Below are 70,545 nucleotides of genomic sequence, written 5' to 3'. Positions count from 1 at the left end.
CCTGGCATGGAAAACCCTGAACCACCGCAGGAAGAGTCATCCTACACTGAACTTGAGGACAGGCAAAAGCTTTCACACGGGTTCCCCTGTGATTCCCAACCCGGGTTTGTCCACACAAGTGGTTTAACTCATCCAAGCTCTTGGTTGAACTGGACTTAATCTCCCACCCTCTTGAGCTCAGCTCCTCTCTGTTTACTGCTCCGGAGTTTGAGTTTTATTGTTACATGAGGGTAATGCTGCTTTTCACATTCATCTGCTCCTAATGGGGCTTAAGTGCTACAAATTCTCCTATGGAAAACATGCAATTAGATGTGAAGTGCTTCAGCTGCTCGTCCGAGCGCTGCAGGATTCCAACCTCTCAGCAGAGAGATGCTCTGAGGTCCCCTCATAAAGATGTCCAGGCTTGTTTTTAGGCTGTTGTGGTGGATTAAATGCAGGTCTTGGCTTAGTCCATCTGCTTCATCTGATGGGGATGGAGGGACTGTTTCATTGTGTGCAATGGTCTGGATGAGCCCAAAGGCAGCCCATGGAAATCCAGGAAGGCTGAGGATGCTGGTGTCAGGGCAGGCATGTTATATCTGAATGTGTGAGCACTTCACCAGAGGATGGAGGACATGGGGAAAGGCTGCTCTGGGATAGCTGATGGCAAAGGATGGAAGAAAGCTAACACTGCTTGTTACTCAGTGCACAGCTTGGGTTGGTACAGTCCCCAGATGATCCAGAACTGGAATGAATGGGAAAGAGGTGTTTGTACAGGGAGAGTAGTGGAGTCAGAAAGTCATCATTACATGAGTATAGGGGAAAGTTACTCACATCAGCTGTGTGGTGGGAGAGCAGCCATGGTGTGTGAATAGGAGGTTGTGTGTGAGCTTTGGATAAGGAGAGCTCAGTTTCCATGGCTCTAAGTCCTGGAAAACTTCACCCCAAGGCAAAACAAAAGTGCCTGTTTGTGTTTGGGATGGATTACGCACACCCAGAGGGAGAAGGGTGTTGGGGCTTTGTAGGCTCGGGCTTTCTCATTGTGTGTTTTGGGGCTCCCAATGGGGCTCCATCATCAATGAGAGAGAAAGGGGGGAAGGCTCTTCCAGAGCCAGCAGCCTCCAGGGTATCTCTTGCTCCCCATGCAGTAGGAAGCCTTGCACACAAACTCATCCTTGGAGCGGAGGTCGGAGCCCTTCCTGCTGCTCCTTAAGGACCTCTGTGCTCCAGGAAAGCCCATCTCATCCGATCCAGCTCCATTGGGAGCAGAACACCAAAACCATTCCTGGAAGCAGCCGGTTCTCCCGCACGGCTCCATCAGCATCCGTACGGCTCCTCCTTCACTGTCCCAGCGCCAGCTCCGGTGTTATTGCCAAGGCAGGAAAGTCTGACAATGAAAGGAGTCCATCATCACCCGCACACACAGTTCCTAATGCTTGTTTTAATGCCTGAACATCTGGGAGAGATGCATGTTATGCTCCCAGAGCCATTTGCTTTGGCTGCACGGAGGCATTTGGAGCGGCGGGGGGAGGCAGAGCCTGTGTGGGCCAGGGCTGTGCGGAGGCTGGAAGGGGGGAGGATGATTTGAGAAGTGCATGACAAGTCATTAACAGCTTCCTGAGAGCCAGAGCCGGTTGAAAGTGTTACTGGAGGGGGTTTTCCCAAAGAAAAATGGCTTTGTGAGGAATGGATTTGTTCTCCTATGAGGTTATCCTAAAACACTCGTTTTGGTGGATGGGAAAACCTCTTCCTCAGCCTGAGGTTTTCTGCTTTGGGAGGTGATGGACAAGCCCAAGGGGGTGGGAAGGAAATGGAAGGTTGATGCTGATAGAAAGGCAGGTTGTTGATGCGAGGGGATGCAGGCAGCACCCAGCCTGCGCACAGGCAGCATCACCCTCACTGCCCACCCATGCTTGTGTGTGCAGGGAGAGCCCATCCGCATCCAGGAGCCATGGAAAACTGAGGGCAGGAATGGTTCTGTTAAACTCAATTACATTGGGAACAATTAGATTAGACTCCATAGCTAATTAACAGCAACCTTAGGGTGAGGGCTTCATTAGGGGTAATGGTGGATGTGTCCCTGTGTACCCCCGGCTGGGGGACATTGGGGCATGGAGGGAGGACCTGTGGGATGGCACTTCCAGATCCGGCTGTCAGGATGCTCAGACTTGGCTTTCTCTAATGTTCTATTAATTATTAGCACTCCCTATGTGTCTCCAATGCATTAGTTACACTTCCAGGCATTGGGGCGGGCAGTGAACCCTCTGCTCCACCAAGGACTCCTGCCCCATCTTCCCTAGGATCATCCCCCAAAGCTAATGTTTATCATGCAATAGAAGCAATCCATATCCGACCCCATCCCTCCGCCAGCTGCAGCCGGAGCCGCGCATCCCATTCCCCCAGGGCTGTGCCTGCTGAGCCATGATAAGGGAATCGGCTTTTCCTGGTGACACAAGAGGTGAAATCCAAAGATCCCGAATATTTAGTGCTGTTTACCCACAGTAATCAGCTTCTCAAATAGATGTCACCGGGAAAGCTCACGCTGCATTGATTGCACTGCTCCCTGCTCGCTGCCCAGGGGCAAACAGCTCTGATTAATATTGCACAACACTTCTTTCCCCCCCCCCCTTTCCCTTCCCTTCCTTCTTTCTTGTGCTCCGAGAGCCTTGATAGAGAGACATGGAATATTTTACCATCTCTTGTGTTTGCCCGCTCCAGTAATCATTGCATTCAATTGCTCTCACAATGTTTCTATGAATTAATAACAGGCACTTTGGAGGGCTGGCGGGGCGATGGGAAACGCAATCTGTCCAACCCTAATGAGCACCATGGGGACCCAGCACTGGGGCTGCTGAATCCTCGCTCCATGCTCGCCCCTATATCATTGTCTCCGAGCTGACCCACTTGTGGTTGGCTCAGCACCGCTCCCGTTCGATGGGTGAGGGCTTCTGCCTCCTTCTGCACCCATCCTTGCATCCCATCAGAAGCTGTCCCCATTAATTCCCCATCAGTTATGTGTGTGCTCCTTCAGGTTGTGCTCTCAGGAACACTCACCTTCCCCAGCTTGTCTTTGCTGCCTCATCAGTGTTTGCTCTATGGGATGGATGAGTGCAGAGCAAATTAGCTCCCATTCTCCACCGATAGTGCATTTTGCTGTGCAGTTCCATAGGGCAGATGGAATTGGGGAACGGGGGGTGTTGCTATGGCTCTGGTTGCTGCTGCAAAGCAGGGGTAAGCATGATGGAGAGCTCAGTACAGTGAGTGCAGGGGCTCGATGGGACGAGCATCTCACCACCCATCAGCTTTGATGTGTGACTGCACATCTCGGAGCTGTCTGAGTGGAAATGTGGCCAGAGGCAGCACAGTTGTGTTTCAGGCTTTAACCCAAGTGCAGTCATTAAAGCACACACTGGATCCTTCTGGAGGAAGAGCAGTGGTTGATAGGGCATCGTTTTACAGCAGGAGTGCTGGGTTAGTGTTTGCATGAGTTCATATCAGTACATGGAGAGCCCTGCTGGGTCCATAGGAAGAAGAAGCCTTGGGAAGTGGCTGGGAGGCATGGGAAGAGCTGGGTACCCGCTGAGGGAAGGACAGTGCACATGTAACACAGCTGCTTGGTGCACTGCCTTACTAATGACATCTGCAGGAGCCTGGATGCTCCTCGGGTCTTTGGGAAGTGATGCTTCCTGCTGTGGATCATCAGCTGGTGGCTCACCTGTGATGGGGGTAATGCTGGTGGGGCCTCATGTGAGGGCTTGGTTGAGGCTGCTGGGTTTGTAGGGCTGGGGATTGGGGTGTCCCTGAGTTCCTGGCAGCATCCTATAGGAAACCTGGAGAGGGGCTTGGGACAAGGGCCTGTAGGGACAGGCCAAGGGGTGGAGCTGGATGAGCTTTAAGGTCCCTTCATCCCAACCCAGTCTGGGATTGTTTGATCCGCAGCTCCCCACACTGGTGCAGGTCCCTCCCAGTACCTTCAATTGAGGACTAAGGACATGAGGGAAGCAGAAACAGCCCCAAAGGCTGCTCCTGGACACATCCCCTCCTTATAGGCAGGGTCTTTGCTACCCTGAGACCCAGCTCTGCCTCCTCAGGGCACGGAGCCATCCCTTGCTGCAGAGCCCAGGGAATGGCAACCGCTCCCCACTGAGCTCTTCACAAGGGCTCTGATTGATTCCAACCCCTCCATAGGGAAGCACACAGCAGAGCTCCCACTTGAGACCTCTCCATTCCCACCCTCCCTGTTTGCTTCCTGGGTCTTTTCCCTTGCTTTTGAGGAGCCCATTCTCAGCCTGCAGCTGTTTGGGAGCTGTGGGATGGGGATCATGGGCTCGGTGCCTTAAGGAGTCACTTATAGAGCCTTGTCTGGTGCTGCTCCCACATTTCCATGGGCCAGACGGGTGTTATGGCACATAGATGGGTTGGGACACTGTGGTTGAGCAGCACCTCCTGGCCTCTAATGGGCTTAGAGCAGAGGGGTATTGCAGCAGGGGGATGGATGGGTCAGCCGGGATGCAGGGAGCATGATGCTGTGTGAGGGATGCTGCACTGTGGCTGCAGCAGTGCTGGGGGCACAGTGTGCTGGCCATGTATGGGCACAGCCCGGCTGCTTGTGCCAGGGAAGCTCATGTTAAAGGCATTTCCCCCAAAACAAGGCCTGTCTGTAACACGGGCACTGCTTCCCTGTGATTTATGGTGCGTGGAGCAGGTCCGGAGCAAGCAGCCGGCTCCCCGTTGGTGCGGGTGCTGAGGCAGGCAGGATGTGCTCCTCTAGGCTCGATGGGACTGTTGTAAAGGGCCCGAACAATAGCCTGCATTTATCCGGAGCCAGCAGCCTGCCAGCTGGCAGCAGATCCCTTCTCATCCCCTTCCAGCCCTCTTAAAGACACCCGGCCCCAGAAGAGGGGGGTGCTTTGCTCGGAGAAGTCCCTGCTCTCTTAAATGCCTGGGCACTGATACAATTGATGTTTAGCACGGCATTCTTGTTTCCTGGTTGCCATTCTCTGTCAAACAATGGGCTGTTTTGCCCATGAAATTACTGTTCTGATTAGGAGGAATATGTCCGTCATTAGACTTCCAAATGGGATCCCTGTGCAGCCTGGCCCAGATCGCTCCGGTGATATCCCTGTTCCTGAAGGAAACAGCAAGTGCAAATAGGGCAATTGTATACACTTAGGGGAAGGGGATTTGTGTTGATGGATGCTGGGGTGCTCACAGGGACTGCAGATGGGGCCAGGGCATGCACAGGTCCTGCCAGGACACGGTAAAGGCTGCGGCTGCAGTTTGTGCATCATAGAACCAGGGAATGGTTGGGGTTTGAAGGGACTTTAAAGCTCCTCCAACCCCAACCCCTTCCACTGGAGCAGCTGCTCCAAGCCCCTGTGTCCAACCTGGCCTTGAGCACTGCCAGGGATGGGGCAGCCACAGCTCCTCTTGGGCTGTCTCCATAGCAGAGATGCTCCATCCCTGTCAAGAGGGGAGGACCAGAGGTGCAAGTCTCAGGCTGTGATGTGGGGTACAGGCGATGGAGCAGCTCAGTGTGGGGTGTCCTGAAGCACCACAGCACCCTGAGGTGTCTGGGGCTTCCCATTCAAAGAGAGGAAGGTGCTGGGGATGGTGGTTGTGCATCACCCTTCATGTCCCTGTGGGGTCTTGCAGTGGCTCTGCAGGACTGGTTATCCCACAGGAAGGAGCTCAGAGGGAGCCCCAAAGGTCTGTTGGGGTCACCCTGTGTCTCCTATCCCATCCGAGCCTCTCTTGCTGATGAAATGCCCCTTCCTGAGCCTCGGAGAGGTTTATTCCAGAGTTCAGGCAATGCAGATTCCCACTGGAGAGATGGGGGCAGCAATCAGCTTACTCATTCATGGCTTATGATCACAAACCTCTGACCTTCAAACAAGGCCGAGCAAAGTGGGATCCAAGCAGCCTAGGATCCACCAGCGCTTCCTTAGTGCTGCATGGACCCTCCCTGCAATGCCACATCCCATCCCCAGGACCCCCATGGAGCTACCATGCATCCAAGTGCCCCCCAACTGGTAACACATGGGGCTGGTCCCATGGGTGGCCACAGCCCACAAGCCACCAGTCGTGGAGCTTGTGTCTGATCCCTTCTGCATTGCAGGGTTGGGATTTGGGGGATGCTGATGGTTTGGCTCCATCACCCCCCTAAAGAGCCACCCTAGGTCCCCCCCAGGCCATGGCTGCACCCACTCCATGGTGTTTCCCATGCAGATCCAAGGCTAAAAAGGGGGGAAGCTATGGGACTGAAGGGATGTTCCTCCCCCTGCCCCAGCAGGGATGTGGGTGAGGCAACTGGTGTGCCAATGGGACCGGAGGAATGCGGCAGAATGGGAAGGAGGGGGGGGATTAACAATGATCTGAGCCGTACCCCTATCACTGCTCATCAGCATGTGCCCCTGCTGCATCCCAGGCTCCTTTCTTCTGGTGCCTCCAGTAAGTGCTTTAACATCCTCTTTAAAAATTAAAGGGGGAGGGCTCTGGAACAGATAAGAGATAATTGCTTCGCTTTGACTCTGCTATTGATGTGAAAATAGGATTGGAATTACTCACTCTGGTTGAAAGGTTAGTTGAAGGTTATTACAGGAAAATTGTTATTCATCCATTTTTTCTGTGCTGCTGGATAGCCTCAAAGATTAAATTCACGGCGTGCATAATGACCCATCACAACGGACAATGGTGGGAATAATCTCCAGAGGCTCCCGATAACAGAACAGAGGCTTCTTTGAATAATTCATGGCTCCGCAGACATCTCTCACTAACAGATTACATGTGAGTTTTCATTAGGAAGGAGATCATTTAAAGTAGCCTTAAAAATAACCGGGATTTGGGACGGAAGTGGAATTACCATCAACATCTCTGCGGTTTGTTTATGCCTTCATAAATCTGCTTCCCCCCTGACCTTGTGCCATGGGAACAAAACACAGAGGGATAAAGGAAGTCATTGTGACATCCCCCCTGTCCCCGTGAGCATCGGCTTCACTTCAGCTTGACCACCTTTAACACTGGGGATGGAGGATGGAGCCGGCTCAGGGATGCTCGGGACATGCTGGACCACCCGGCGCTGGGAGGGGATGCTGATGGAGGTGCAGGGATGTCATTCCCAGCCCCTCCATTGCTCAGCTCCCTCACTCACCATTGGAATCCCACACCAGCTCTGGCTAATCTCATGTCACCTCATGGACTGGCTATTACACTTGAGAAGCGGATTGTTTGTTAAAGGATGCATCTATTAAGGTTTAAGGGAGGCCCGATACGCATCTATGGCATTGTTGTGAGCTGCGACAAGCAGATCTGCAACTATTAATTGATATTTAGTAAACATATCACCGTTATCCTCTCCAATCTAAATTAAATACTAATTAAAGCTGTTTAAATCACTGCTGCAGGCTGCTTAGGTGGCAACTCTTCCAACAAGGGGGATGCAGCCCCATGGTGGGGGTTTGGAGGCTTCATCTCTGCCTTTGGATGTCGGGATCGTGCCGGAACAAGGCTGGGATCAGGGACAGGTCCTGAGGGCAAAGCACTTGATGGATGCTGTAGTCCGGGTGCTGCTGCTTCATCATTGTCAGGCTCCGCTGCCTGCCATGGGTTTGATGCTTTAACTGCTCATGGAACAGCAGTGGTGGGGGAGTGGAGCAGTGATTGCAGGGTAAGGTAAGAGAAGGCAAATATTTGCAGGGTGATTCATTCCCATCATCGCTGAGCGATGCTCCAGCATTCCTATGGGACAGAGACAGCTCGGGAAGTGTTTACCTTCTCCCACCAGGTTTGTGGGGAGGGAATGTTGAGTGATGGAACACGGAGCTGCTGAGCAGGCAGAGCACACATGGAGCATGCAGGCTTGGACCTAAAACCACTGTGGAACAGGACCAAGGAGCAACTTCACTGCCATCAGCAGCATTTCCATGGATTCTCACAGTGTTTCCAAGGGCAGATGTGGTGGAGAACTGCAGGAAATGAGGTTTTCCTTCTCTTGTAAAAGGTGTTTGCACTGATGGTTGCCTTCCTGTGGGTGAGGGCTGTGGTCTGGGAACAGCAGGAGTTTGGGGTCAGCCAGAGGAGGGGGCCCTATAGAGACAGCAGTGGCTCCTCCTGGCATGGGATGGTGGATCATAGAATCCCAGGCTTGTTTTGGAAGACACCTTAAAGCTCATCCAGCTCCAACCCATGGGCAGGGACACCTTCTGCTCGAGCAGGATGCTCACAGCTTCACTTCCATTTTGGGATGCTGAGGCCAATGGGGAGCATTGCCCCCTCTGTGGGCAGGAGGGGCTTTGGCAGGGCCTGGTCTTCCCCATCTCCCCCAGTGTTAGGTCACTGGTGCAGACTGGATGAGTCCCAAAGTCCTTTCCCAGCCCTTGGAGATGCAAAGCTGAGGTTATAACATCATCAAGTACCGCAGTGTGTGGCTGCTGTCCCAGGGTGTTGTGTGCTCTCAAGGGCACTCAAATCCTCCTTCACACGTGTTATTTATCACCCCTCCTTCCTTCCCTGCCCCTTTTCCTCCCCAGCCCAAGGTATCCCTGCCCTTAGCTGGGTTGTGCAGCAGGCTCCAGTGATGCAGGGAGCTGAGATGCTTGGGTTTGCCTCTAAGCAAACCCTGTGATGAAGTGAGAGGCTGAAGTGGTTCCTCAGGTCCTATCCTGCCTGGGTATTAACTGAGGAGGATTTATCCCCAGGGGGGAAATGGAGCAGGGACAGAGACTTTATTCTCCCTCCACCCCTTTAGGTATAAGGGCTTGTTATAAATAATCCTTGAGCCTAAAGGATGTGAATGAGGACTTTGAGTGATTTAACATGAATTTCTACCATCTTCTTCCACTAAAGCTTATGTCAATAAATCATTTTTTAATTATAAGCTTAAATTATCAGCTAAGCTTGTCTAAATGATCTCTGGAGTGTTTCTGCCTTCACAGCCATGTTAAGGAGGCCTGAGAAGAAAGTTCTCCTTCCTTTTAAAATGGTCTCTGTTTTCTCCCATCTCCTGCAAAACCAGCCACCCAATGCATATGTGTCAATGGGATGAATGACATTCAACCCACCCCTAAATTAGGGACTGCACAAGCCCATGACCTAAATGTTATGGCTCAGTTCTACCTCTGATGTACAACGAGAGCTGTGGCTTTGATTTAGTGCTGCCTTCTGTGATGAGCTCGAGCAGCAGAGTCCTGGTACCCTGGGAGCTATTTCCAGGGTGGGAACTGGTGTCAGTGCTGGGGGGGATCCAGGCAGCATCCCAGGGATCCATCCCATTGGAATCTGAGTATCCTTGTTTTACCTACAGGAACACACCTTTCTGAGGTCTGCAGTTCACCATCCGGAGCAGGATCCTTCTGATTCTCCAGGACATCCTCAAAGCCCAGAGGAAGAGGCATGGAAAGCAATGGGTGAGGTGCTGCTGCAGGTACATTGGTGCTTTGGTGGTGATGGACCTGGAGGGTGCATGTGGGGCATCATCTGCTCTGCTGGGTGCAGGCACAGCTCAATCGATGCTGTTCCATTCACTGGAAGGGGAGAGCTCGTGGCCATGATACCCTCCCCATCTCAGGTGTCCATCACAGCAGGGCCCTTTGCCCTGCAGATTGCTCCCTGGGCACTCAAAATCCATCCAGGAATGATTTTCTTCTTCGCAGGAAGCATTTCTCACTCCTCATTTTCCTACATTCCCATCATTAATGCAGTTAATGAAGGCTCTGTGGCCCATTGACCGGGTGAGGAGCTATGGGCCGTGCACAGGGATGCAGGTGAGGATGCAGGTGAGGATGCAGGTGAGGATGCAGGTGAGGATGCAGGTTAGGATGCAGGTGAGGATGCAGGTTAGGATGCAGGTGAGGATGCAGGTGAGGGTGCAGGTGAGGATGCAGGTGAGGATGCAGGTGAGGATGCAGGTGAGGATGCAGATGAGGATGCAGATGAGGATGCAGGTGAGGATGCAGGTGAGGATGCAGATGAGGATGCAGGTGAGGATGCAGGTGAGGATGCAGATGAGCATGCAGGCAGGAGCTGCACCCAGGGGCTCTGTGAGCTGGCATGAAATGGAGACAATTCCCACCATTTCCTACTCCCTTTTCTGCTCCTGGAGAAGGCTCTTCCCTGTGGATTGTTGCTGCAGACCCTGTGCAGGCTGACACACTCCTCCTGTGCAGGAATAGAGTCTCTCCATGGTTAAGAGGTCTGGAGATGCTCAGATGAGAGGGCTGTTGCTATTCAATGGCAATCCTCCCCAGCTCCCCTATCCACCCCAGCTAGGCTCTGATTTCTCACTTTCTTTTCCTCTGCCCCGATTAATCTTATTTCATGGATTCCATGACAACATAAAGCATCTGAGGAGCTCGTTCCTCAAACTGTTATTGAATTAGGTGCAGGGAGATGGGGCTCGCTCAGCCCCCGATCCACATTAACCAGATTATGCTATGAAGGTCGAATGCAGGAATTAAGCGGAGTTTGAGCAGCACATCACTTTGCAGGGAGGTGCAGAGGCTCCTTGTGCTGTAATATAACCTCAGCCCTCTGGATGGCCCTGGGGAGGAGGATTTGGTCTCTCCTTCCATCCTTCTTCCATCCAGAAAGAGGCAGGAGCCCACCCTGTGTGGATCTGGGTTGGTGAGCACACAGCAGTGATGCTGCAGGGTGTTATCCTTGTCCCATCTTTGTCACCACCAGAGCCATTGCCAGTTTATTCTCTCTGCTAAGTATGAGAAATGAGAATCTGCCCCTCTAAGGAACCTGGGAGCATCCTGGCTCCCCTATCCCCAGCTGGCTTTCAATGGAAGGCAGCCTGCAGCTGGGGAGGGATGCGAGGAGTGATGGATTAGAGGATGGATAGTGATGAGAGCAGGAAGGATGTGGGGCTCGTGGGCCCAGGGGAGTGATGTTGGTTTTTCTGGGGCTGCCTCCCTTTCAGCCCTGTTCTGCTAATAGGTTTCAGTGTCACAACAGGCAGTGGTGACAGGGTCAGGGTCAGCTCAGCCCCATGTGGCTCCTATGGATGAGGCTGCTTTGGGATGCTCCACTCATCACCAGGCCTCTAGCACCATGTGGCCACCCTGGGTCTGCATTCATGGGGGGCTTAGGTCTGTGCCCATCCTGCCCCATCCCAGCCAGGTGTGTATTTATGGGCAGCTCAGTTCTGTCTCCCCCCTCTGCCCCAGCCTGGTTAAAGGCTTTTGTCTGTGCTTAATGATCTGGCTGCAAATTTACCCTTGAGGAGGTAGGAGCTGTAAATAATGTTGTTTTTTAGAGAGAGAAAAAGCCTTTTCAATGGGATGCTGTTAACCCCGAGCTTTCCAGAGCATCACAGGCAGCTCAGCACCACACGATGGGGTCTGATTGTGCCCCTTCAGTGGACAACATCAGATGGGCTGCAGGAGCAAAGGGGGAGGACACAGAGCTGGGGGATGCATAGGGGTAGGGGGGATGATGGAGTCAAGGGGATGCACTGATCCAGGAGCTGCTCCTTATGTCGCTGGAGGGTAGGAGCAGGTCTGGACTGATGTTTGCAGTCACTGAATGAACACAGTGAGGCTGCAGGAGCTGCATCATCTGAATGCATCATAGAACCATGGTTTGGGTTGGAGGGACCTTAAAGCCCATCCAGTTCCAGCCCCTTGCCAAGAGCAGGGACACCTCCCACTGCATGGGTGCTCCAAGCCCTGTGTCCAAGCTGGCCCTTAAGGTCCCTTCCAATGCAAACCAGTCTAGGACCCTATGAACTGCAGAGCCTTTGACATCCACATGTCCCCTTCCTCCTTGCCATGAGCACATGCATCCCTCAACAGGTTGCTTTGCCTGGGTACCTGCAGGGCCACCCCCTCCATCTGCAGAGCTCCCATTCACCAACCGGTGCCTCCTCCTGTGTGTTTGCTATAGAGATGGAGAGGATTTGGTGAAATGAGGGTTTGCTGTGGTTCCAACAAGAGCTGCAGGAGGGGAGCCTATGGGCTGCAGGATGGGAGCCTATGGGCTGCAGGAGGGGAGCCTATGGGCTGCAGGATGGGGTGAGGTGGGTTTTCCCAACCCGGGTCCAGTGTTAGCTTTGGGAAGCAGGGACTGAACCAGCCCTGTCATCATAAAGAGCCCCTGAATTGTGTTTTCTCCTCCCTATTTCAATGCAGGGAAGCTTTGGACCGTTTCAAGGCACCTTTGCCAAGGATCTCTCTAAAAGGAGCAGAAATAGGGCAATGGGAATGGAGCCTGCCAGCAGCAATCTGAGCCTCCAGGTAAGAGCATGTTATGTGTTTGCTTTCATCTTGCCTGGCCGTGCTGCTCTGAGCATCCCAAAGCCTGGAGGTTCGGAGCACATGGGTCCGTGCCTTTCCTATAGCCAGCCCCCCAAAGCCATAGGATCACAGAGCAGTTTGGGTTGGAAGGGACCTAATTCCAACCCCAGGGACAGAAATACCCACACAGCCCTTTAATAAGGAAGAAAGCAGATGATGCAGGAGGCTGTGAGCACTCCCATGTCACTGCTCAGGAGGTCATGAAAGAGAATGGAATTAGTGGCCTGGAAGCAGAGCAGTGTCCTTGCAGCTCTGAAGTCAGGGTGCTGGGAATGGAGGAACCCTGTTTTGGGGGATGCCTGGGGCTTGTTTGGCACCAGGACCTGCTGAGAAGCCCTTGCAACCTTCCCAAGTCACCATCCAGCTCTGCCTGATGCCATTGGCTGTTATTGTGATGGTGCAGGTCGTGGCCACCGGTTGTTGTTGTTCATTCATTCATATTGTTAATACCCACAATAGAAAGGGCTGTGTCCTTGCAGCTTGGGGACTGAGGTCCCACATGCAGGTAGCTGTGGGGCTGGGAACAGAGGAGGGGACCCCTTCTTTAGACGCACACAGATGTGGGGTGGGAAGAGGTGCAGCTTACCTGGTGGGTGATGAGGGCAGGGTAAGATGCTGATGGGGTTTAGGGACCATCAGCAGGGTGAGCATGGGGTGCTCCCCTTGGGCACGGATGCTGTAGGAGGGTTCCTATTCACAGGCTCCCAGTGCCCCCTTCCCAAAAAGCCTCCAAGAGGATGAGGATGCTTTGTTCCTGCCTGGGCTCTAGGCTGCACTGGTATCTCATTAAGAAGCACTAAGTTTTCTGCTCCAGCCCTTGTTTGCCATCTGCTCTAATGGGGAGTGAGAGGCTTTTGCACTGTTTGCTATTCCCCTTGTTGCTCTCAGCCCAGCCCTGGACCTGGGGAGCCTTCAGTGTCAGCATCCAAGTGTTTGCCTTTATGCACAGGCTATGCAAATGGTAGGTAATTTGTTTTATAAAGCTATTTCTCTGGCAGCTCCCAGTGCTGCTGGTACCAGCTGCAGGCAGAATCACTTGGATGTTAAAGTGCTGTTGACAAGATTGTTCCCAGTGGCACACAGGCACAGATCCATGTCTCCCTCCTGGTTGGAACTCAGGGTACCAGGAGGATGGAGGCATGGATGGAGCCGAGCCCTCCAGAGACACACAGGGGTCATATGGGGACAGGAAACCTTCAGCAAGAGGCTGCCTCTGTGCAGGTCTGTGGCTGACGTGCTCAGACTGCAGGAGATGCTCCAGGAACATAGGGGATGGGGCAGTGCTGGGCTCATGGGATGGGGAGGATGCGGCTGGACCCATGGAACAGCTAAACCGGACTTTGGCTGAGAAAGGCTGGTTTAGGGAGAGCTTTCCTTCTAATTCATTCCTGTAGAGTGATGCTCATCTGCAGGGCATCTTATAGGAACAGCGGGGCTGGGTGCGATGGTGAGCATCCAAACACCTAAAGCCCCCAGAGCTGGTGGGGTGGCTGGGCAGGAGCACAGGGGATGAGTGGGATGGGGTCTAGAGGGGATTCCATGGTGATCTGCTATAGGGAACCTGGTGGGGAAAAGGCTGGAGAGGGGCTTGGGACAAAGGGAATGGCTTGAACCTGCCCAAGAGAGGGGAGACTGAGCTGAGCTCTGAGGCAGAAGCTGTTCCCTGGGAGGGTGCTGAGGCGCTGGCACAGGGTGCCCAGAGAAGCTGTGGCTGCCCCATCCCTGGCAGTGCTCAAGGCCAGGTTGGACACAGGGGCTTGGAGCAGCTGCTCCAGTGGAAGGGGTCCCTGGGTGTCCAGGATGGCTCCAAGGATGCAGATGGAGGTGCAGGAGAGGAGTTTGTCGGGGTCCTGTGTGTCTGGAGATGCCCTTTCTGGCATCCCCAGCCCTGCCTGCCCTGCAGCAGCCGTCAGCACAGCGCTCCCATCCAGCCCTGCTGCTCCATGGATCAGGGGTGGGAATGTGGTGACAGCCGAGTTCCGGGAGGAGGAGTTAACAAGGCAGGAAAACAGGAGATAAATAGCACAAGAATGCTCCAGCCCATTCATCCTGGAGCCTTACTAAATGTACCATGAATGATCCCTTACAAAACTGAGCTGTATGTACACTTGCTTGATGGCACTGCAGTGAATTGCTTCTTTGGTAGATCTGTCATGTATGCAGAGGCTTTATGGCTTTCCTTGGTGTCAGAGCTGTGCATCTCCTCAGCTCGGGTATTCCTTGCCAGGAGCTATATTAGATCCCAGGGTGTTGTCCTGAGCCCATGGGTTCCTGCTGCAGCTGGGGCAGGGATGTCTCTGCTCCAGGGACACCCAGGGTTGCCTCGGGTGCAGTGGTTTTAGCAGGTGGTTGTTGTGTCACCCTTCACTACAGCACCATGGTACAGGTGTCACAGTGACTGGTGGGGTGTGATTGCTGCAGCAGGGCCCCAGGAGCACACTGCGGTGATGTGCGGGTGCTGTGTCTGGTGCTGAGCACAACCAGGCACCTCTGTAGGGCCATGGACCAGACATAGCACCCACATGAGTGCCCTGGAGGTCTGGCATGGCTCTGGGTGTCCATCATGTATCCAATGCAACTCATGTACCCAACTCCATCCAATGTGGAGTCCAGTACATGCAGCTGGCTTGTGCATCCAGTATGTGCATCCAGTGCATGTATCCAATGCATACATCCAATGTGTGTGCCCAAAACATGCTTCCTATGTGTGCATCCAGCACATGCATCCAATATGTCTCTGACACATGCATCCAACACATACATCCAGTGTGTGTACCCAACACATGTATCCAGCATGTCTCCAACACATACATTCAGTGTGTGTGTCCAACACATGTATCCAGCATGTCTCCAACACATGCATCCAATGTATGTAAGATGTTAATCCAACACATGCATCCCACATATGTGTCCAACACATGCATCCCATACTGGGTCCAACGTGTGCATCCGATGCAGAGCCCCCAGCCGAGGGTCCTGCAGTGCGGTGATGGAGCTGTTCCTGCATCCTCATCCTCGGGGTCACTGCACGTGTTCCCTGTGCAGCCTTTTCATGCCCTCATTTTCTCCTTGGCTGCTCCAGGAGGAAGATTCCTCTTTCATCTTGCAGGGTCAGCAGCAGGGTAAATGCATTAGTGCAGCTCCTGGATGGATGGTGCTGTTAGAACACAGCATCTCGGTGCTCTTTGGACTGCTGGAGGGCTGCTGGAGCCAGCCCTTGCCTCTGTATTTCCCCTGCTGTGATTCCAGGCCATGGGACAGGATGGGGGTTTTATTCTCAGCTCCTTTTTTCCCATCCAGAACCTGCAGATTGCAGTATTGACAGCAGCTCCGGTGGAAAAGGGCAGGGAAATATTGCCAAATGGTTTATCTGGCAGCTGTAAATTTCATCTCATGTTGCTTATTGACCTCTAATTGTTTCCAGTAGCAGTGGGAGACAGGAAGATCAATAGGGACAGAGAGATGGTTCATACCCTCCCGCTGCACTTAACTGCAGTCGGGAAACACTGGGGTTCATCTTCCTGTGATTGTTAGTGGGTCTGTAATTGGAACACTGGGATCTTGGAGTTCTCCGTGTGCACTGAGGTCTGGATGCAGGTATTGATTTCCCTGCTCACCCCTTTCTCCTTGCCTGGCCCTGGGGCTCTGAGCAGCCTCATGGGGTCCCAAATGGAGCTTCCGGCATTCCAGAGATCCCAATCCAGGGGGGGAAGATGCAAAGATCCCCGACCTCCTCATGTGCTCCATGGCAGTGCTGTGCTGAGCACTTGGGGACATGGGATGCCACCAGCTGCACAGCAAGCATCCATTCTGCATCTATTCCCAGTCACTCGCTCAGTGTTGGCTGCCAAGAGCCTTCCAAAGGTCTCCAGAGCCTCATTGCTTCTGTTTCTGCCTCATGCTAACCCAACCAAAGCACCTCTCCCCATGCCCAGCAAGCTCAGCAGCTTTTCCATCCAGCCCATGGCACTGCAACCTTCCCAGTGCCGTAGAGAGATTTATTGCAGTGCTCAGCTTATGACTTCTAATGCCAAGATTAGTGGGATGATTTTCCATTGCTTTATGAGCTGAAAGATGTGTGTATCCATCCCGGGCACATTGCCTGCCCATGGAGGTCTTGTCTTTGCAATGCTAACATAGGAAGCATCACAGAATGGGTTGGGTTGAAGGGACCTTAAAGCTCCTCCAGCTCCAACCCAGGGACCCCTTCCACTGGAGCAGCTGCTCCAAGCCCCTGTGTCCAACCTGGCCTTGAGCACTGCCAGGGATGGGGCAGCCACAGCTTCTCTGGGCACCCTGTGCCTCAGCACCCTCATAGGGAAGAGCTTGTGCCTCAGAGCTCATCTCCATCTGTTCTCTCTCAGGGTTTCTTGCTGTGCTGATGGAAACGCTTCTTTCCATCAGGTGAGGTGGTGGAGTTGGCCCATCCAGGGGACCACAGATGAGGGATTCAGCCGGATCTTTGGGATGGAGATGGATTCTGGAGGAGGAACAGTTAGCAGAGGCATCCGGCTGGCTTGGGATGTCTTCACCTGGGGAAGGAGCGATGCTTGGGCTAATCCTTGGGATGGGATGAGATGGGATGCGATGGGATGCATTGATGGGTGGCCATCAATTGGCTGGTCCCCACCCCAGCTACTGCAGTGGTCCCTGCCTATGGACGGGCCACATGGGGATGCCACCATGACCCAATGCCACTTGCTGCTCCTGGGGCTGCAGGTGATGGGCTATTGTGTGCCCGGTGAATGCAGCACCAGGCTCCCAGCTCTGCTGTCACCATGAATCACAGCAGAGCAGTAATCTTTCATTAGAGCATTCAGCACTAATTGCTGGCAAAATGCCACGTGCCTATTTTCTCATTTTAACAAAACATTTATGCATGGAAGGTTTAATGCCAGGTATCAAGCATATCATTGTAAATTTACCACTAATTAAGCCTAATTAAAATCATTAAATGGCTGCGGAGTCACAATGTGAATGGAAATCACATTGCCTCTTGTGTGCGCCCCTCTTCCCACTGCCCTTACTCCGGATTGAAGACACAAACATTGCCCTATTCAGCTTAGTGAGGAGTGGATGTGTGGCAGAGGGGATTTCATAGGGAAGATAATACTGGGATGTGATGGGAAGGTTTTCAGTTTCGGGTCCTCTTGGGGTTTGTCTTTATCTGGATGAAGTATGGACAATTTGACACATCTCTTCCTCGGAGCAGTCGCTGCCGTTTTGCATATTCATTACTCATTGGGGTTTTAATCAAAGTGGCTGATGGACCCTTTTGCACCACAAATAACTCGGTCATGAATAATGGATGGTGCTGGGCTCTGGGCTCGGGGCTGCGGCACCACCACATGGTGCTGCAGATGTTCGGGTCTCCCATGTGCACAGCGCATCCAACCCCGCTCCCAGCCAGGAGCCCACGGCTGGAGCATCCCTTGTGCCATCTGCTTCCCACCCCATCCCAGCCTCGGGAATGGTGGGAGCGGGCTGGGACTCCCTGTTGCTGGTGCATGAGGTTTCTCCTTGTTTCTCCTTTATTCCTTTGGCTGGGGATGCAGTAGCTGGGATTTTCAATCCTGTTTTCCTAGCCATGGGTGACCAGGGGCTGTGGAGCTCCATGGGATGCTCTGGCTCTGGGTCTCAGTGGTGGTATCTCTGCTTCCTCCCACTGGTGGAAGGATGAGGATGGTCCCCAGGACATTGCTTCTGGGTGCTGGCTTCCATGTCCAATGTGCCCGGATGCAGGCAGGGTACTAAGGAGTATCTGATGCATTGGGAACCATCATTACAAGTCCTGGAGTCAGCCAACCCATGGGACAATCACAGTTGCCTTTCAGAGCCATGGGACATCCCCATCACACCCAAACCACCCACCCCATGGCACTGGTGTGGGGTGTGCAATGAGACCCTCACCAGTGGCCCTGGAGCAGCAGGACAGGAGCCCACGTTCCGCAGCGATGCCTCTCTCCTGCCTTGTTTGTGCAGGAGAAGGGATTTGCTGCCTGTTATCCCATGGAGCTCATTCACACGGGCAGCCTGGCACCGGATCTGACAAGGAGCTTGACAGGGTAAAAGGAAGGGGAGAGGAGGGAGGCTGGCCGGGGCGGTGATGCATTATTTACTGCTGCTCTCAGCATGTGTGGTCTCAGCCAGGTCTGCGATGCAGCATAATGGATTGCAAAGCCCCTTTGTATGCTCCCTGTGGCCACCGCTATATTTTAGGCTCGAGGCATTCAAGTAAACCCTGGGCAGTGCTCGGCAAGGGCTGATTAACCTTTTCTTTCCCAGGAACAGCCCTCATTTTCCCTCAGCTGTGTGTGGTGTCCCTCGTTCCTGCATCCCTCAGCCCGCCCTGGATGACTGGTGTTTGCCCACTTGCATGGGGACAGGAGGGGGTCTGGAGACTGCAGCAGATTGGTGCTGTGCTTGTCCTAATCCCAAATGAGCTCCCCTGTGCTCCTGCTGCAGGCAGGGATGTGGTGGTGGCAGTGATGGAGATGGTAGCCATGGGGGGACCAAGCAGGAGCAGATCCAGATGGATACTGAGGTTTGCCCAGGCATGGGAAGGTTGATCTTAACCTGGGAGGAAGAGCCAGACATGTTTAACCCTCCTCCTGCCTTGGGCTGCTGAGTAAAGGGATGGCAGGTGGAGGTTATGGGAGGTGGAAGGGGACAAGCACAAGCCTGTGCTCCCCCTTCACCCTGGAGCTTGTCCTGCACTCCCAAAGTGCAGCCCGTTTATCTCCTTCATCTCATGGCTCACAAGATGAGGTTTATTTCTGCCTCTATCACCCAGGGAAGAAGGAGCTGGGTTGTTATCAAAAGGAGCAAGCCAGGAGGTGTTGGTGTTGTGAAGGCAGCTGCTGTAATTGTGTCTGTGAAGGTAGATGCTCTGCAAGCCCATAGGGAAAAAGCCCCCCCCCAGGTCCATAAATAATTCAGCTGCTCTGACACAGGACTGAAAGCACATTGTGGTGTTCCTCTGCTGCACACATGCCCTTGTTTGAGCATGGACTCTGGCCCTCCCCTTCCTGCAGAAGCAGAGGAGAACCTCAGCATCCTCCTCCTCCCACTGATGGGGGTTTCACAGCAGCTTTGAGCCACCGTCCCCATGAGAAGCATCCGCTGTCCTCCGCTCCTAAGGGCCATGTCACTTTATCACCTCTCCTCTTAATTGTGGGATGAATAATTAACTCCTCTGCTAATGACTCGAGTTCTGCACTGTGAAAGGGAGCAACTCTGCTCCCTATTGAAGGTAAAATGTTATGGCACTACCCCCTTGGCCCAATGGGACATACAGTGGGCAGAGCTGCATGCCTTCTGGTGGCTACAGCATCCTTGTCACGACAGCATCCTCCTGCCATGGCAGCATCCTCCTACCACAAGGACATCTTCCAAGCCACAACAGCATCCTCGTACCATGACAGCATCCTTCCTCCACAACAGCATCCTTCAACCATGACAGCATCCATCCTCCTACTGTGACCATCCTCCTACCACAGCACTGGAACCATCTGTGCTGTACAGCCCTGAGAGGAGGCAGATGTCCTGCAGCCATGGGCAGCTTGTTTTCTTGCTATGGTCCCAATCCACAGCATCCAATGTGCACCATGACAGCATCCTTCTGCTGCATCAGCATCCTCCAACCATGAGAGCATCCTCCCTTAGCATCTCCACTGCACCCACAACCTGCACAGAGATCACTCTTGAGTCCCTGATGGGTCTCACTAGCTCAATGGGTGCTATCTGAAAGTGGTTCCAGTTTCAAGTTGAAAAAGGCAGATGGTAGAAACCATCATTTTCCTTGTTTCCTGACCTTCTGAGCTGCTTCATCCCATTGGTTTGCTGGGCATTACCTTCCCCAAGTGATAAAGGCATCGGGAACCCTCGCACAGACACAAGCAGGACATTGTACAGGTATCCCCCGTTACCCTCCCCCTTATTGAAGGCACAGAAAAGATCCCAGTGCTTCAGCTGGATGAAGCATTTGCTTTGCCTTGGATTCGTTTCTCCTCTCCCTGCATATAAAGGGTTCTGCATTCCGGAATCCTTGGGCAAACAGAGCAGTTTGTCTTTGTGTTTGCTAATTTAAAAACAAATATTTGCCTGCCAAGCAAATCTAGTCTCTGAGGATGTGCTATTAATAGGATAATTAGGCAGCCGGTAATGAAAAGGATTGCTGGTAATTATGGCAAGATTTGTTTTGGCATTTGAAGGCAGAAAGGGAGGCTGAAGTGCTAAAATCTACCTTGGAGTTAATTACTGCTATTAGGATACACCTGAAAAAATAGGGCGGCTAATGAACACTCCAGGTTCCTTTTAAAGAGGCCATGCAAGGATTTGCACTGTGAGATACTGCACAGACAACATCACCCTCTTCCTTCCATGTCCCCATCTGATGCAATGGGCAAGGGGCAGTGAGGCTGAACCCAGGCTGATTCAGGGGGTCCTGGGGTGCAGAGGGGCTGGGTAAGGGCTGCCCCTGCTCCCAGCTGAGCCCCGTGTGCATTCACTGGTACAGAAAGGAACCAGTGGGGCTGGCCCTGAAATGATTAATTAGAAAATTACATTTATATAACCCTCTAATCTGGGTTTGTGCCTTGCCAAGGGCAGCGGCAGAGGAAGGGGAATTACATCCAGATTAGCTCCGAGCCAGAGAAAACCCACATCCGAGATAATTTTGAGGGTAGAAATGGTAAAATTGTACCAATTTGGGGGAAAAAGAGCCAAAATTAATGTTTTGGGGTGGTTTTTTCCCCCTCCCCCCCTTAATTCTCCCCTCCCAGCATTAAAAACAAGAGGGGAACTGAATGGAGCGAGGTGATGCCTTTCAGGGGTTACTGGGTAACGGCCCCGCAGCCGGCGCTGGGAAGCGAGAGGGGACTTGATAGAAAAAGCTTATTTCCAGCTGAACATGGCCTTCAGTTTCCCAAACAAAATTGCTTTTATTCTTCTCAACATGTGTTCCCAAAGATTAAAGAGCTGTAAGCTTGCACAGCTTAATAAGAGTGCATTAGGAGAGGGGCCTGGAACGGCAGCGCCGAACAAGTCCGCCCCGGTTTGGGGAGGGATGGGAAATCCTGTTTATTGAATTATAAAGAACCTTAAAGGATAAAGGATATTGAAGTAGGGATTTTAATACTTGGTGGTATTTGGGGGAGTTATTCGATCGCGACGAAGCATTGTAGAAGTGTCGTGGTGGGGGTTGTTTGGGTGGCTGAGGATGGAGAGGGAATGGCAAACTGGGATGTGCTTGTTGCTGGATTGATTTGGAGGCTGGGTGCTATGAAGGGTATAGGGTTGTGCTTTAATTATATGGAGAAATTAAAGATGAAGCCTAAAGGCTTTGGTAGATGCTCTATTAATGGGTAAAGTGGAGCAGCAGCAGAGCCCTGCGTGGGTTTCCCTGCTAGGAGGAGGTGTTGGGATAAGCCGATTCTGGAGGGCACTGTTTGTGTGTCAGGTTGGTATCTAAACCCTAATGAGATCCTAGGGGTGGGCAAAGGGCCTGAAAGCACCAAAGGAGCTCAGAGCCCTCAAGCTCTGCTCCAGCCTGGGGATGCTGAGGCTTAACCCAGGCTGCTCCTTGCATCCTCTCCTTCCTCCATTGGGATGCGCTGTGGCAGGAGTGGGATTAACACGGATGGGGTGGGTGGCTTTGCAGCTGGAAGCAGCCCTGTTGTCTGTGATAACTTATGCTGTTCTGCTCCCTAAGAGGATTGGGCAGATTAAATGAAATCATGAGACATGCTATGCAAATTACATCCCAAATCTGATTTTCTCTCAGGGATTAGGGTTAAAATGTTGGGAGCTGGGAACTTTTCTCCTGGTCTAGAGGATGCGCTTCCCAAATGAGCCAGGTCCCCAGCTCCAGGGTCCCAGCTGGTTCCAGGGTGTTTCAAACCCAGTCTTTAATGGGACTAAAATACCTCTTTATCCTTGGTATGGAGCCTGATGGCTCTTGTGCCATGTCCCACCAATGGAATGACCTCCCTGCGGTGTCCTGGGAGCAGGGCAGGAACTGCACTGGCAGGGATGGGAAGAACAGTCAGAGCAGGATTGCTGGCACCAAGTGTCTGGGTGAATTAAAGGATAAATGTCAATAAATCTGAATCTTCCCATGACTCAGGTTAGTTTTCAATGGAAAATTGGTTTTTTAGGAGTCTCCATAGGGTTTGGCAGCAGACACAAGAGACTGGGGCTGTTCAGGCTCAGGGAGCCCTTATCCCCATGTTCCAGTATCTAAAGGAGGCTACAAAGATGGAGACTCCCTCTTTACACGGCATCCCATGGAACAGAGGAGGGGTGATGGGCACAAGTTACTGCTGGGGAGATTCCCACTGGACATAAGGAAGGTTTTTCCCTCTCCATGGAAGTGGGGACTCCCCAGCACTGGACACTGTTGAGGTTCAGCTGCACAGAGTACAGCTGGGACATCCAGTCTGCATCATGCTGTGCTTGGAAAAGGTTAGACCAGATGGTCCTTGAGGTCCCCTCACCCTGGTATTCCATGATTCCATAACAGAGCTGTGCCATAGGGAAACAGGGACAGACACCCTCATTCCTCAACCACCCCATCCCACTGCTCCCCCCTTTCTGTACCTCTGCCCAGGCTGAGTCCATGCCTGGAATAACTCATTTGTGACTGATCCCTGACCCCTCCAGACCTGCTCGTGTTCATTAGGCTTCGTTTTCCCTTTAAAGACCCCACATTGCAGCTTGTTGCAGTGCAGCCAAACACTTTATGGTGCTAAAGTGTGGGGTCTGCAGAGCTCGAGCCTGGGCTCCTGCAGAGCATCCGTGGCTCCATCTGTGGTGGTTCCCAGGACTAAAGCTGGGGTTTGCTATGGGGAGAGAGATCCCTCCCCATGGGCTCTGGGGCACATGCCAGGAAGGGAAGAGCATCCCTGGGTTCTTCCTGCATCCCAGGCTGAGCCTGGCACAGTTCAAGGGTGTTGGAAGGAAGAGGGGCCTGGCAGGGCACAAGCAGCAGCAATGAACACCCTGTGTGCACTGCAGTGGGTGCAGGAGGGGTTGGATGTCCCGAGGTCTGGGGTGAAAGCAGTTCCATAGAGCACAGTCTGTGCTTCTTGGCTCCGTGTGTTTCTCCTTAAGCATTTCCAGCCTGCTTCAATTTGTTTTCTATTAGCCTGAGCCCTGGTGCCTGTGCAGTTCTGTTGATCAAAGCAGAACACGTTGGCTGACATGGAAGTGCTCCCAAAATCCAGGGAATGAGGGGGGGAGCACGGCCTCTCCGTGAACCCTCTGGAAAACCAGCATCGCTGTGGGGCTGTTAATGGGATGTTGTGGGAGGTGGTTGGTGGGACCTGGTGCCATCACTTCATCACAAGCAATTAAGATTGAGGCCAAAGCGGGTGCACAAGCAGAGCTTTCCCCCTTGGCACAGTACTGCATCCATGTGGAATGGGCTTCAATGGAGAGAGGAGGATTCCCATGGAGGGAATGGGAGAGGTCCCCAGGTCCCTCCCCACCACTGCCCTTGCTGGCTGGTGGGATTAGGCAACACTTGTGGCCTCAGCTGAAGGTTTCCAAAGGCAGATGTAGGAGCTGGCATCACCTCGACAGTTTTATTTGGGGTTTTGATCCGTTCCTGGAATGTAAATTAAAGCAGAGGAAAAACATATGGGGCCAAATCCTGCTGCTAGGTACATGGGCACCCGTCCTGCTGGCTCCTGCATCAAGGGGGCTGCACGCGATGCTCTGCCGGCTCTGGCAGTGGCTGCTCGTGGTGGGGAGAGGTTTGGGATGCTGGGAAGTGGATCCCAAAGAGCCTGAACACAGAATCAGGGCTCCCCCCTCCCCTTGAAATCAGGAGCCTGCCTGAGGGGATGTTGGATGGAGAGGATGTGGGATGGAGGGGATGCGGTACCCAGGGATGTGGGATGGAGGGGATGCGGTACCCAGGGATGTGGGATGGAGGGGATGCGGTACCCAGGGATGTGGGATGGAGGGGATGTGGTACCCAGGGATGCAGGAGGGAAGGGATGCAGTACTCAGCAATACCCCCCGTTGACCTCAGGTTCCCTCCAGTCACGGATGCCATCAGTCTGCCACCACTGGGAGACCCTTGTTTAGGGTGGTGATGCATGGGAACAGGTTGCCCAAAGAAGTGGTAAATGCTCCATCCCTGGCAGTGGAGGCTTGGGCAGGGCTTGGAGCAGCTGCTCCAGTGGAAGGTGTCCCTGTCCATGGCAGGGGTTGGAACTGGTTGAGCTTTAAGATCCCTTCCAACCCAAACCATTCCATGCTTCTGTGTTCAGACACAACAATCCCTGCTCCATCTCCAGCAGGCAAATCCACCCTGGAACCCCCCGTCTGGACCCCAAAGCAGCCACTGGCCGTGCTGGGCTTCACCCGAAGCAGCTCCAGCTCCGAGCATCCTTTGTGTCGGGAGGTTTTCCTCTGGAATTCATCTAAACATCCCTTGGAAGTTTTCATTAAGGTCCCATTTAATGTGGTGAAGGGGAGGCCGGGGTGGGACGGTGCCGAAGGGTGCGGGCAGCCAACACGACCTTTCATGTGGTTGGAGCTATGCGCGCTCTAATCTTATTAGGCTTAGGGGCTTGGAGTTTAGGAGTTTAATTCAAGCCCCGTTATTATGAGTTACCCTTTACGCTCCCCTTGCCGTGATTAATCCGGGCAGCTCCCAAATCCCTCCCCCCATAAATGCACAGGACACAAAAGAAGCAATAAGCCATTTTCTGCAGTGATTTCAAGTGGGTTTGGAGAGAGGCTTTGCGCTGGGGCACATCAGAGGCTCGCAGGGCGGCCTTGGCTCAAGGCAGCCTCTCAATGCAGGCAGTTACATTTGAATCCTGTATTTGAATAACGTGACCCCAAAAAGATCTTTCCTATTAAAAACCAAACCAGAGAGGAACAAAATACTGAGCCCAAGCTGGTGGGGTTGGTGCTAAACCAGTTCAGGGCTTCAGGGAGAGCTTGCATGGGGAGAAGGACCCCAGCCCCTTGTCGGACCCCTAAGCTAAGACTAAAGCACGTTTGGAAGCTCACTCTGGAGAAGGTATGGGTCTGAGCATCACTGGGGCTGCCCATGCCATGGGTCTCATACAAGACTCAAGCATCTCATTTCTCTCTTGGAGGTAGCAGATGTAATCCCATTGGCATCCCTGTAGCAGGAGATGGGTCCCCCTGGTGTGTTTAAGCTCCGGGATTCCCCCTCCAACCTTCCAAATCCGTGTTTCTCTTAACGCAGAGGCAGTGATGGAGTTTGTGTGCTGTGGTTTTTCCTCCTGTCAAACAGAATAAGGAGATTACTGCGCTGCAAATCTGATGTAAAAGATTTCTTTGGAAGTCACTGATGGAGCTCAATAAATAATGAGCTCAGTGTCTGCGACTGCTTCACGGTGATATCAGACTATAAAAAACCCTAAATGGCTGTTACTTACAGAAAACACCAACAGGAAAACAAGCCCCAAACTGCAGAGGGAGGCGAGGAAACAACACCACAGGGAGAGGTTCTGCCTCCGGGAAAGGCAAACGGTTCCCATTGCCATCCCTTCACACCTGAATGGGATGGGGCTGGGGTTTACATACACCTGCAGGGGGAAAGGGAGACAAGGAGAGGGGTTCATGCTGTGGTTCTGATGGGAGGAGACACTGAGCTTCGGGAGCAGCAGGTCTGGGTACCAGACTCCTCCTGGTACATGCTGGGGTCCCTCCAAGCAGCCTCATCCAGCAGTGATGGGTATGAACCACATTTTCCTTCCTTCGAGCCCCACATTGCAGCCTCCGGGGGGGAAATGTTTTGTTTATGGCTGGGAACTGCCCTTGAAACACTTTTCTATCCCAATATGCAGCTTGAGAGCAGGATTCCCAGTGCAGGAGCTGCAGGAAGCAGCTTGGAAGGAGTTTTGGGTGGGCTGTGGCAAGCATCCCTCCATCCCATGGATGGGGGAGCTGTGCCCAGCATCCTTCCGTTCCAAGCATGCACAATGTGCCATGCTCACCATCACCCCATGGCACCCACAGCACCCAGCATGGTGGGAGCCACATCCTTCCAACCTGCCAGTGCCTCATGCTATGATGCTGGGGGGTGGGCTGGGGCTGTTTTGGGGTCAGGAGCTGGGTTCTGGGGAGGCACAGGAGGCTGTAATGGTCCAATCCTCCCTTCCCTTTGCCCTGGGAGCCCATGGACTGGCTGAGCCTTTGTGTTGGGATTCCAAACTGATGGGGTTTAGAGGCAGGGTGGCCATGGAGGCCCCCGGAATGCCAGGAACCAGGGGATGCAGCGATGCCCAAGCCATCCCTGCCAGCTTGAGGGCTGCAGCTCCTCCTCATTGCTGTCAATAGGATTGGCTTTGTGCGGTAGGGAAGTCCATTAGTCCAGCAGCATCCTGCCTGACCAGGGAAATAACTGGAAGTGTAATTAAATGTTTAGAAGGAATGAAACAACACAGAAGGAGAAGCATCTGTGGGGGTAAAGCCTGGAGATCGCCTTGCCTGGCCCTTTATTAAAAGCCTCTTGGTGCTCAGCCAGCTTTAGCTGCAGCAGCATCACGGCCTTGTCTATGTGACCATGGGCTCTGCTTTTGGGGCTGGTTCTATGGGGTTTGTGCCATGGGGCATCAACTGCAGCTTCTCCCCTCCTGTCTGTCAGCAGCAAGGACTCGCTCCCTGAACAATAGCTGTGTGTGTGTGTGCCAGCAGTGGTGATGCTGATGGTGCTGCTGACACAGGGCTGCAGAGCTGCTGCTTGCAACAGCCCTAAAAGCAAACCCTGGGTTCTCTCTGGTTTATGGCACTTACACAGTCACTGTTTGGGGGCAAAGGAATCAGCACTTTGTGTCTGGGCACCTCTCAGGGCATAGGGGATGGGTAGCAAGGGGGGAGCATCACTGGGCAGAGGAGGACCCATTCACCCATGGGGAAGGGTGGATGTGTCGCACTGCAGGACCAGGGCCACCCAGTTTGGGGTTGGCAAAGCCACACTCAGATCATCAGCATCCTCCTTCCTTCCAATGTACAGGAAATGGGGCTTTGTGTTCCTCTTTGTGTTTGCCTTTCCCTATGAAGGAAGCCTGCATTGCAAACCCGGTTTAGCCCAGCCTGCCCTGGGGGATTTATTGCCTCTCCAGTTTTATTGTTGATACAGATCTTTATCTGCCCTGGGCTTATAACTGACATTTAAATTACACTGCAAACAATGAATCAATATTTATGGATTACTGGTCCAATACATTCGCCAAACGAGTTGTTATGGGATTCTGTCTCCCGGCAAACAGGACAATGAGGTCAAGGTCAAGGCTTTGTCTAATGAGAAATAGGCAGAGACAGGAGCTGCCAGCCCAATATTGACTGCCTAATCGGAATGCATTTATGTTGGTCATTTAGCTGAGGGTATTGAGCTCTTTGTTAATTTTCCCATTCTTGTCATTTTCCTGCTGATAATTGTCCATAATTTAAAGCCCTGGGCCCGGAGTGTTTCCCCCTGCCCATGGCAACCCCAGGGCTGCAGGAACAAGGGCTGGATGCCAGCATGGGAGCAACGCTCCATGCGTGCAGGGTCCCTCTTGGGTTGCCCAGCCTGGCTTTGGGGTGGGAGCAGGACCCTCTGCTCCTGGGGATGGTTATCAGCATCAGGAGCAATTGGGATGTTAACCTTGACTGCAAGAAGCTGGAGTAAATCCGGTCCCATTTTGGGTGCCATCCTCAGCTGGGAATTGGCCTTTAAGCCCACAGGTGCAGGCAGGAGTCATGCTGATGGAACAGAACATGGCTTTTTATTGTTTTCTTAACTTTATGGGCTTTTTTGCTCTGTTCTTGTGTCATTCTGGTGCCTGTTGTGCTTAGGTGCCTCCTGCCTCAAAGCAGTGATAGCACCGTGGCTGCTTGTGCTTCCATGCCACTTAGGGGTTTATAGACACTGATTCTTATGCTTCATGCGGAACAAGGGAGGATTATATCAAGAGGGGAGATTTAAACTGGATCTTAGGCAGAAGCTGTTCCCTGTGAGGGTGCTGAGGCGCTGGCACAGGGTGCCCAGAGAAGCTGTGGCTGCCCCATCCCTGGCAGTGCTCAAGGCCAGGTTGGACACAGGGATTGGAGCAGCTGCTCCAGTGGAAGGGGTCCCTGGGTTGAAGCTGGAGGAGCTTTAAGGTCCCTTTAACCCTGGGGTTCTATGTGGCTCATGGAAGACTCCGTTTCCTAAAGAGATCGGTTAAAATGCAGCTTCTGGCTCCCCAAAGCCAATCCAAGGTCAGCGCCTGCTTCCTTCTCCCACACATCTTCCCCATGCACAAGCGGGTGAGCATCCAAGGGCACTCAGCAGGGAAAACCAGGGCCATACCCTCCCAGCCCCCTGGGAAGCTGCACCGGGAGTGGGAAGGGGCAGAAGGGAAAGGAGGGGTTGGAATTCGGGGGGGGGGGGGAGCTGTGTTTATCCCCTTGTTAAACGCCAGATGAAAAGTTTCAGGCCTTAAATGAGTTTTGTCCTTTCCCTGCGTTTATTTACATTAGAATAATCCCGAGCCTGCGAATTGTGTCAATTATTCTTTCCTCCGGGCGAGCCAAGGATTCTTTGTTCCTCTCTAGTTTACAGAAGTGAAATATAGGTGAGGTTTAGGACCTTTTAATCCTCCGATGTAATTACCGTTCCCTGCAGACACCGCCGCGTTTTACCAGCGCTGCGTGGAGCTGCTGGGCTCAGATTAGACACACAAAGTCCCTCCACTCCATCAAAGGCTTCCTTATCTGCCCAAGACAGCGCAACAACAAACGCAGCCCGAATCTCACAGGACCTGGTGTTTATTTGACCACGGCTGCAATAAATAAATGGGCTGCAGCCAAACAGGCTGGGGTTGGTGGTTACCCTGAGAACGGGGCTCGGCAGGCGCCTGGGTGGGAATTCTCAGGAGCGTGAAGGGCCGGAGACGACAGTGCGGCTTTTGAAGTGCTTTTTCCACGTTTTATGAGCCCAAATGAGGATGGAACTAAAATGACACGAAGGAATAATCCCCCATTCAGCCCTGAAAGGATTATTCTAATTACTTTGATTATTAAAGATCAGACAGATTGAGGTTTTTCTCCTCCCCCCCCCCCTCCCAAGCCTCCGAGCAGGAGTAAACCAACCCCGCAATACAAATCCTCGCTGGGAATTGAGGAACGTCTTAAGTAAACAGCAGGAACAAACGGGCTGTGTGACGGATACCCAGGGTCCAGCAGCCGGGCCCGGGGGGGGGCCCCCCTTTGTGCCGGCCTCAATAGGGGCTAAACGCCCCCCGAGACCCTGCTCGGCTCCGAGCGAGGGGCCGCGTCTCGCCCCTTTCAGATGCAAATGCGAGTGGGGTTCGCCTTTATCTCGGCCCTAGGATGGTGGTGTCAAGCTGGGCCTGCATGAATAAACCGGGGAATTTAGGCTTTATTGAGATCTGGGGTGGGTTTTAGTCCTCCCCCCCCCCCCCCCACTGCAGCCTGTGCAGGGGAGGGGTGCGCAGATGGTGTCCCCCCCCCCCCCCCGACCCCCTCTTTATCAGCCCCGATGCCTTTAAGGGCTCTGTTTGTTTCTGCTGATGAGGACTGTTAATTTGCACAGCGGTCTCATTAGGCCTAAACCACCAATTAATTCCTTTTGTTCTCATTAAACGGCTGATTCCTAAACATTTCTGCAGCCACAATGGATGGCTCCAAGCTGCAGCCTCGGCATCATTCCTGGCAGCCCTGGCATCCATCCCTACAAGTCCCAGCATCCTCCCCAGCATCCCCAGCATCCTCCCTGGCATCTTCACCGTCGTTCCCAGCCATGGAGTGGTACCCAAACCACGGATGCACTTGATGCTCTGGGACTCAATCCCACGCTGCAAACCCAGGCATTAAATGCATTCATCCTGCCAACAGCCTCATCACCAAGCTGCAAAATGAGCATGGAGGAGTCCTGGGGCAGGGGGGATGCACTCGCTGAGCAGGCAAGCCAAAGCACGGAGCCTTTCCCATCACTTCCACATGTCAGGAATGAGGCTTTGGGGTGGGATTTCTTGCTCCATTGTGGGTTTATCTGATGATGATAAAGCCGAGAGGAGCTTGTGGCTTGTGCTTTCCAGCTTGGCCACACAATTTGCAGCCGCCTTGAAGAGTCCTTGACTGTCTCTTAGCGATTTGCTGCCAGGAAGCATCAGCTTTTGTCTGGGAGCGATGCTGGGGCAAGCACTTGGCCTCGCTTGGTGTTCCTGCAGCTCAGGCTGTGAAATACCCAAGGTGAGGTTGCCAACCGGCTCCTCTCTCTTACCAAAGGCATTGCAGCCGGGTTGGGATGAGCTCCTTGGCCCGAACCTGCTGCAGGCTGCAGCAATGGGCTCGTTCTTACAGTGATGCTGGGGTTGGTTTGCCTGCACCAAGCACTATGGCTTTGGTAGAGCCGGGATGCAGCCGTGTGCCCACGTGGATGCTGCCACTCGTCCCTGCCGGTTGCCCCTGCGCTTCCCTGCGTCAATATTGCCTTTCCTCTGCTGTGCACACTTTGTGCTTTCCCAGCAGTTCAAAGAGCTGCTGCAGGGAGATGAAACAAAAGCCGAGCAAACACAGCCCTGGGTGCAAACACTGGCTCTGTCCATCAGTCCTGGCTCTGGGTTTAGATGCTGCTTTGAGAGCTGCTTGCTAGGAGCACACAGAGTCCCACCAGCAGCAGGGTCAGGGGGGGATTTCCTTGTGGAGACCTCTGTATTGGGATAAACACGCTCCAAAGGACCCTCTGGAAGCATCCCCAGTGGCTCGTGCTGCTGGTCCAGCCTCCATCTCCAGCTCTTCTCGCAGCTGCTGGGCTTATAGATGGGCTGTGTGGGCTCCTGCTTGGTGCTGCATGGGCTGTGCTGCTCCTCTGTCTGATCCCAAATGGAAATGGAGCTAAAACCCCCAGCTTGCCTGTCCAGTTGGGGCAATCACTGTCGGTGGCATCAGTGGAGATGGGGACACCAGTGCCATTGCTCAGCAGGCAGAGGAACCTCTTCAGCCCATAGCCCTTCAGGCTGATGGAAACAGGCTGGTATTCATTGCTACAGTCAGATTTAGGGGAGGGAAGGTGGGGAAGGAACCTATGGGAACAAGAAGGGAGCAGAGTCCAAGCAGGTGGGCTTGGCATGAACCGGACCCTGGGTACCAGGGCATCCTCAAAGGGACTCCCATCCAAATGTGTGCCTGGCCCAAAGCAATTAACCTCTTTAACCAAACGATATACTCATGTGGCTGCACATTACAGGCAATTAAGAAGAGCTGTGGCTACACATAATTACTGCCAGGCCATAAAGTGAGCAGGAAGGGGATGGGGATGGGGATGGGGATGGGGATGGGGATGGGGATGGGGATGGGGATGGGGATGGGGATGGGGATGGGGTGGGTGGCTGGCTGGCAGGCAGGGTACCAAAGGGATGGGGGGTGTCCCAGCCTGGCTTTCCCACCATGGCAGATCTCGTGGTGGTTCAAAAGCTGTCACACAACAATCCCTCATTGTGTTTGCTGGGTTTTGCCTGGATTTATGGTGTCGTTGTGGCCCAATGGTGTGAGCAAACAGCTGCTGGGAGAGGCTTGCAGCACCCTGGGAGGGAGCAGGAACCTTGTTCTCATCCTATGGGGACCGAGAGGCAGCCAGGGGACCCTGCACCAGGGATAATGGCTCAGCACCAGGTCCTGGGCACCTCCTCTCCTCCTGCTGTCATTGATGTCAATAGGACTCTGTTGTGGGAACAGCCTCCTCCCTTTGGCCCCTGTGGGCTGTCTCCAGAGCCCACCCCCGGGATGACATTCCCACCTTGGGAGCAGCCTCCATTTGTCTCCATTACCTGGAAGAGAGGCACAATGATCCTTGAGCAGGGCCCCTTGTTGGCAGCACCACCGCTCCCTGAGCTTCCTGTGCCTAATGAAGATGAATGGACGTTATCTTAACCTGTTCCAGCAATGCCTGGTTCCAGGCAGCACTGGGAGTAACCCTCTGCTTGCTGGGCTGCCTGCATGGGTGCTGCAGCAGGAAGCTGGATGTCCCCATAAGGATTCCTACAGGAGTCCTGGTTCGGTCCCGTTTGCACCAAGATTGGGGCTTTGATTTATTGCTTCCAAGCTGATTTCTCTTGTTCCCATTGCTGCCTTTGCTGGAAGGCTGGAGCTTCAGCTCCATTCACATTCCTGCTGCAGAGAAAAGCAATTTGGTCCTTTGCAGAGCAACAAGCAAAGCCTGCTCCACAAAACACCAGCAGAGATGGGAAAGGTACTGAACCCGAACCCCCAAACTGCTTAAAACTGATGGATTAAAGGAAAAATGAATGTCAGAAGAGATAAAGCTGAGAAGACCTTTAGAGCAGGACATATTGAGGTGCTGAGGCACTGGGTGCCCAGAGCAGCTGTGGCTGCCCCATCCCTTGCAGGTTGGACACAGGGGCCTGGAGCAGCTGCTCCAGTGGAAGGGGTCCCTGCTTTAAGACCCCTTCCAGCCCAAACCATCCCATCATTCTATGCTCTTTACTGTGTATTCCCAATGGATATCAGCAGCATATATAACAGCAATAACAGAATAACAGCAGAGGTGCCCATGGCTGATGGGTGGTTGGTGATGAAACCATCCAGCCCCACAGCATCTCCCTCGGACATTGACCAGTTGCTAACCCCAGTGTGGCAATGGGCAGCTCCGGTTCAGCCGCATCCAAGGATCCTGGCGAGCAGGTGGGGAATGGTTGGGCTGTTAATGTTGGTTTTCAATCAGGCTGTGAGGAGTGGGGTGTTCCAAAGGGCAAACAGGCTGACCCAGGTAATTACAGCCCTGTCAGGCTGCCATCGATCCCAGGAAAAGTAATGGCACAGCTGATCCGGGACTCAATTAATAGAGAGTCAGAGGGGGACAGTGCAATTAATGCCAATCTGTGTGGATTTATGGGATGCAGCCCCTGACAAGCTCCTGGATACCTCCTGGGTGAGATTACAGCATCCGTGAATGCTCATCGGTGTCACAGTGATGGGTTTCGTGCTGTCCCCAAGGCTTCATGCACTGGGCACCCTAACAGCATGAAGCCCATATCTGTGTGTTCTATCCCAGCAGAACTGGTTGGAATGGGGCCACTGGGTGGAGGGAGCTCACCCCATCCTGGAGCAGGTTGGTAGCTTCAGAGCTATACCTTTAGCAGCACCTAACACTTGTTGCAACATGGGCCTTTCAGGTTATTTAAGCCTTCTTCCAACCTCGAAAAGCTCAGTTAATTTTAAGCTTAAAACATTGAAAACCTCCACCATTTGGAACGGCAAAGGCTGAATTCCACCTAGGAAATGTCAGGAACAAAACCTTGTAGCATCTTCCAATGGAAAATCCCTATTTAGGTGTCTGTTTCCAGGCAGAAGCTCCCAGCAGGTTTCGATCTCAATCCCAGTGATTGCTGACAACCTTCCCACCCCAGCCCATGGATGTGGCCTGGCTGCTCCTGGTGCACAACACAGGCAGGGATGTTGGAAGTGCCCTTGCTCTGCACCTCCTATCCCTGCATTAACCTGGTTTGGGGCCATGGTGGCAGATGGGCTCCTATAGGACCCAGATGTTCCTTCCCCTGCTGCCCAGCCTGGTCAGCAACAAGACACTGCTGTGCCCAGCTCCCCACAAGCACTTTGGGGGACCTTTATATCCAGTATTAGGCAGGTTATAAACGTGTCACTGATGATTTGCTCCCGTTTCTGAGCTGCCAGGGGGAAGTTATGGTCAGGACAAAAGGCAAGAAGGGGATGGGGGGAAATAAAGCTCAGCCTAACCGCGTGTTTTAAGCTGAGCCTCTCCATAAATTACAGAGCTTTGCTTTTGAGGGTGGTCTGCAGAGCTGTGTGTGTTCAAAGCAGGAGGATCAGGGGGTTAAGTGCTAGGAAAGGGGAGGGGAAAGCAGAGCATAAAGCAGGTCCCTGGCCTGGTGTCTGTGCAGGTTGTGGGCCTGGAGCTGCTCCCGGGTGGGATGGAGCTGATCCCTGCTCCCGGGTGGGATGGAGCTGATCCCTGCTGCCCGGGTGGGATGGAGCTGATCCCTCCTGCCTGGCATTGGCATGCAAAGCTCCTATGAGGAATGTTCCAGCTGCTCTGGGGGATTACAGAGGGATGGAGCTGAGGAGGGATGTGTGGTAGGGATGCAGAGCAGCACCAGGGATGATCTCACCCTGACCTCAGCACCAGGATGGGCACCAGGGATTCAGCACAGGGGATGGGGACCTTTCTAAGGGACTGTTCCTGGTTTGGATGTCATGGATCAGAGAACCAGGGAATGGTTTGGGTTGGAAGGGGCCTTAAAGCTGCTCCAGCTCCAACCCCTTCCACTGGAGCAGCTGCTCCAAGCCCCTGTGTCCAACCTGGCCTTGAGCACTGCCAGGGATGGGGCAGCCACAGCTGCTCTGGGCACCCTGTGCCAGCGCCTCAGCACCCTCACAGGGAACAGCTTCTGCCTCAGAGCTCATCCCAATCCCCCCCACAAGGGAGCACAGAGCAGGGGCTGCCCCAGATGCTGCTCCCCAGATGTCCTGAGCTCCTGGCCCCTGCACAGAGCAAAGCAGCTGTGGGTGGGATTGAGCCATTGCCAACAAGGGCTTTGATGCCTATGGACCCACAGCACTGCCTGGCCCCGGGGCAGCCCCATGTGTCCCCCCAGCCCTCCATGGCCACAGCCATCCCCAGACAGGAGCCACCCCAGGAGGTGATGCTGCAGTTTGAGCTCATAGCTTTGATCCTTGTCCTGCCTTGAAATTCCCTGTTTTCCAGAGCAGGCTGATTCCCACTGTCCTGTCCCCTATAGAAGAGCAGCTGAAGGGGCTTCCTGCTGTGTCCAGCAGGGATGAAGAGGGCACAGCTGATGCCAGGATGCCGTGCCATGCCATACTGTGCCATACTGTGCCCCCATCCCTCTCACACCATCCCTTCTCCTATTGACCTGGGGAAGAAGATGGACTCATCCCTCCTTTGGAATGCTGCACCTTTCCATTCCATTCACTATCAGAGTGACCCTGCTCCGAGGGTGTGTGGTCACCAAGGATGTGTCCCCACCACATTGGGATCAGAGTAATGGGAGTCCATAAATCCCCATCCCTCAGCACACTATGGGCTCGTTGGCTCCCCCATATCGGCTGTACGAGGGGATGATGTATTCATCTGCAAGGAAGGTACGAGGCCACAGGTCCAAAGCTACAAATCCTCACAAGTGAGCATTAATGGATTATGCCTCCGCAATCCATCGTGTGTTCGAGTTACACAACAAAAATTGGGATAATAAAACAGCTTTAGTGTCAAAATGTAATTAAACTGCTTGAGAACAGCACAGCTGCTTTGGGCTGCCATAAAGCATCTGCAAACTGCTGGGCCATTGGCTTGGGTGCCTAAATGAGAGCTCTGGGCTCCAGCCATGGCTGCTGCAGAGGGGAGGTGACCTGCCTGTGGGTGTAAATGTGGGTCCTGGCATCCCACTGATGGATGCTGGCCCCTGTTGCTGTGCTGGTGGGGATCCCTGCATCCTAAAACCTGCACTGGAGGAGTTGCTGCAGTTATCCCTCTGTTGCCGTTATCCCTCTGTTGCCATTATCCGTTTGCTGCCGTTATCCCTCTGTTGCTGTTATCCCTTTGCTGCCGTTATCCCTCTGTTGCCGTTATCCCACTGTTGCAGTTATCCCTCTGTTGCAGTTATCCCTCTGTTGCCGTTATCCCTGTTGCAGTTATCCCTCTGTTGCTGTTATCCCTTTGCTGCCGTTATCCCTCTGCTGCTGGTGACAGTGGGAAGGTAAATGCAGAACAAACAAGAGCTGTCAATAGGCTCTTGTTTAGTGCTTGTGGGAGATAAATGAACCATGAATTAACCTCCCAGCAGCAGCAGAACCTGCACGTGTGGAACCTCGGTTGTAGCTGTCACAGTGTTTGTCCTCCTCAGCATCCCGGGCGGGTGTAGGTCCTGTGGTGTCACAGAAGCATAGAACCATGGAATGGTTTGGGTGTAAATCTCCCCTGTTCGGGCAGGTTCAAGCCATTCCCCTTGGCCTGTCCCTACAGTTCCTTGTCCCAAGCCCCTCTCCATCATTCCTGCAGCCCCTTTAGGCACTGGAGATGCTCTCAGGTCTCCCTAGAGCACAGCAGAGGGGCAGGATCCCTGCACACGGATAGGGTCTGGGCTCAAGCGCTCAGTGCTGGTCATGCCGATGCTCCAGCATCCTGCTGCCACTGGGACCACTGCATGGGAGAAAGGGCTTTTCCCCATGGCACAGCCCATCCACACCAGGAATAACAGGAAAACTATACTGGGCTGGAGGGGTAAACCAGTCTCAGACAGTACTGGGGGTGTGGGGGTGCTGTACATGTGTACACGTGTGTTTGTGTGCACACACACACGTGCGCCTGTGCACGCAGTCACCTTTATCAGCTCCCCCATCTCCTCCCCGGGGCTGCTGTCGGGGGGTGTTGGACTTCAATGTGTAACAATCCCAACCTTTCATTGGAGCTGGTGGCAACGAGACGAGTTAATTCCAGGGAATTGTTTCATCTCAGCTCAACAGTAATAATGAAGCTTTTCTACAAGATGAATTGGGGAAGGGCCAAGTTCCTCCAGGGCAATTCCTGTGGAGTGCTGATCCCGCTGGAATTCACCTTGGGAAGGGGGAAAAGAGGGAAAAGAAGAAAGAAAAAGGTTTAAAACGATCAAATGCTGCTATTCATAACAACGTGTTATTTAGCTCAGCCATTTACTGACAGCGCAAGGATGGAGCCAAGTCCTTCACATAGAACGCTCATACAACACTTTGCTCCTAAGCCAGCCTCTGCAATACGAGGTGCACACCAGTGTGCTGTTATCCCTATGGAACCAGGGAGCACCAATGCAGAGCTGCCCTGGAAATCCAATGGGATCCTGGCATCACAAATAGAACCATGGGATGGTTTGGGTTGGAGGGACCCCAAAGCTCATCCAGCTCCAACCCAGGGACCCCTTCCACTGGAGCAGCTGCTCCAATCCCTGTGTCCAACCTGCCAGGGATGGGGCAGCCACAGCTTCCATGGGCAGGGTTGGGTTTATCCCTCCTCACCTGCAGAAGGGATGCAGGAGGCTCTTGGCCACCCTTTGCCATGGTCCCAGCCAGGCTATGGGGGTTTTGCAGGCAGCAGAAGCTCTTTGGTTCGGCTGTTTGGCTGTTGTGGTGTTTTGTTGGGGTTGTTTTGTTCAATAGGGATGAAGCCAAATGAGTTTTGATGTGTTTCTGCCGTTTTCCACCGGGATTCAGTGAAGCAGCAGCGCCTGCAAAGGGAATGAGCGATAAACATCTAAAGCAGACACTCTGAGTACTGTTTTATCTCTGCCATTTGAAGTGATGACACCCTTCAACCAGATAAACAAAGCAACGAGGAGGGGCATGTTGTTAGCTGGAGTGTGTAACAAACAGAATCCTCCCTGCCACATTACAGACAATGGTAATGCACAATCATTCATTATAACTCAATTACAGTAATTAAAACTGGTGGGATGCAGAGGCAGAACAGACGAAGGGAGCGGTGCCAACAGAATTTACACTCCGTGTCATCAGCTAGCGATAACAACAGCTGATGGTGTCCCAGAGCCTCCTCCTGCCATCTGTTCCCGAGCCGACGCATGGCGTTAGGTGCCGATGGGAAGCGATGGGAAGGGATGGGAAGGGATGGGAAGGGATGGGAAGGGATGGGAAGAGATGGGAAGGGATGGGAAGGGGTAGGGAAGGGATGGGAAGGGGTAGGGAAGGGATGGGAAGGGGTAGGGAAGGGCCCCCCAGCCCAGACACTGCTGGGGGGGGCCGAGTCCTGGCACCCCCCATTGAACCAGGCATGGAGCATGGGGACAGAGGGGGAAAGGGGAGCTCTGTTATTGCTGTGCCCCGGGGCTGGGGAGCAGAGCCTGCAGTGGGATGGTTTGTTCTTGGGGTGTGCATGGCACAGGATGCACCGCATAGCACAGCATGGCACAGCACAGCAAGTCATAGAACAGTTAGGGTTGGAAAGGAGCTTAAGATCATCCAGTTCCAATCCCCTGCCATGGGCAGGGACACCTCACACTAAACCATGGCACCCAAGGCTTCATCCAAGCTGGTCTTGAACACTGCCAGGGATGGAGCATTCACAACCTCCCTGGGCAACCCATTCCAGTGCCTCAGCACCCTCACAGGAAAGAATTCCTTCCTTATATCCAACCTAAACCTCCCCTAAGTTTCAACCCGTTACCCCTTGTCCTACACAGCATGGCAAATCCCGGTCACCATCACCCTTCCCAAAGGCCCTTCCTCCAATCCCTGTGTCCAACCTGGCCTTGAGCACTGCCAGGGATGGGGCAGCCACAGCTTCTCTGGGCACCCTGTGCCAGCGCCTCAGCACCCTCCCAGGGAACAGCTTCTGCCTCAGAGCTCAGCTCAGTCTCCCCTCCTGAACATGGGTGACTCAACCCAAAAGATGCTGGGCCATGGGATGCACCAGCACCATCCTGGTACAACCCCCACCCCATGCACCAGTGAGGTCTCTGCCTTCATACCCCGGTGAGGCAGCAAAAGCCAAGGCCGAGCTCAAGGCATGATAGCAAAAAGCCCTTATTAGGATATAACGAAGCCAAACCCCAATGTGTGAGGCTCTAATACTGTCATTATGAAGCAGGGGAAGGCAGCACGTGGCTGGGAGCGTGGATGGGAATCGGCTTCCCCCCAGCACTGGGAGAGGCTTCCATCAACCCCAATTCACTGCAAAGGAATTCCCAGTTTGCTGGGAATGGATGGGAGCAGAACCCGGAGCAGGTTGGGTGCCCAAAGGGGCAGCACCAAACCCTTTGGCTGCCGATGCTCCGCAGCCCTACAACAAAGCATCTCTAATGGTCCCCTGTGTCAGCCCCCATTGCAGCCAGCCCAAGATGAGGTTTAAATGCCCTCCTCCCCATCTCCCACTGCACATTATCGGGAAGCAGAGCAGTTAAAGTGCTGCTCCTGCTTTTTATTTCTCCCTCGCAGCAGGCTCTGTCATGTTCAATCCATCACGGGGAGCCCCCGTAGGATGCTACATATGTCCTGGTGCAAGGGAAGTGCTTTGTCTCTGTCAGGAGCACCGAGGTTGAGAGCATAGGATCCCCCTGTTCCCATCCCTGCATCCCTAAACCCTCACTGCAAGGCTGCAGCAGTGAGACAAAGCAGCTGGGTGGGAAGGAAGAAGGATGATGGATGGGGTCTGGGGTACCCACAAGGGCAAGGGGTGGATGCCCAAGGAGGAATGAGGACCTCCCATTCCCCATCCCTCAGCAGCACATCCTGCATCCCAACCCCAGAACCATGGGCACAGGGAGAAGCCAAGGGCTGCTTCCATCAATCCCAAGCTCAGCTCTTCCTCCACCGTTAACCACATGGGAAAGGGGGTTCTCCAGCCCACAGAACCACATCCCCTCACACTTCCTTGTATCAACAACTCGGTGCAGGGTTTCAGTGATAAATGGGTTACAGACACTTGGCTTCCACTGCAGCTTCAGTACATTGACTTTTTATTCTTTGTTTTTCTTCTTTTTCTCCCTTTTTGTACAAAAACCAGGTGCAGTTATTAACAGCTGTACAGATTCTGCTACATACTTTGGTGTGAAGTTGAGAAGTCTGCCTCGGGAGCCCTCCCCCCTCCGGTCCATGCACTTCCTGCAGCTTTTAGGGGCATTTTTCCTTATTTTGGGGCAAACAAAGCATCAACGTGCAAACCAGTGACCCTGCGGGATGCTAACTGGGGGGGTTCAACCCCCCCCCAGCCCTTCCCAATGCACCCACATCACTGCTCAGGGGTGCAGAGGACCAAGCACGAGCCCCAAATCACATCACCGGAGCCCTCACCAAGCACCACCACAGGTCCATAGGCACCAGGGCCATTGTCAGAGCCAAACCACCCTTAGAACCACTTTCCCTAAGCACAGCTTTAAAGAACTGACTTTTCCCCCTCTCCGGATCATTAGTGCACAAGATCCATCCCATCTCCATCTGCACAGCCAACACAGCACCAAGGACCCGCACCGAGCAGACACCGTTTGCATGGGACATTCCCCTTATGCTTTAGAACAGAAAAAGGGCAAAAACAACCCTAAAAACATATTTCCATGGGGGGAAAACCAAAACACATCTCCCATGAACTCTCCTTCCAACCCCAGCTCAGCTCAGAGGGATGCGATGCTGATTGCGCACCCAATGAGCCGGGTACCAACCTCCTCCATCCCTCCTCCTCCTGCCGCATCTCCAACCCAGGCAGCTCGCCCCTGACCCCTCAACCTTATTCCTTCTTTAGGACCAGATTCAAATAAAAATACTCCATAGAAATGCAGTATAAAAATCCTCTCCATATGCTACAATAGAGGGCGAGCGCTTCTGCTACACAAATACTTTTATTTTTCCCATTATTTCTCCTTTTTTTTTTGTCCTTTTTGTGTTTTTTAAACCCTTTAAGTACAAAACGCCGAGACACAGGCCTGGGGGACGGGGGTGCTTCATGGGAACCTATAGACCAGAGACACGAGACCATAGAATAGCCCACAGGACCCTACCAAAGCGCCAGCCCCGTTCCCCCCCTGGACCACACACAAACCCTACTTGTTAGTAAACTTTTGCTTTTAAAAAAACTGTATTTTAAAGGTTATCATCAATTCTAATTCTTTACTTTCATTTGAATACAAAACACAGAAGTTGCTATTATCTTTCGTGGCTCCCTGAGCTGAATTTTTACTATGCTTTCTTTGAAATCACTCCTCATTGCTTCCGTCCGAAGGCCAAGAAGGGCTTGCGCAGACGATCCCGCAGCGTTGGGCTTCCCCTTTGCTTCAAACATACGAGCACAAAAAGAAGGGGACGAAAAAAACCCCAAAAACAACCCCAAAATAAGAATAAATCCATATATAAAAACCCAAAGGTGATTGTGTTGCTGATGTCCCGTCAGTAGCCGAGGATGCGACCGAGTCCCCCGCGGTCCCAGCAGCGTCCCACCATCACTAACACACCGAACAACAACGGGGACCACAGTAGGAACAACTTGCACCAGTGGACAGCTCTGCTCAGCCTGGATCCGCGCTGCAGGGCCGAGGTGCATCCCAATGGATGCGGCCCAGGAATGGAAGGGGATGGGGGGGGGAAAGGAGGAGAAAAAAATATATATAATAATAAAATTGCCACCACCAAAACCATCAGTGGAATACAATTACAGCAGACGAAAATACACAACTAGTGTACCGGGAGGGGTCCCCCACCCTTCCAATGCTATTTACTAGTCCGGTATTTACACTTTTCACAAGTCTTATGCAGGATGCACCAAAAAGAACCGAGAGGATAAAGTCACAATAAAAAAAGGAGTCCTTTATAGTGCCACCAAAGCGCAGACGGAGAGAACCAGAGAACCAAAAAGGAGAATCCAAATAAACCCCAAAACCCTCAAAACCAAACCAAAAAAGAAATCCGTTTTCGGGCTTCAATGTGTGCCATAGTCGCAGACCTCCAACTAAATCCGGGTGTATTGAACGCCGGGGCCCCCGCGGCAGAGCCGGACCGGAGCGTGGGGCTGCCCCATGGCAATGCCCCCCCGAGCCCCCCGCCGGCCGCTGAGTCCTGCCCCTGCCGGTGCCGGAGCTGCCAGCCCTGCTGGGAAATCCACCCTTAGTAGATGACCTCGTAGACTGTGGCCTTCTTGTCACCAGAGCCCGTGACGATGTACTTGTCATCGGCTGAAATGTCACAGCTCAGCACGGACGAGGATTCCTTGGACTGGGAAAAGGGACAAAGGATGAACACCCATCAGTTTGGGTTACCAGGCAACACAGCATCACCCAGCAGCATCCATACTGGTGGTACCACTGCATCCCATGTGCTGGGTACCAAACTGGCCACCTCAAAAGGGTTTCCCCCTTCCCATCACCCAAAGTGATGCTGAGAGCCCACCCCGATGCCCTGGAAGCAGCCTCCTACCTGGAAGATGCTCGCTCCGTAGGGCGTCCTCCAGGCGTTGAGCAGGTTGTCTTTTCCAGTACTCACAAACCATTTACCTGTGCATGGGAAACATGGTGTCAGCAGATGGAATTCCAGTCAGATCCCAGCCCAATCTCTCCCTGCCCTCAAAGGCTTTTGGATGTTCAATGTAAGAAATGGGAGATTTTGGGGAAAACTGGAAATCCTGGAGGGTTTTCTTTTCTCCAGCCCCACTCTGTGCTCCAACATTCCAGCACTTACACATGGAGTGTGCAGGAAGAGAAAGAGGATGGATTTAATTGGGATATGAAGAAGAAATTCTTTACTATGAAGGTGCTGAGGCGCTGGCACAGGGTGCCCAGAGAAGCTGTGGCTGCCCCATCCCTGGCAGTGCTCAAGGCCAGGTTGGACACAGGGGCTTGGAGCAAGCTGCTGTAGTGGAAAGCATCCCTGTTGCAGCTGGGTGAGCTTAACATCCCTTAAACCCAAACCATTCCATGATTCCATGATGTTATATGGTGATCATTTAATGGGGATCATCTCCATCCACGGAATGGGTCCTGCTGGATACCCCCACATTCAGCCCCCCATCACCACGCCAAGCATCACCCCATCCCCACCAAAGGACCACCAAGGCCATGTGTAGCCGGAGCCTCTTACCGCAGTAGGCGAACTTGAGGGAGAGGACACAGCTCTCATGGAGGTGCAGTTGGTACTTGTCTGGTTTCGTGTGGTGCAGCACCTCCACATTGCTGCTCTCCATGCCCACCGCCAGCCACTCGCCCGTTGGGCAGTACCCCAGGGAGAAGATCTGTGGGGCACACAGAGGGTTGTACCCATCAGCTCTGCCTGTATCCCTTTGTGTCCCAGCAGTTCCCATCAGGAGGTGATGCCAATCACACTGGGACAAGCCCCTCTGGAAGAGAGCTTTGGGAGGGTCTGCAGGAGGAGGTACTGCCTATGGGCATCCCTAGGCAAGCACTGCTTCCCAATGGCAACAGTATTGCTGTGGATGGGAAAGTGATGAAAGAGGAGCCCAAACAAGAGCCAGCTCCTATGAATGCTCTTGGGTTACACCTAAAGCAGTGGGGACAACCATATACTAACAGTGGCCTGGGAGGACCATTTTCCCAGCTGGAAAAGCCCCCTTCCATAGCCATGCAGCTGCCCTGGCTTCCATGGAGGGATAAACCCATCCATGGAGGAATAAACCCATCCATGGAGGGATAAACCCATCCATGGAGGAATAAACCCATCCGTGGAGGAATAAACCCATCCGTGGGGGTCTCCATGAGGAGCACAATGAGACCAGGACATTGCCCTGTGTGTACCTGGGAGGTGAAGTCGTGCTGCTGGAGCTGCCGTCCTTCCCGCAGGTCCCAGGAGCGCACTGTGTTATCCAGCCCCCCCGTCCACAGCTTCGTACCATCATGGGAGATATCTATGCAGCTGGCACCGTCCGTGTGGCCTTGGAATTGCCTTCAAACAACAGAACAACACAGGTCATCAAGGGGAACATTGGCATAGGGTGCCCAGAGAAGCTGTGGCTGCCCCATCCCTGGCAGTGCTCAAGGCCAGGTTGGACACAGGGGCTTGGAGCAGCTGCTCCAGTGGAAGGGGTTGGAGCTGGAGGAGCTTTAAGGTCCCTTCCAATACAAACAATTCCATGGCTCTGACACTTTAGTAACAGCTTTCTTGTTACCATGCCCCAGGTCCTCACACCAAACCATATTCAGGAGCCCCCAGTGATGGAGCAGAGGAACCCCTGGTGCTCACCTGACAAGTGTCTGGTTGTGCAGGTCCCAGACAGCAATGTTGCCATCACTGCAGCAGGAGAAGCAGACTTTGGCATCGGGGCTGATGGCCAGGGCATAACAGGCGGGGGCAGAGGAGGTGAGCTCGGCCTTGATGCGTGGCGTGGGTGATGCCAGGTCCCAGATGGTGAGGGTGCTGGCCTCCCCTCCCACGATCAGCGTGCGGCCGTCGGGGAGCAGCTTGCAAGAGCGGATGTAGTTATCCCTGTTCTGGAGGGGGACAGAGAACGATTCACCACATTAGGGATGGGGAAGGAGGGAGGATGCGCTTGGGTACCACAAGCAACCCACCATGGGATGCTCCATGCCCTTACCAAGCAGTCCAGCTGGGAGATGGGGCTCTTGCTGCCCGGCTGGCTGATGTCCCAGATCTTCACGCAGCCCTTGCCGCCGGTGTAGACGTGCCTGGTGGGGTTGCTGATGGTGACGGCACACACCACCTCACCATGGCTCAGCGTGTTGATCTGCCGCGCGTGCCGTGGGATGCCAGGACCCGCCAGAGCATCGTGGGGAAAGGGCACGGGCTGCATCTGCCCATCTGCGCTCACATGGAAGGAGTAGGCTCTATGGGGAGAGCAAAGCAGGGGGGTGAGCACAATGAGCAGTGAATCCCACCTCCCCATGCATAAGACCAGGAGATGCTTACGGCTTCCCTCCAGGGATGGACGCCAGGCTCGAGGGTAGCCCCGGGGCTCTCATGGGTGGATGTGGGTCAAAGCCAACCTGCCAAGGGCACACAGGTGTGGGTGAGGATGCACATGAGATGGGTACCCAAACAGTTCCCCCCCCTGCCCCACAAGCCCAGGCTGGTGTGGGGACCCTCGGTGCCTCCCCCCCTTTTCCCCTGTTTGCTGTTTTCCCCATAAAGGCATAAAGGGGAAGGATTGGGGATTGTGAGGGTGCTGAGGCACTGGCACAGATTGCACAGAGAACCAAGGGGTTCTGCAGGGACCAGCATGGGGCATGCTGCAGTTCCCAAGCCCCCCAACCCCTGCGTTAATGGCAGCATCTTCCTTCTTGTTTTGCCTTAAAACACACTGGGCATTCACCACGAGCAATGGAAAGCACTGCTCAGTGGGTGGGAAGGGTAAACCCAACACAGTGGCACAGGCACCCAGACCCCAGCATCCTTTGGCCAAACCCAGGATGCAGGCAGTGAGGAACCCCCGTTTAACAGGTGACAAAGGGGAGACCCCCCCCCCCCCCCATAGCCCCTTCCATCCCCTCCCCACACCCCCCAGGAGCAGAAAAGGAGCTAAAAGTGCTACGTACGGCTCCAAAGCTCACCATTGGTGACCGGCCATAGGCAGCGGCAGCAGCGGCCGCGGCGCTCATCTGCGGGGGGATGTTATGGAGCCCCGCATAGGCACCGGGGCTGGTGAGCGACCCGTTCATCTCGTGGTGCCCCATCATGGCAAAGGGAGCTGCATAGGAGCCCGCAATGGAGATGGGCGTCCGGAGGGCTGAGGCTGTGCAGGGATGGGGACAGGGTATGGAGCACATCAGCACATAGGGAGTAATGGGTGGGACTCCCTCCTCACCCCCCTATGGCATAGGGACCTCATAGCAGCCTTCCAGTATCTGAAGCGGGCCTACAGGGATGCTGGGGAGGGACTATTCATTAGGGACTGTAGTGATAGGACAAGGGGTAATGGGTTGAAACTTAAAACAGCAGAGGTTTAGATATATATATATCTATATATATATAAGGAAGAAATTCTTTCCTGTTAGGGTGCTGAGGCACTGGAATGGGTTGCCCAGGGAGGTTGTGAATGCTCCATCCCTGGCAGTGTTCAAGGCCAGGTTGGAAGAAGCCTTGGGTGATGTGGTTTAGGGTGAGGTGTCCCTGCCCATGGGACATGATCTTAAGGTCCTTTCCAACCCTAATTATTCTATGATTCTATGAGTTGTTTGCACCCCATCCAGACCTCAGTTAGGTCCCTGATAACCCTGGAGTCCCCCAGCATCCAAACCCAAACACCCCAGAGAAGATAACGCAACAACTGCATCTCCTTCCTCTGGCATAAGGACCACTTGAGCTGCTGGCACCTGAATTAGGTCCCAGATAAGCCTGAACACCCCCACCAAAGCCACTGTGCACCCAGTGGAGGACATGGGTGAAGCTGTGCCAACAGCAGAGGGGTCTGGTACCCACCCAGAGGGTCCATGCCGGTCGGTTTGCCAGGCATGGGCCGCAGCCCCGGGGTGCTGCTCGTCCCTGGGGTCGGAGCATCATTCCTTGGGGTCGGAGTGTTGGACTTGAGCCCGGGCGTCGATGATTTGTCATTCTGGATGGAGACAGGATGAGAACCAGGAGGGATGAGGGGCAGGCACCAGCACCCGCATCCCGGCCCCCCCGGCACAGCCAAGGACGTACGTGGCCCAGGTCCTTGGTCTTGGAGGAGGGAGTGCTGCTGGAGGAGGCCACCGAGGCTGGGCTGTTGGGTGCATCCCCCTTCTTGAGCCCACGGGCTTTGTCTATGCCGTTCTCCGGGGGGGAATGGGCTGGGCTGACCCGGGGGGTGGCAGGGTCCTGGGGAGAAGAGGAAGCATTAGCACCCCCAGCAGCAGAATGGGCTCCATATGGCTCCATCATCAGCCAGGAACTGAGCTGGTGCTGGAGGGGCTCCCCATTGTGCAGTGGGGAGAGCAGCAGACCCCAGTGCCCCCATGGCTCACCTCATTGGAGACATCCACCACCAGGTCATCGCTCTTGTCACCATCGCTGTCCTGAAACACAACGTGAGTTACACCCTGCACAACACAGTTCACACACACACCATTAGGGAAATAACCCCCAAACCTGCTTTATCCAGCCCAAAGCCTCATGCCACTGGGTGCTCCAGCCCATCCCTGCCACTCACATATCGGCTCATGCTGTCCTTCTCCTCTGCTTTCCGCTTCTTGGAGTCGATGCTGTAGTCAGTGGAGCTCCGATGCTTCTCGCTGGCTCTCAGGCTCTCCGAGGGGGACACGGAGTTATTCTGCAGGGATAGAGACAGCTTTTGAGGTGGGAATAGGAACAGGACCTTACAAGGAGCAGCTCAGGATGTGCCACAAAGAGCTCTCAGTTGGCTCTGCCCCAGCCACCATGTCAGGGAGCCACCATACCAAAGAGCATCACTTGGAGCTCATGTGGATGCTCTGCTTCAGCAAGGCTGCTCCTGAGCCTATTTACTGCAAAAGCAGAGCAGGAAAAGGGCAGGTTGGATGGGGCTTGGAGCAGCTGCTCCAGTGGAAGCATCCCTGCCCATGGCAGTGGCTGGAACTGGATGAGCTTTAAGGTCCTTTCCAACACAAACCACTCCATGATTCCATGAAAGAAAGGGAGGAGCTTGTTGTTGCTGTTTAAAAAGGCAGGAAGCTGCCTGCAATTGCAGCAGCTCCTGGGATCCACTGATGGATGCACCGAGGGGGAAAGCTGCACTTCCCTAAACCAGCCCCATCTCCATCATCTTCTGCCCCCCGTGGGCATCACCAAAGCTCCATCCCAGCCCTGGCACCCACAGAGTTTGTGGATGCATCCTCCAGCCTCATCCCTGCCATTCATTAGAGGAGCACAGCGCATCCAGTCTGGAAAGATCCACATCCCATGAGCAGCAGAGCCGGGGGGGGGAGGAAGGTTTCCTATGCTCATTCCAAGTGAACAAAGCCCAGGATGTGCCATCATTCCAAGGAAAGCCCCTGGCACACTGGGATCAAACACGGCAGCCCCAAACCACCATCCCATGCACCAGACACTGCAGCATCACCCCACGTCTCACCGCAGCCCCTACCACCCCTGCTAAGCAGAGAGGTCCCTTCAGCCCCTCTGCTGCCTTTCTTCCCCGGCTGAAAGGAAGAACTAAAGCAGTTCATGTTCCTCCTCGGTACCCAATAAGCAGCTTTGGATAACACCGAGGGCTTTCTTCTCGGGCAGTCATGCTGAAAACCCTCGCAGCTACCAGGGAATCATGTCAAGCATTTAGAGGCATCGATCCATTCAGCCTGCCCTGGATTGCTGCCAGGCAGCTAAATATTCTTTATTACACAGGCAAGGCTAGGAAAATATGAATGACTAACTCTGATTATGGTGCACATTAAACCTCCGCCGGGAATACCGTTTACTTTATGGATCGGGAAGCTTCCCATCCCCGCTGATGGAGCAGGTTAATGATGCCCCATTCCCCTCTCCCCCCCTTCAAGAGCTCTTCTCCTCCCATCCGCCCCCAGCTCTCAAAAGACCCATTTGTGGGCTTGGCAATGGGAGGAATCACTGCAGGAATCAATGGCAGGAATCAAAGCTGCAGCTCAGCCAGGCTTTGTCCTGCCGGCTTCATCCCGAGATGGGAGCATTGTGTGGGTCGGATGCAGCCTATCCATGGGGAGAGCATCCCCAGCACCCAACCCCAGCCCCATGGAGCCCCAAATAACCCCATTGGCACTATGAGCACCAAGCCACGAGGGACACCATGGAATGAGAGCGGTGCTGGAAGTGCCGCTGCCCTCCACCACGGTTATTTAGCTGGTTAGTTAACTGCTTGACCTTCCAAGTCCTACTTAACACAGCGTAATAGCCAAACCCATCCCAGCAGATTAGATGACCCAAGATAATAGAGGAGTGATCAGGAATAAAATAGCTTTCCTAATCGCCCAAGGACTTGACTGCGCTCATTCATGGGGCTTAGGCAACTGAAACCAGAGCTCCGAGCTCTGTGGCAATCAGAAAGGTTTAAACCAAATCCCATAACCAGGCTGGCAGCGATGCCACTTGGGCTAAGGGGGTTTCTTGCCATTTTAGTCCTATTGAATTCAAGGGGTGCAGGGCAAAGGCATCGCTGAGCTCAGGGCCATGAGCCCTGTTGAACAATGGGGAAAACAAAGCCCCACAGGCACCAGGAAGGGAGGAAAACCAGGAGGAAATGGGACTTACTGCACTTGAGTCTCGCTCTTTGAGAAGAGGCCGGTGTTGGAGGCGAGGTCGCAGCCAAAATAAAGAGAAGGCAGAGAAATAAAGCGAGTTAGGATAAGCCTTAGACCAGAAAAACAACCCCAGATGCTCCTGGTTACAGTCTCCTGCCTTAACTCAGCTCCTGTCTGGTCTCTCTTTGGCTTTGCTTCCGCATTCCCATCCCCTGACCCTTCCTTTTTGTTGCTGTGGGTTAGTTGGGGTTCAGCCATTCCTCTGTCCACAAACAGCCCCATTCTCCCTGGGAAAATGAATGGAATTGGATCAAGTTTTCTTCTCACTGGCTTTCATGGGGAGGAAAAGCACCCAAATCTACCAGCAAAGAGCCCAACAGCTTCAGGAGGCATTGGGCAACTGCCCTGAAAAGGGGTGTATTAAGGTATAGTTAAGGGAAGGATCTTAGGTCTTCATGAGTTAATGGGCAGAGGGATTTTGGACGAGCACCTTCAACACTGCTGTTTGCAACTGACCTCATGCACCATTTTCTGCTCTAAAAGACTGCCTTATCACTAACAACAATGAGAAACAGCAAGTCTGCAGTGAACAATGCTCGGTCATCTTATATTAATAATATAGATTATACTGCTATATGATTTCCAGACCATCAAAGGTCTCTGACAGTGATGAAGAGGAGGAGGAAGGCTGCGGTGCCATTAAGGCATGGCTGAATGGGGATGCAGGACTTGCAGCAAGACTCCCTCAAAGCCTGTGAGGGGCAAGTGAGGAAAGTTGGACCTGGATGAGCTTTAACATCCCTTCCAACCCAAACCATTCCCAGATTCCATGACCCCCCAACAGCAGCAGCACCTCCCTTAGCACTGAGGCCGATTCAACGACTGAGCATCACCTGGGCCAAGCTGCATCCCTAAGAGCAGACCCCCCCTGCTTCCCCTCATTCACCTCTATGGTCCAGGTCATGGTGGTTCTTCTCATCCTTGACGGCGAGGTGAGCCTGGCTGCCCAGGGCACCGAGCGCCAGCAGCCCCGAGCTGCTGCCGGTCACCGGTGGGATTCCCGGCGGCTGGAGCCCCGATGGATGCGGTGGGAGCTGGACCGGGGGCCCATGGGCGGCGTGGGAGAGGTGCTGGGCCTGGAGCTGCTGCTGCTGCAATGAGAGCACCAGTGAGCCGGGATAGGGGCAGTGGGATGGGGGGTTCGGGCATTGAGCCATGGGAAGGGGCATCCCGGTGATGGCCTTGGTGCCTGGAAGGAGAAGCCCTGTTAGCAGGAGGGATAGGGGTGCCCCATGGGGGGTGATCCCTGCCACAGACACCAATGACACTGCTGGATGGCACCAGTGCCTGGGCCAGGCTGGGGTCATGGGTAACGCAGGGTAATGCACACCATCACTGCAGACAAGGCTCGCTCTGCTCTTCAGTAGTGGAAAGAACCCCATACCCATAGTCATAAAGTGGGTCTGGCTGCGGTGCCAGCTCCCAGACCAGATCAGAGAGGGGAACATCAAGCACTCAATGGCGAGACAAAAACCGGCCCCATCCTGCACCCTGCTGCTCCAGGCTGAGCAATGGGTGCATCCTCCCCTTCGCAGCCCTCAGCCCAGCCAGGATGGGGACAGCCCCCGGGGTTTGGGGAGCCAGGAGCCCCAGGTATCCCAGCACACACACATCCAAGCCATGGGAATGGCCTGCTCAGTCCTAGCTGGAAGAAACCTGAACTACAGCTTTGGGGAGAGGGAAGGAAATGCAGCACATCCCTTGTGCTCCTGGTGCAAACACACACGGGAGGAAACAAGCTGAGATGGGAGATGCTATCAATCAATGTTCTGTCCTTGTTAGTGTGACTGACAGAGCCCCAGGCCAGCATCCCTGCAGCTCCATCCCCACCAATCCAGACTGGAGCATCCCAGTGCTGGTGCTGGTTTCCAACCCTCCTGCATGCACCAGCAACCACCCTGATCAGCATTTCCCCCTCCCTGGTGCCACCGAACACAGTGGAAGTGGCCACCGGAGCAAGGAGCTTTCTAGGTTCTGGATCCCATGATCCAGAACTGTGTATCCCATGGATGTGCATCCCATGGGATGGACAGGACACACCATGGACCCACATCCCTATGCTTGAGGCAAACCAAGGGGCACAGATGGAAGGAAAGCAGGAAAGTGCTTGGAATTCAAGGCCAGATTGGACAGAGCTTGTAGCAACCTCATGTTGGAACTGCCTGTGGAACTGGATGAGCTTTAAGGTCCCTTCCAACCCAAACCAGTCAGTGACCCTATAAAACCTGGGAGGTTTGAACGGGCTTGGTCCTGCCCCATAGCCAGGGAGCACAGGGCTGTAGCCACACCATCATAGCACGGCTCAGCCCAAAGCACAGCAGCAGGAATACACCAGAACAGCTCCCAGACACACAGGGCCCTCCAATCCCAATGCTTCCATCAAGGAAGCTTCCAGCACATCTTCCCTAGCGCTGCAAAGGGATGCACCTGTGTGCCCCAAATGAGGGGTGACCCCAACAGCACAAACCACTGCAACACAGCCCATAAAACACATGGGGAGAGCACCAAGAGGGGTTTAACATGAGCGATGAATCCCATTTGACACTCAGAAAGCTTCCCTGGTGCCCTCGAGCAAGGCTGGACCCCCCAACACACCAGCAGCCCCCCCAGTGCCCACAAGCCAGGCAGAGGAGCTGCATTATCCCACGCACAGGTTCTTCTGGGCAGCGCAGGGGTCTGTATGGGGCAGAAGCCAAATGGAGAAGGCAATGGGGCCTCTGCAGCACTGTTATAGGAGAAGCATAAACCATTTCCTCCTCAGGAAGCAGCTCTTTGGTTCCTGTTGGACTCCTCCATCCACAGAGGAGGGGAAGCATCCTCAGGATCCCATCGGAGGTGTCCTCACACCAGCGCATCCAAGGAGACCTCGCTGGCTGGGATGGGGAAGTGGTGCCCTTGGTTCCTGGACATGCACGTGTGCCAAGATCAATCCCTCCAACACCAAAGCGAGAAGAACCAAACCTCAGCTCCGGCTCAAATCAATGAGGCTCTTTACAGTCCCAGTTTCCTGTGGTTTCCACCCATTTAAGCCAGGGGCAGAGCATCACCCTGGGAACAGCTCCGGATGGGGTTCCAGCATTGTACACTCCTCTCCTGCAAGCTTTCCAGTGGTGCCTGTCCTCACAGGGCTGGAACACACCGAGATCCCATCCTTTATCCATAGCAATCTCCAGCTTCCATAGGGAGCAGACACATCTGCAGTGCAAAACACATTCCAGGCTGGGACAAGTACCCCTGCAGCAGCAGGAGCCCAGAAGTGGGAATGATGTGATGGGTGCAGGCAGCAACACTCCAGCCCAGGGATGCGGATGGGGCCATGCCAAGGCAGTGACCCAGGAGACAGCACAGCTCCACCACGAGCAGGGAAGCAGGAAGCATCCTCACCCTCCAGCACAGCAGGAAATAACCCATTTCTTCCTCGTTTTTAAGCTGCCAGCAAATAGATCCAAGGGGTCGATGAGCAGCCCTGCTCCAGCATGGGGCATGGAAGTGAAGACACAAGACACAACATCCATCATGGCCCAAAAGAGCAGTTAAAGGTGTTTATCTCCCCTTTGGCAGGCAGGAACCGGTGAGCAGAATCCATGTGGGAATGGGAAGTCTCCTCGCCGGGCAGCTCTGGTTTGAAGCCTCATCCCTCCATCCGGTGCTGGGGCTGGGATGCCCATAGCTCCATGGGGTAGCAAAGATCCCATCCCAACAGTGGCATTCCGTATCCATATGTCAGCCCAGGAGAGGTCGATGCACATCCGTTGGGAATCACATCCTGGAGACTCCATGGAGGGGGATAAAACCCATCTGGGACTCCACAGAGGGATGCAGTGAAGCTCTTCAGGGATGCTGCTTGGTCGGCATCTTCTCTGCTGGAAAACCCACTCATCCCTCCCTGCCCCTTATTCCCATCCCTGGGAAAGGAAAACTTCACCACCCAAAACCTTCCTGCACAAGGGATGGGTGCCCCATGGCTCAGCCAACGGCAGGGACAAAGCAGGGTCCTGCTCAATGGAATCACACACATGCAGGGACTGGGGCAGCATTCCCAGGTCAGGGACCCTTCCAACAGCTCCCCAGTGTGCCCATTGATTGAGACCCACTGAGGATGCTGCATAGGGGCTCTCCTACACCAGCAGGACCCCAAACCAGGCTGAAACCCCTGGGTGCCTGGTGCTGCAAAGCCAGCCCTGGGTACCCTGCTCCAATGGAAGGTGTCCCTGTCCATGGCAGGGGATGGGAACTGGAGCCTTCAGATCCCTTCCAACCCAAACCATTCCATGACTGCATCCCAGTGTGGGCCAGGCAGGAGGAGGGAGATGGAGATGGATGCTCACAGGGATGTTTTCCTCCTGGGGTCCCTCAGCAGGTGCCAACCAGGTAGGGTGACGATATGAAGAGGTTACAATGGGTGAGGAAGGCTGGGGAGGAATATCTCGAGTGGTTTTAATTGGATTATGTACATCATGCTTCATGCCTTTGTTAACCGATTTAATGGTTCACCACTTAAGTTCAGCACTTGCGTTAAATTTAGTAAAGTAGTCTAATCATTTCCAGAGCTATAAGCAAATCAAGGGCTCAATTTCACAGGAGCCTGAAGCAGAGGAGCTCTGAGACAATGGCCTAGATGCATAACATTAACGGTTCTTGACCTCAAAAGGGGCAAAACAAGAGAGGTTCGAGGGATTTGGTGTCGATTCCCTTTGCAGCACCTGCACCAAGATGTGGGGGGGGTATAAATAGAACCATGGAATGGGTTGGGTTGGAAGGGACCTTAAAGCTGATCCAGCTCCAACCCAGGGACCCCTTCCACTGGAGCAGCTGCTCCAATCCCTGTGTCCAACCTGGCCTTGAGCACTGCCAGGGATGGGGCAGCCCCAGCTCCATGCTATAGGGCATGGAGGGGACACAGCAGAGCCACATCCCCCTGCTCCAGCACTGCCTTCCCATAGGACACAATAACCTGCTGCATGCACCAAGGGGTGAATCCCATCTGCCCTGGCTCTCCCCGTAACTCCTGCCTGCGGGAAGTTCATCAGGCAAAGGATCGAATGGCTGGGTGCTTAATGATGGGGATGACACTCGCTCTGATCCAAGGAAGCAATTACCTTGGAAATGGGGGTCACGGGCCCTGCTCATTCACCTTAATTGAATTCCAATATCTGCTGGAGCTCTGGGCTCCTGGCTGTGACTTACAGCTCATCACACCAGCATCCCCTCGCTGGGGGGGATGCAGGCAGCAGCACAGTGATGCTTGCGCCATGCACAGACACTATGGGATGCGCTTCCCAAAGCCCCACCAGGAGGGAAAGGCAAAGCTTTCCTCAGCCCCAAGGGTGCAGGGGCCCAGAGATGGATTCTGCACCTAATGCTACCCATACAACCAGAAGAATCTTATGTAAAAGCAATGAGTGCAGAGAATCACAGGATCCTGTGGCTTAAGAGAGAGGGGCAAGGAAAGGAAATGAAGTATCAGTGTTTCCTGGAACACAAGCACCTGAAGGCAGGGAGCAGGTTCACTGCAGGACTGAGGCCATCGCATCAATGAGGGAGACAACAAACACTGTTTAAGGGGATAAAACCCACCCCAAATCTGTGAGGAAGAGCCCGGTAAGAAGGGAGGGGGTAAATCAGTGCATGGAACAACAACAACTCCATCAAGATTACAGCACATTGCACATCAACAGCCCACACAGAGACATGCCTGGGCTCAGGGGGGCCGGGAGGGCTCCGCTCCCCAACCCCATGGAGAACATGGAATTTGGCTGGTGGGGGTCCCAGGGCTGCATTAACACCCAGGGATGAGGATCCCCCATCTCTGTTGATGCCAAACTGGGGGAGTTTTGGTGTTTGGGGGGAGTTTTGGTGTTTGGGGTCTGCAGTGGGATGGGGGGATGCTGTGAGCTGCCCTTTCACCCGCCTGAGCGCAGGATTGCCTCTGCTTATGGTAAATGATAGGAATAAAAGGGGTATACACACGGTGAGAGGCAGATTGGGAAGTCCACGTACCCCGATGATAGCATTCAACTCCGTCATTGTCACTTGCTTGGCACGCTCAACAGCCTGTGCGACTTGCTGTTGGTGCTGTGGGTACAGACAGAGGTGCACAGCTGGGTCAACAGCTGGACAGGGGGGCACCGGGTACAACCCCACATCGATGGTCACCCCCTGTTCTGGGCCTGTTTTCTATAGGGTTTCTATAGCAGCAACCCCATGGATCACAGGGTGTCAGAGCAGCCCCTCACAGCCTTCTGTGCCCCACAGGCTCAGATGGCAGAACAAAGCCCCTCTCAGGGTCCAGCTCTCCCTACCCAAGGGTTTGCAACACACATGCAAGATCTGAGCCCCATTTCTCATGGAGCACCCCCAGAATATGGGTTTGGGAGCGGGTCTGTGCCTCCTTATAGGACCCCCCAAGCTCTGCCTTGCTGGGGACCCCCATGAGCAGCATCCCCATGCAGGCTGTGGGAGCATCCTTACCTCTTGTGACAGAAAAGGCATGATCTGGGCTAAAATCGTGTTCAGTCTCTTAGCAATTTCTGTCTGGAAAGAGAAAGAGGAAGAAGAAACAGTCGGAGTCAGCACCGAGGGGGTCCCACAGCCGCGTGAGGCTCCCCAGCCCCAGCCCCTGCATCCCCATCCCCTGCATCCCCATCCTGTCCCGGCCACACAGGAGGAAGCAGCAGGTCCCAAAAGAGGCAATGAAACTGCCTCTGTGCACCCTCTGCGGCCCCATACCAGGGATGCTCTGACCCCATTCCCCTCATGGGATGCTTTGATCCCTTTCCCATTGCCATGGGGCATCCCCAGCAGTGTCACCGCAGCCTGGACTTCCCTGGCCCCAAGGAAACGGAGCCAGGCCCTAACATGGCTCTGCACCCACAGAGCAGCCTCTGCATTCCAAAGGGCTGGATCACAGAATCACTACCCCACATCCCACTGGGGTCAGCTCCTCACCATCCATTCCCAGCACTCATAATGGACACTGAATCCCTTCAGGAGCAGCCCCAGCAAGCGCACAGTACCCATGGAACTGGTGCTGAGCCCACAGCGAGGGCGATGGGTACCGACTCTGCCCATCCCAAACCAAACCCCTTCAGGTCCCAATCTCCATCCCTGCATCCCGCTCAGGAGACTCAGCCCATACCCATTGACACCCATCGGCCGCACCACGACCTCCAACGTCTCCATCCAGTGGGAATAGCACTTCCCTGGAGCTACCATCCCACCCCTTGTTCCCTATGGAGCTTCCTGCATCCCAAGAGTTAACGGCGGCTGCTCCGGCCGCGGCAGCTGTGAAAACAGCACCGGATCCAAGGCAAACAGGGCCGGAGCAGGCGCATGCATCCAGCACCACAACAATGGCCGGAGCTGAGCCCTGGCATGGGATCAAACACCCGGAGATTCCTGCCCCATGGAGGCTGTTACCAGGCACACCAGTGATTCACCATGTCCTGCTGCTGACACCCCCCAAGCACTGCATCCATCAGCCCCCCAGCCCCACTGCATCCCAGGATGTGCCCCACAGCATCCCCAATGGGAGCTGACACATAGAGGGGTTCTCATTATGGAATAACACCCAAACATCAGCCTTTAGGGGGGGGGGAAGAACCAGCAGAGCCTCAACCCTGGCTTTGAGGAGCTGGGCACATGGATCTTACCACAACACCAACCTAAGCACAACCAATGCACCCTATGGTGCTCATAAGCAAGAAGATGCCCTGATCTCCCCCAGCTTAGGCTCGCCCCATAGAGAGAACCACCCCATAGAGACCCCACGGGCACCGGTGCCCATGGACCCACAGCACCCCCGCATGGGATCACCAGCTCCAAGGGAACAGGGATATTTCTGGCCATGGTTTTCCCACAGGCAGCCGGTGATTGGGTTACACCTGATGCTTTTCTTAGCCCTTGCAGAGGGCAGGGGACGGCACCGCAGTGAGGAGCAGGCATCTGGAAGTGGTTGGGGTTGGGATTCAGGCTCTGCAGCCATTGGGATTAGCAGGGACCCAACCACCGGGATGCTCCTGCCTGCGGGAACAGCTCTGGCACCGGTGGAACCAGGCTGGGAGATAACAGCCACATAAACCAGGCCCAGGGTGCAGGAGCTGTTTGGCACTATGTGAGCCACCAACCACCCTGGCACAGCTGCTCCACCTCAAAGCAGCCCCGATAAGCGGCCGGGGCTCACATCAGGTGCTGCTGAGCGATAGGTAAACCTCTTGAAAGGCCCTTTTGGCACCGAGGCATCGATCAGATTATACATAGACTGCAGTGCTATTAAATATTCATTCCTCCAGATGAAGCCTATGGGATTGTGGATGCGACAAGCACCCGGTGCGATGCTCCTCCGAGCTCCTTCCTGCCAGGCCCCAGGTCCTAGAACCAATTCCATCCCTATCCAAGGTGCAAACAGCAGGAGCAGTGTAGGAACACACAGCAGCATCCCAACAGGCCGAGGGAGGAGGGTGCTGAGCTGAACCCAGCACATCCAGACAGCCAAATCTGCATTGACATCCACATCTGCCCAGGCTTCCAATAGGGATTTGAAGGGGAACTTTGTGCTCTGTGAAAAGAGAGACTTCCCCACGTGGGATTCAGCGAGCGAGGAGATATTGGATGTCCAAAATGTTATGTTTACAACCACGAGGTTTCCTGTTAACAGATCCCATCACCTTTCAATATTTGTTCACTTCCACTTTTCCCATTCCCCAGCAAATTAAACTCCAGTTGTCCCCATTAAAAGTTTAATGGGGAGCGAAAGGGGATCCTCCAGTGCACTGGGAACAGGGGAGGGCTTCATGGCCGGCACCTTCCCCATGACAGGGCTCATTCATCACCTCGCCCTGAGCACTGCAGCCCCCCGGGCCCCCCCGAGCTGCTCCTGCCAAGGAAAACCTCGGTTCCCGGCCGCAGGTTGCCATGGCAATCCCAGCCTCTGCATCCCTGCATCCCCTCCTGCGCCCTGCATCTTCACTGGACCATCACCGAGACCAGACAGGGGCTGCAAATGAGCCATGGGTGAGACTGGGGGGGTGCACAGGGCACCCCCATGGGAACCTCCTGGGATGCTCAATGTGAGCAGCAGGATCAGAGAACCATGGAATGGTTTGGGCTGGAAGGGACCTTAAAGCTCCTCCAGCTCCAATCCAGGGACCCCTTCCACTGGAGCAGCTGCTCCAAGCCCCTGTGTCCAACCTGGCCTTGAGCACTGCCAGGGATGGGGCAGCCACAGCTTCTCTGGGCACCCTGTGCCAGCGCCTCAGCACCCTCACAGGGAACAGCTTCTGCCTAAGAGCTCAGCTCAGTCTCCCCTCTCTTGGGCAGGTTCAAGCCATTTCCCTTGGCCTGTCCCTACAGGCCTTGTCCCAAGCCCCTCTCCAGGTTTCCTGCAGCCCCTTCAGGCACTGGAGCTGCTCTCAGCTCTCCCCTTCTCTTGTCCAGGCTGCCCCAGCCCAGCTCTCTCAGCCTGGCTCCAGAGCAGGGATGCTCCAGCCCTTGCAGCAGATCCATGTCCCTCTTGTGTTGCTGGATGCAGGATGCTGACAGCAGCTCCCCATCACTTGTTACAAGGGGACAGGAGAAGCTGAAATCCCAACTAATCCCCCCCACAGCCAGAATCCAACCTGCTCCTGGGCAAGAAACACTTCTAAGGCAGAGTTCTGGAGCATGGAAATCAGAGCAAGCATTTGCAGTGGTTATAAATCAGAGCCAGGCTGCACAGCCCCAGGCTGCAAGTGCTGTCACCCGAGCTGTGACCAGCACCCAAAGCACCGAGGGCAGGAGGCAAGAGCAGGACATGGTGATAAATAGCTGGAGGCTGGTTGTACCCACAGCCCTCATCCATACACCTGGACAGGGCAGGAGCAAGCTTAAAATAACCCTGTCACTTATAGGCTATGTGAGCAGGGCTGAAAGGAGCAGCCTACAGAGCACCCAAGGCCCTGAGCCACAGTGAGGGGCACAGGGAGCTGCACCCGGCGTGGTGCCTGCAGCAGGGATGCTCGATGTGCCCTGCATCCAACTCACATCCTCCTCAAACCTATGTGGTTTGTAACCCAGAACACTGGACCAGACCCCTCTGGTGCAGCCTCGGCAAAGACCTTGGGCCACACCAGACCAGACTCCAGCCTGCCCTTGGTTACAGTGGGATGAAGGCTGGAGATGAGGCTGAACGTGCAGCATCACCCATTCCACCCTTCCTCCTCTGGAAAACCACACCATAGACTTCCCATTGCAAGCCTGAACCCCCAGAGCAATGGGGCTACCGATGGTCCATGGGATGCAGGGATGCAGCACCAGCATCATCCCCCAAGCAGAAGCACCCACCACGAGCCCCCAGCTCCAGAACCACCGGTCCCTCACACACCCCCCCCACTGATGGTTCTGGACCACCACAACCCTCCTTCAGCCCCCCAGCACAGGCAGAGGGTGTCCGGGACAGGCGGAGGAAGGCAAGGAGTAAATCACACCACCGGTGAAGCACCAGAAGCATTTGTTGAAACCAGGATATTGTCTCTTTAAGCACATGAAAATAAGGCCCTTGAGCAGTGTGGTTCTCACTCCGGCGCACAATTATGGGTACTTTCAGCTGTCTACCACTATTTCAAGTGCTCTCTCCAACCAGGCTGTCAATGGCATGTTGAAAGCTATTTGTGGCTGCTATCGTTATTAGCAAAGTGGAGAGCTTCACTGATGAGAATTAAATTCAGGGGGGGATATGGAGGGGAGGGCCCCAACCCCTCATTACAGAATTAGCACCAGCTCCTGGGGGGGACAGAGCTCGCTTGGGACCCCCCAAAACCCACCCAGCACCCCAAAAGCTGCTCACAAAGCCAAGGGGAGGGAGGGCTTAAGCTGGCTGACAGCTCTTGCCTGCTACCTTAGGAGACCTGTAGCATCACACCAACAAATGACTTGGCTTCTGGAGTAGTTAGCAAATTATTACCTGGCACTCCTCACTAATGAGACTGAGAGAAAGGATATTGTGTTCTTGGAATATTCTGGAAACCAAGGAAGCAGGTCTGTGTTTCCCTGCAAGTGTCGGGGGGGGGGTTAGGTTTGTTCCAAGCACTAAGTGCTTTGAAACACAAAGTGCTCATGTGGAGGGTTCTCAGCCATAAAACCCAACAGCACCGAGGAGAGGGATGTGTCCCACTTCCCCACACTGAACCAACTTGGAATCATAACTCCGACTGCATCCAGAGGTTATCCACAGAGAACTGGGCGAAAACAACACAGGGATGAAAGTTCCTTGTGGAACAATGAGGAAAACTCCAGGAAAAAGGGGGTTTTGCTGAGGTTCAAAGGGAACACTGCAGAGCAGACTGAGGGCTCAGCACAGTCCATGCAGCAGGAAGGCTGCTCCGAGGAGCCACTCACCGCGTTCCATGCAACAAAGCAGGAGTCACTTCCTAAATATTTCCTTTCATATGGAGTTGTTTATGAAGCTGCATTTTTCCCTTAACAAGAACCAAAACAAGAAGAAAGGGAAGAAGGAGAAACCACACGCGGCCACATATGCACGCACTTAATATTCAGCGCAGAAGAGATAATCTGTTATATAAGCCCACAGACAGACAATCCCCTTTTGCTTAAAGATGAAGTATCCATCACTGTTTGTCTCGAGCAGATGTAATCACAAGCAGTCAAGTCTGGAGGGCAGGACACCGCATGAATAATTCAGGCACTTGAGTCGACTCGATTGTGTGCAGATAAACACAAGTCAACCACTAAACAGGTCAGCGGATAAACTTGTTTGTTCAGGACCAGCCACCCTCAACCAGGCAGGACCATGCTCTGGGAATGCTGTTTCCAATGGGGGTGGGATGAACCCACCCCAGCATTCCCATCTCCATCCCTCTCGCCCTGTTTCCGCATGGAAGCAGCTCGGGATGCTTTGTTTCCCTGCAGCACCATGCACGCTGCTGTCATTAACTAACAAGGCAGCTTCACCTTCCCAAGCTTCCCCCATCAGCCCAGCACACAGCATGTGTCACTGGGAACAACACAGGGATGCTCAGCACCAGAATCATCCAGCAGGGATTTATCGGCATGGGAACCACCATCGTGCAGCTCTGCCTGCACCATCCCTATGGAAAACTGCCCCTGGGTATCCCGATGCTCATTACCCTCCAAAACCAGGCAGGGACCCTTGGCCTCGCCAAGCACCACACTATGTGGTCACACCACAGACAGGGTGGTTGGTGGATGGCTCCACCACACACCAATGGAGCCGGGATCTCTGCTGGGCTCTCATTGCCCAGCCCTGACCCTCACTGGTTTGGGGTTTCCATCACACGCATCTCCGGAAGCATCCAGGGCTTCCAAAGCTTCCACCAGGAGCAGCTCAGTATCTTGCTGCATTATTCCAGTGTTTGCTGCTCAACCAGGCAGTCCATAAGGGGCATTCCCTCTCCTGAGCCAGCCGGTATTCCAGCATTCCCACAGGATCCACATCCCTCTGGGCAACACAGGGACAGAGGCCATAATCCTGCATTCAGAAGCATTACTGAGCACCAAGGCAAACGGTGCCCGAGGTTCTCCCAGGCTGGGATAGGATCCTGGTGCCTGTGGATCAAGGACACCTTCATCCAGGCAGGAGGAAGGAAGAGAAAGCAGTCGGGATTATCCGCATGGAACATGATACTCCTCAAAACCTGAGGACTAAGCAGTAATTATTTTTGTTACCCTGTGACTCCATCCCAAGGAGCTGAAGGGAAAGAGGAGAAGAGGCCAAATCCCAGAGATGCTGCTTGGAATTCATCAGCTGCCTCCCGACACCTTCTGACTTGGAAGGAAGATGCTGCTCCAAAGCAAAACCACACTGGAGCTGGATGGGGCTCGGCAAAGTTGATGTCAACTTCTATCTGCCTTAAGGTCTTAATTAGAACTCCTTCTAAAACCAGTAAGCAGCAGCAGCACAAATAATCAGGCCTAATCTCAATAATAACTTTATTCCTTTAAGTTTTACCATCATGTGCCCAGCCTTTAGGCTCTTTAACTATAATCTTATCAAGGGAGCACACCACATTCTGCTCCGGCCCTCTCTATTTTTTCCCTTCGGGCAGGTTACACATTAGAGGAGGCTGAGAAAACCACCCTGAGCATTGCTTCACTTTCCAGATGCAGAGACAAATCCATTGAGCAACACACCGTTCCTATCGCTATCCTGCAGAGCATTCCCTTCTAAGTCTCACGCTATGGCACAGTGAGTATCGGAGGTATGACCTTAGAAGCAGGCGCGTTACATCAACAACAGACACCGAGGGAGACACAGATCACAGTATTCCCAAGCCCTGGAACACGCTATTCCAGGTACCGACCTCAAGACAAGGCTCTTCCCACCTCTCCCCATAAACACACTGCTCAAAACCTCTGCTATTCCCGAATACTGGCAAAGGAAACCCCCATCAGGAACCTGCAGCTCGCAGAACCTGCTGGGTGTGAGATCCCACAGCCCCAATTCCACACTCATTCCCCATTTAGGGCCATCAAGGCCTGAGTTAGGTGAAGAAAAGGGCAACAAGGGCTCAATCCATCCCTCAATCCATGCCTCCATCCACCCCAGATCCCCCTCTTTGATTACTCACCTGTTTGTGCATCTCAATGTTCAACCCATAGGACATTTCATAGTACTGGGGGATGAAGAAAAAGACACAATAAATAAAATATGAGCGCCAGGAAGAACTGGAATTCATTTACCAGAAGGGATTTGCATAAGGCCATTACCAGAAAGCATCCCAGTCACAACTGCGCTGGGAGCCTGGGTAGCCGAGGCAATTACACCTTGTAGTAAGGCGTGTTTAGGGGTGACTGGCTGCCTCGCACAGGAGGACACTCCTTTCGCCGCCTGTTTTCTCCTCCTAAGCTACTCCGGGCACACAAAGAGGAGCAGGGCTGGGTGCAGGCGCCCCGTAGAACAGGTACAGCCCGTCCTGGCCTGAACCCCAGCTCCTCACTGGGGGAAAGAGGGGGGTCTGCTCCCCACCACCGCTGCAAGGGAACACCCCAACCAACACCCCAATACAAGGGGCTGGCTCCCACTTTGAGCCCCCCAAGCTCTAAATTGGGGCTAAAGAGGAGTTTATAGCTACAAAACAGGAACAATTTCCCCTTGGGGGGGGTCTGGGGTGCCCTAAACCCCCCCCATACCAGATGCTCGGGGGCTGCAAGAGGGGTGCAGCAAAGAGAGAGGGGATACAGCAAAGCAGGGGGGCATAACCCGGACCCCCCCATAACCCCCTCGACCCCGAAGCCACTGCTCCCCCCCCCCCAGGCTCCAGACACCGGCACAATGGGGGTTAAAAGCAAACTTATACTGGTGCTTCCCATGTCTCCAGTGCCCAGTACCGGTCCAGTGGTGCTGGGGATACCCCCGATGTGTGTGGGGGGGGTCCCGGACAGGCGTTTATGGGGTGCCCCCCCCCACTTCTCCCCAGCGCCCGTCTGGGCTGGCAGCTAATGACATTTCCAGCCTGATCCCAAATCTGATTAAAGTCTCTTACCATAACGTAATGGCGCTGCATTTCGGTCTTCTCGTTCGCCAGCTTATCATACTCCACTTTGAGGCTGCGGGGTGGGGGGGGCACAAAGAGGGGTTCAGACCCGACGGTTGTGGGGTGTGGGGGGGGTCTCGGAACGGGTTTTGGGGGGGCTTTACCTATGATACTGGGCCTGCAGGAACTGGAACTCGTCCTTGATCCGGTCGCAGGACTCGGCCACGGTGAATTTGAAGCCCGGTTGGCCCGGCTGGTGCGGAGCCTACGGGGGGGGGGGAGCTCAGCACCGGAAGGGGGTGAACGGGAACGGGGTAAGGGCGGGTTCCGGGGTACGGGGGGGAACGGGGCTCACCGGGTGCCGGCCCTGGGGGTACATGGCCGGGCTGGGGCGCGGTCAATGGAGCCCTCCGCGCCGAGCCTCGCTATGTGCGGTGCTGCTGCCGGTGCTGGTGCCGGTGCTGGTGCCCGCCGGCCACGGAGCGCTCCCGGAGAGGCCGAGAACTGGAACAAAGAGAGGAGAGGAAAGTCCGTGCGGGGGGCGGAGGAGAAGGAAGGGAAGGGAATGGGAATGGGAAAGGGAAGGGAATGGGAAGGGAATGGGAATAGGAAGGGAATGGGAATAGGAAGGGAAGGGGAAGGGAAAGGGGGGGGAAGCGGCTCCGTCCGTCTCGTCGTTCCCCCCCCCCCCGCGCAAAGCACCGCGCCGCCGGGGAGGCGCTGCGCGGCCGCGGAGCTCGGAGCAGGGACCCCCCCCGGGGCAAAAATAACCCTAAAACAGCGAAAATCGGTTAAAAGGGAGGGGGGGGATGGGGGATGGCTCCTGCTGGGGGGGGGGGGGGGGGGGGAAGCAAAGCCAGGAACTAACGGCGGAGCACGACGGCCATGGAGGAGAGAGGAGGGGGGGGGAAGGCCGTACACATCCGACGTCCCGGCCGCCGTGGGCATGCGAAGAGCGAGCGGTGCCCCCCCCCTGCCGGTCCGGGGGTGCCGTTCGGTGCCGTTCAGGGCCGTGCGGGCCTCGGTGCGGGGCCCATCGCGGTGCCGGTGCGGGGGGGGCGATGGCGAAGGGGGGGTCCGCAGGTCCCGGTCCGGAGCACGCGGTACGGCCGCCGCCGCCGCCACAGCGCCCGGGCGAACGGGGAGGGGAGCGGAGGGAGGGGGGGGTGAACAAAACCCCTTCCGGATCAGCCAATAGCGACGCGCCTGACCCACGTGGGGCGGGGGAAGGAGGGCGCTGATTGGGTGGTGATGGGGGCGACGTCACAATAACCAGCTTGTGTCTGAAACAGTGTAGCGAGGGAGGACACGCCCCCTTCGCCACGCCCACTGGGAGGCCGCGCCCTCTGCTAAGCCACGCCCCTCACGGTGCCTCCCCCCCCCCCTCGGGCCGGTACCACCGCGGTGCGGGGAGGGGGGGGTCCGGTTCGGGCCTCCCGCGATGTGCCCCGGAACACGGTACCGGGTTACCCCGGACCCCCCCCCCGGCACCGGGACAGCGCACACCCAACAACGGGGGGGGGGAACCGGGGTGAGGGGATCCAGAGATCGGGGGGGGCAGCGATCCGGGGGGACCCTTCCGGTACCGGAGCCTGAGCCCCGGGACCCCCCCCCCCCGTCCGGTTGGGCCCCGTTGTGAGGAACCGGAGGGGGGGGGGGGGTCTGGATCCGAGGCACAAAATGGCTCCCGGCCCCTCACGTCACACGGAGCCTCCCCACCCCACGTGGGGGCCCCCTCGGAGCGAGCCGAGCCTCACCCTGGCGGACCAATCACAGGCGGCCGGCGGGCCGGCTCCTGCCACGCCATTGGCTGCGGCGCCGCGGGCTGTCAATCAAAGCCACGTGGGGGCGGCCGCGCCGATCGAGCCAGGCAATGGCGGATTAATTAGCGCGCGACGGCGCGTCACAACACCGCCGCGCGCGGGGGGGGCGGGACCAATGTGAAGTAAACGGGGGGGGGGGGGGGTGTGAAATGATGAATTGGGGGGGGGGGGGGGAGAAACCCCCCCCCAAAACACAGCATCCCCCAACCCCCCCCCTCCCCCCCGCCCCTCCCCCCATCGTGTGTGTTCCCCCTCCCCCCCCCAATGGAACCTTCGGCTGCCCCCGCCCGGCTCCCCCCCCCCCCCCCCGCCGCTAATTGGGTGCGTTCCGGCTGTTGACGTGACGAGAGGTGTCAGGGCCGGGCGCTGCCCATTGGTCGGCGCGGACGGCCACGCCCCGCCCCCACGTGGGGTCCGGCACAGGCGGAGGGAGCGGTGGGAAACGTGGGGTGGAGTTAGAGAGAGGGAATGGAGTCAGATCCGGGTGTGAGATGGGTGTACTATGGGGTGTATTATGGGGTGTATTATGGGGTGTACAGTGGGGTGTGCGATGGGGTGTACAGTGGGGTGTACTATGGGGTGTACTATGGGGTGTGCAATGGGGTATGCGATGGGGGTGAGATGGGTGTACAATGGGGTTTACTATGGGGTGTACTATGGGGTGTACAATGGGTGTGCGATGGGTGTACAATCGGGTGTACAGTGGGATGTACAATGGGATGTGAGATGGAGTGTGCGATGGGTGTACAATCGGATGTACAATGGGGTGTGCGATGGGGTGTACAATTGGGTGTACAATGGGGTGTGCGATGATGTGTGCGATGGGTGTACAATGGGGTGTGAGATAGGGTGTACAATAGGGTGTACAGTCAGGTGTGTGATGGGGTGTACAATGGGTGTACGATCAGGTATACAATCGGGTGCACAATCAAGTGTGTGTTGGGGTGTACAATGGGGTGTACAATGGGGTGCGGAGCCCCCCAGGACTGCAGCCACAGGGAGATGGGTACCCCATGGGAACACCCACCCATGCCAGCACAGCAAGTGTGGGCTCACATTGCTCCAAGCGCCCCCAGGAAATCCCAACAGGAAGATCCCAAAGGACAGGCAATGGCACCCCAAAACCCACTGCCCCACTGCCAGGACTATGGGAATGGGACACACGCTGCCCATCCTCATCACCCTGCCCTTCCTCCCCCAGCTCATAGCTGGAGCTATGGAAGCATCCCCCAGGCTGCAGGAGCACAGAGGGATCCATGATAACCCCAAATCCCAGCGCTTGGCTCTGGGATTGGAAACATCTGGAATGTTAATGGATCCCCAACCTCCCTGGGCTATAAATGGGGCGATCCCAGCGGTGGGGCTGAGCCCTGGGGCCGAATGAGCACAGAGCAGTGGGGAAAGGAACAGAAAGCAGCGATTCCCACTGTAAATTCATGTCCTTGCTCGAAATAGAGCACATTAAAGGCACTTCTGCCCTCCTGCAGTGATGCCTCTGGACCAGTTCTGGGCTTTATTTAATGGTTTCCCTGTAATTCCCTTCACATTCCCATCCAGCTCCAGCTCCTGAGCGGCTGCACTGAACTCGGATGACCAAGAATGGCTCCTCTTAATTCATATTCCTCACACTAGGGCTGCACTGAAGCAGGAGATGCTGTATTTGAGCCTATTAAAACTCACCTGGATGGAAAGCAAAGGGACTGTTGGGGTGAAAGGGAACACGCTGGTCCACATGCACTTCAAACTGGTGGCACATCCTTTGGGCACCTGCAGTGGGGCAGCCCATAGAGAGGTGCTGGGGTGGCCTGAGGACCAGCCCCACACATGGGTTTGGCCAAGAACTGGGGTTGGAACTGATTGATCTTTAAGGGATCATTCTGGGATTGTCTGATCCTTGGGGTTGGAGCCGGGCACCCTATGAGCTCCCATAGCCAAGGGGAAGGGGAAGGAGATGTCCTCATCCACCCTGTGTGATGGGAAACGTGGGGCTGTTGTGACACCATCCGGTCCCCACCACACCACTGCCCTTCGGGGAAACCACCCAAGCTGCCCTTCTCCTTCCCCTTCCTCTTCCCAAATGGCTTCCTTAGCTGATGGTCCCATATCAGCCACCCTATGGCCCTGGCATTCCCCAGTCCTGTGTTCCCAGGTCCCTGCTCCCAGCATTCCCAGTCCCTCAGTGGCTGTGCACATCCCCTCAGCAGTCACATTCCCAACTCCCAGTCATCCCAGTGGCCATGGAGCAGCTCTAGAAACAAGGGAGAAAGGAACCCACAGGATAAGGATTGCTGCAGCCTCCTGCAGGGAAACAATGGATCCAAACCATCAGTGATGGGAAACACAACCCGCATCCCCTTTGGCTCCCGGGTTCATCCAAGCACTGGTTTTGGGCTGCAGAGGCACTGGGATGAGCACCAGTGACCAGCACCAAGGGCCAGTGGGGCCAGCAACAAGTCCATTTGGGTCTGTGGGTTTATGGGCTCTTGGCATGAGGGTTTTCCAGCACATCCTCACCCCCTGGTGGGAGAGGGTTCAATCCTGCAACTGCTTCTGGGGCCGGGACCCCCATAGGGCTGGGGACAGCAAAAGGCTCTGTTTGTATTGGGTGTTCCCACTGTGATGCTCTGAGCCTGAGGGACAGTGACCGTGCTCCAGCTTTGAGCTCTTCATAGAGCCATTATAGGATAGACCCATGGAATGTTTGGGTTGGAAGGGACCTTAACCCTCCTTCCACTGGAGCAGCTGCTCCAAGCCCCTGTGTCCAACGTGGCCTTGAGCACTGCCAGGGATGGGGCAGCCCCTCAGCCTGTATCCAGAGCATCCTCACAGCATCCTCACAGCCACCACTGAGGGATCCCTGTGGATCTTCCCATGCCTCGCAGCCCTGGTGCAGGCAGGGAAGGGGAAGAGCAGCGTCGGGTGCCGGTGCTGCCACAACGGGCCCCGGTTACCCCTTCCTTTCACAAGCCAAGCTCCCATTGACCTCACCTGCGGGATTGGTTTGAGCAATCCCTGTGTCCACCCAGCCCAGAGCCTCTGGGGGTGCCGGGAGCAGGGAATGTGCTTGGGACCTGCCATGAACTCCTCCCAACACCCAGCAAGGGCCTGAACCTCAATGGCAGGATGCTTCTCCCCTGTTGTCCATCGGCTGCGATGGGAGGTGTGAGGGGATGGGTCACAGATGGGTGCCAATGGTGCCGGAGGGAGGATGGAGACCCCAGGAGCCTCCTGGAGCAGAGCTGGATCCAGGCTGGGAATGGTGCCCTCCTGCCGGGAAAGCCTCTGCCCATCCATTCGTTTCCAAAGGTCTGGCTGAGTAGTTGGGAATAACACCAGGAATTGGTGCAGGAACAGGGACCAGGGCTCACCGACAGCAGCTCAGGTCCCAGCCCTGCCGGCTCCATCAAACACCTCCCCAGTGTCCAGATGGGGAAACAAGACATCAGAGAGGTCTTTGCAGGCAGGAAAGCCACATTCCCTGCCTCCCTGCCTGCACTTAATCCCGTCTAATGCCAGGCTGCTCCCGGGATTCAGGTGGGAGAGGAGAGCCTGGCCTCTCAGCATGGGGAGTGCGCTCAGTGGTACCCATGGAGCCCCTCCGGGATGCTCATGGGTGCTCACGGATGCTAATGGGTCCTCATGGGATAGGAATCCTGTGGCTGTTTGCAGGTGCTCAGTGATGCTCATGGGTGCTCAGGGATGCTCAAGGGTGCTCTCCTCCGGCGCCAGGGCCATAGGCACTGCTCCCAGGCTCCCTGCCCTCCCTCCCGGGGTGAGAAGCTCAGCCCAGGCTTTTGCTGTGCACTGTCTAATTATAGATATTATATTGCAAATGGCTTTTGGGCCTGCTAATGGTATTACTGGTGTTATTCTTCTACTTGTTAATTATACCCAATTTGTTTGGGATGCCTTCCCAGTTTTCGGCTGTAATTGCTCTCCCCGTTCCCCGATGACTGTGACTCAGCAGAAACTCCCCAGTTTCGCTCAGGGATGATGTTACTCTTTGTCTCTCCTGCCAAGCGTGGCTGCAGGCAGCTGCCTGCACAGCACAGCACAGCACAGCACAGCACAGCACAGCACTGCATGGCTACTGCTCCCACCGCGCCGGTGGCCACGCTCCGTGGCTTGGGGACCAGGAGGGATGCGGGGCTGGCATCTGCACCGGGATGGAAGCAGGGTGATGGGCGCACTGCTCCGTGGCCCCAGATGTGGCCTGGCCTGGGGATGCTCAGAAGCAGCTTAGGGCTGCAGCCCATAAACCACCATCAGTTGTGCCTGGGGAAGCCCAGCAAGGCTCGGCTCCTTTCAGCCAAGGAAAGGGGGAAACATTCAACACACTTTTCTTCTTCTTATTGCTAAATTCGGACCAAGTTTGCTCCTCTGTCCGCAGCTCTGACTGCAGAGAAGTTATTTAGAAAGAGTATTTCACCAGAACAGCCGTTCAAGTAGCCTAATACACACATTAGAGTCTATTTGCACTTAAAAGAAGTGGGAGGTATTAAATCAGCCTCTGGCCAGATAGTCATTGTATAAACAAGAGCTGTTAACTCCTACTTGATAGCAGTGATAGCACGGGAAAGGAAAACAGCCCTGCAGTGTCATGACCAACCTGACACAACACGTTGTAGGTCTGGGGAGAAGACAAACACAACCCAATCCCTGGGAGTCGGTGTTATGGGGGGGATGCTCCGGTGCCCTTCCACACCATAGAACCACGGAATGGGATGGGTTGGAAGGGACCTTAAAGTTCATCCACGTCCAACCCTTTCCACGGGCAGGGACCCCTTCCACTGGAGCTCCAAGCCCCTGTGTCCAACCTGTGCCTCCTTCCTGCTGTCCTGGGAGCAGCTCCCGCACCGCAGGTCCAGCAGCATCAGGTGGCATCAACGAGAGACGAGATCTCTGCTTGTTCATGGACATGCCAAGGCTGTGGGCAGCCAGGAGCAGGGCTGTTACCTGCAGTGTACCCCACACTGATGGTAGCACCCATCATCGATGGTAGCACCCATCCCCACAGCCCCCATGGGTGCAGATGTTACCTGCAGTGAACCCATCACCGATGGTAGCACCCATCCCCACAGCCCCCATGGGCACAGATGTTACTTGCAGTGTAACCCACACCGATGGTAGCACCCATCCCTACAGACCCCATGGGCACAGATGTTACTTGCAGTGTAACCCACACTGATGGTAGCACCCATCCCCATAGCCCCCCATGGGTGCAGATGTTACCTGCAGTGTACCCCAC

The 70,545-nt window shown here is 54.7% G+C and overlaps 1 protein-coding gene across 7 annotated transcripts; it reads right to left on the bottom strand.

Annotated features, from left to right (window-relative positions):
• Positions 1 to 40,863: 40,863 nt before the first annotated feature.
• On the bottom strand, positions 40,864 to 64,542 carry TLE3 (TLE family member 3, transcriptional corepressor). 7 transcript variants are annotated; one of them, XM_034065909.1, is made up of 21 exons: positions 64,343 to 64,542; positions 63,830 to 63,978; positions 63,639 to 63,739; positions 63,484 to 63,547; positions 62,569 to 62,613; positions 55,457 to 55,519; positions 54,956 to 55,060; positions 49,872 to 50,076; positions 48,936 to 48,952; positions 46,888 to 47,007; positions 46,703 to 46,753; positions 46,401 to 46,556; positions 46,179 to 46,311; positions 45,296 to 45,492; positions 44,670 to 44,746; positions 44,338 to 44,587; positions 43,986 to 44,233; positions 43,541 to 43,688; positions 42,870 to 43,020; positions 42,210 to 42,286; positions 40,864 to 42,008 (listed from the first exon to the last, which is right to left on the bottom strand). In XM_034065909.1, exons 2-21 carry the CDS (start codon positions 63,851 to 63,853, stop codon positions 41,901 to 41,903), a joined length of 2,340 nt encoding a protein of 779 aa, XP_033921800.1. In that variant the 5' UTR covers positions 63,854 to 63,978; positions 64,343 to 64,542; the 3' UTR covers positions 40,864 to 41,900. The 7 variants fall into 7 exon arrangements, with proteins under 7 accessions (XP_033921800.1, XP_033921802.1, XP_033921801.1 ...); XM_034065911.1 differs by having other exon boundaries at positions 45,311 to 45,492; XM_034065910.1 differs by having other exon boundaries at positions 49,872 to 50,073.
• Between the last annotated feature and the right edge of the window lie 6,003 nt (positions 64,543 to 70,545).

Source organism: Melopsittacus undulatus, chromosome 9, assembly GCF_012275295.1.
Source record: "Melopsittacus undulatus isolate bMelUnd1 chromosome 9, bMelUnd1.mat.Z, whole genome shotgun sequence".
NCBI classification, from domain to species: Eukaryota; Metazoa; Chordata; class Aves; order Psittaciformes; family Psittaculidae; genus Melopsittacus; species Melopsittacus undulatus.
Note: the sequence above shows the minus strand (reverse complement) of the source record. Positions and strands in the feature narration are given on the sequence as shown.

Excerpts from the sequence above, each read along its gene's own strand:
- TLE3 (XM_034065909.1), bottom strand. The coding sequence starts at position 63,853 with ATGTACCCCCAGGGCCGGCACCCG. Across the intron at positions 55,520-62,568 it reads ACATTGAGATGCACAAACAG|ACAGAAATTGCTAAGAGACT; the intron begins GTGAGTAATCAA and ends TTCTCTTTCCAG. Across the intron at positions 44,234-44,337 it reads TCTCCCAGCTGGACTGCTTG|AACAGGGATAACTACATCCG; the intron begins GTAAGGGCATGG and ends GTCCCCCTCCAG.